This window comes from Moschus berezovskii, chromosome 23 (assembly GCF_049115385.1).
Source record: "Moschus berezovskii isolate FMDL1 chromosome 23, NW_MosBer_1.0, whole genome shotgun sequence".
Taxonomy (NCBI): Eukaryota; Metazoa; Chordata; class Mammalia; order Artiodactyla; family Moschidae; genus Moschus; species Moschus berezovskii.
Window position 1 is genome coordinate 53,284,604 of NC_142482.1, and position 72,089 is coordinate 53,356,692.

Below are 72,089 nucleotides of genomic sequence, written 5' to 3' on the forward strand. Positions count from 1 at the left end.
ACATCACAAAAGAGTGGCATTTTAGAACCTGAGAGGGGAGAGGGCATTAAGAGGGAGGGAGACCTCAAGTGGAAAGTGGGAAACTTGAATAAGAAGACAGAGAAATGTACATTGTTTTCCTCTTTAGCTTGGCTCAGCGCTCCTTCCAAGATGTCATCATATAGTTGAAGGCAGTGGAAATATACCCAATGGGGCTGGCACATTGGAAGACAGTATTCTAACACGTGTGAATTTCCCAAGATGTGTTTTATCTGGTCTTAAATAATGCAATGTGCAGGACACCCACATCCTGGTACATCCTGAACCACAAAGAACCCTCTTCACAGCTTCTTTCTTTTATCCTAAAGTTAGGATCACGCCTGAATGTCCTTCTCTCCTCAAGAGAAACAAAGATTCATTGGCACAGGGTACCACAGCTCTATATAAAGAAAAGGCATATTCCTGTCACTCAATCTCTAAAAAAAAATGAAAAGAACGACCACAAAAGAAAAAAATCAACAAAAGCTTTGGCTCAACTAGAGGTAAAAATTTACAATTAGAGAAGGCTTTTGTTCTCATTCTAAAACATGGCATTACTGTCATCTCACAGCTTTAGTGCTGAATAATGGAATGCGTGTTTGCTTTGCGTTGGGGTAATTAAAGCGTCCACCCAGGTTGTTTGTTCCAAACATGGAAACAGTTGGACTGAGAGGTGACTGAATTCGAGTCTCTACTCTTTTGTTAACTTTCAAAATGCAGTTTTAAACCAAGTTATTTCCTCAAAGGCTAAGAGAGTGCCTGGAGTCTATTATGTCAGCAGTCACCATTTGTTGCATGAACGGAGGAGGAGCCATGTGATAAAGTGGGGAGAACACTTGATTTTAAAAGATCTGGATTCGTGGGAAGGTCATTTATACTCTCCGCACCTGAACTTTCCCGTGTGTCACCTTAAACCCAAGAGTTTTAAAGTGATGTGTTGAAGCACAGTTCCATAAGCAAAAATAATTAAAACAAATTCTATTAATTTCTCACATCTCTCAGATAAAGGAGCTCCAAATACACTGTCCATAACATATATTAAAATATCCTTCCTACCTCATAGCTGCTCCAGAGTCTCTCTCCTTAACTTCCTTTCCAAGGACCTCTCCTCCATCCTCCTAACTGCAGCTGTTAAAACGTTCACTCCAGATTGCTTAACCCCAGCACTGCAACATATGTCTCTTTCTAGCAGCAGCAGCAGCAGAAAGGATGCTACATCTTTAGGAGGTGAAAGGAAAGGAGAAATTGGGCTTTGACAAAGAGGATGATATCACCAACTCAGTAGACATGAGTTTGAGCAAACTCTGGGAGAAAGTGAAGGGCAAGGAAGCCTAGCGTGCTGCAGTCCATGGGGTTGCAAAGAGTCGGACACCAGTTGGTGACTGAACACCAACATAGAAGGTTATCTTTGGTGGTCCAGAAGAGTAGGTCAGTCCTAGAAGAGCCTCACATGAATCGTTTTTGCACCATCACATATGCAAAATGAGAAAAACAGTACCTGCTCTCTGGAATTGTTGAGGAGATTAGATGAGATGAATACTGTAAACTCCCCACAGGTGTGTGGCGTTCTGATTGTCTATGATGCATACATGTTATTTATTAATAGTATGCTAAGTGCAACTTCTTCGGTCTTGATCTCACAGAAGATAAGGTTTATCTTTATAATAAACATATATCTGCTTGCTTTTACAAAATAGGTTTCTAAACAAATAAAAACCAGACCAATGCTCTTATTTTGTGATAAGTACAAGAAACAGCTAGCAGCAGCTTCAGGTGCATTGTTAGGTTTTTAGTGTCAGCTTGAACTGTGGTGTTGGAGAAGACTCTTGAGAGTCCCTTGTACTGCAAGGAGATTCAACCAGTCCATTCTAAAGGAGATCAATCCTGGGTGTTCATTGGAAGGACTGATGCTAAAGCCGAAACTGCAATACTTTGGCCACCTCATGCGACGAGTTGACTCACTGGAAAAGACTCTGATGCTAGGAAAGGTTGGGGGCGGGAGGAGAAGGGGATGACAGAGAATGAGATGGCTGGATGGCATCACCGACTCTGTGGACATGAGTTTGAGTGAGCTCTGGGAGTTGGTGATGGACAGGGAGGCCTGGCGTGCTGTGATTCATGGGGTCGCGGAGAGTCAGACACGACTGAGCGACTGAACTGACTGACTGACTGATGTACGTAGCACAGTATGCCTGTGCTATCACCACCCATTCAAAAATAATTTTAGTTACCATGTGAATTTATATATATATATATATATATATATATACACAGTACCTTCAATGAACTACTGGTTTAAAGGGACCAGATTCAAGAACTGTTTCATTAGTAGAATTTCAGTGATAAACATCTGGAAATAACCATTTTTTTCTATTCCAAGTGAGAGCTCATGTTTGTTTGTTTTAAAATCACTGATTTCATGAGTATTGTTGATTCTCAGAATAGAATAGAAAATCTGATCAATTTTTGTTTTATTTCTCTGTCTTTGCACAATCAATTCTTCTGAGTTAAATCCATAGACCTTTGTTAAATCGCAGTTTCTGCTGTTCAGGTATGAGGGAGTGGATAAGCTGGGTGGTTCTGGCTTGAAGTCTTCTATAGGGTTGAAGTTACACGATCAGCCAGGGTTTCTTTCATCTGAAGGCTTAACTGGTGCTGGAGGGCCCACTGACTCGTACGACTGTTAGTGGGAGGCCTCCGTTTGTCACCACAGTGGCCTCTCCATGGACTACTTCCACGTCCTCACGACATGGCAGCTGGTTTCTCCCAGAGAGAGTGACCAAAGAGAAAGGAAAAAGCCACACTTCCTTTTCCGTCCTAATCTTGGGGGCCATACATTGTCACTTCTTCCATGTTCTATTGATGAGAAGTCAGTTTGCTAAAGACAGCTCACTCTATAGGGAAGGAAAATTAGACTCCACTCTTTGAACAGAAGTGTATCAGAGAAACTTGTGGACATGTTTTAAAACCAACACAAATTCTTTGGCATACATTACATGTTTATTGTTTATATTCCAAGCAAAATATGGGTTTGTCACAGTAGGGGCAGCTGCTTACATTATTGGATTCTCAGAACACAGTGTATGTGTCTCTTTATTGGTTGTGGATAAATTGGGTTCAGAGGCCCAAGTAGCTTCTTCCAGGTACAGAAAAGTTCACTGTCTGAATCTAGACTTGGATCCAGATTTTCTGATATACAATTCTATGTGCGGTCAGATCACATCTAAATAATGATAGCAAAAACAGGGCTCTTTTGCTATCCTGTAATTTACTTTTCCAACTTTTGGCTACTTATATGATCTCAAACATCTGGATTTAAATTGGAAACATTTCATTAAAAATCCAAATGTTTCCAAATATAGTAAAAAAAAAAAAGAAAAAAAAAAGTTACCCAAACCCCTTGGTAAATGAGTAATTCTACATGTTGAATGGCTATCTTGTTAAAGACTTAACTCCCCTCCCCAGTGTATATTATTCTATGTGGAAAGTTTCTAATGTAATCAAATGTTAAATTGGAAGTTTGGACTGAGGCAAAAGGTATCACGGAAATCAGATGGCAAAGCAGGTGTGCAGCAGGGTACTGAGATACAAATGCAGAAAGAAAACATCTGGAAACTTTCCACACGACTTCTGGGCCCATCTTCCAGAAGCCCCTCACCCAGCTCGTGGTGAAGTACCCGCTGATCTCACGAGGAGGCTTTTAGAATAAGGCAACCAATGCCCCGTAATCAAGGAAGAGCTTCCATGGGGATCACTCAGCGTTGATAAGTGTCCTCCACAGGCAGAAGACACAAGGAACTGGAGCCTTTCTCCTTACCTAAGAAAGCCAGAAGAGTCGTGGAGATTTCCTGAGGATTCATCCAGGAACAGTGAAATCATTATCCTAAAGAACAGGTTTAAAGAAATAGTGGGAAATAAAAATAAAGCTCTTTTGTGTTTTGATTAACCGTCCCTCTCGCATCCTCTGTGTTTAACATAACGCGCCATTAAAATAGACCACAGGTGTCTCCTGTCTTTTAAAAAACAACACATGGGGAGTTATCAAGAAAGGGTTAAGTTAGTTTCAGTGTAACCTTGATTAACGCAATAATGAAAGAAACTTGGACTTGTACACTGTAATGCCTTCAAGGAAATCAGTACAATGTCGCTTCCAAGGTTTGTGGCGATTTGTGGAGGTGTTTACTTCAAATTCATCATTGGTATCCGTTTGTTTCCACATTTCCTGCCACCTCACTTGGGTTGCTGTATTGTCTGTTGTCATTTCTCAGTTTTCCATGTGTCTCTCTATTTAAGCCCTCCTCTTCTTTAAAATGGCAGTTGGCGGTGCTCACCAAAGTTCCATGCAGAGAAAGCTGATGGAGAATCGTGGGTAAAGGAGTTCTGATTCAGCTCATACATCAGCTAAACAACAAAGGCGTGTACACATCAGGTGTTCACTGATGCTGAGTATTTGTTGAATAAACTTGCCTTTATCTTTAGTAGGATTTTTCTCTACATAATTTTCATGTGAGAGTTGGACTGTGAAGAAAGCTGATCGCTGAAGAATTGATGCTTTTGAACTGTGGTGCTGGAGAAGACTCTTGAGAGTCCCTTGGACTGCAAGGAGATCCAACCAGTCCATTCTAAACGAGGTCGATCCTGGGTGTTCATTGGAAGGACTGATGCTAAAGCTGAAACTGCAATATTTTGGCCACCTCATGCGACGAGTTGACTCACTGGAAAAGACGCTGATGCTGGGAGGGATTGGGGGTGGGAGGAGACGGGGACGACAGAGAATGAGATGGCTGGATGGCATCACCGACTCGATGGACATGAGTTTGAGTGAACTCCGGGAGTTGTTGATGGACAGGGAAGCCTGGCGTGCTGTGATTCATGGGGTCGCAAGGAGTCGGACACGACTGAGCGACTGAACTGAACTGAACTGAGTAGATTCAGAAAGGGTCTGTATTGAGTCCCTACTGCATGCCAGATGCTAAGTTTGTATCACTCAGTGCTGGCACTGAGTTATTTGGTCAACTGCTTCTCTTCAGGTTCCTATATTCAGTGATGAACTTTGTGCTATGTAACTTGGACCTAGAAATGGATTTTCCATGTCTTCTGAAAGTGGCAAATCTCGTATGTCACTTAGATGGATTTAGCAGATGGGGGGTGAATTCTCATCCCACAAATAGCAGAGAATTTGTTATGTGATCTGTTAGTAATAAAACTAAACACTTTAATGTGATGTTTTAATCTTCCTGTTTGCTTTAATAACTATCTTTATATTTTACTTTCGCAACAACCTTCTAAGTTAGGACAGCTAGTCTGAACTCTGTCACATGTGAGGTCAAAAAGTCCTAATGACCAAGTCAGAGCTAGAGCCAATTTTTATTTTTTGAAATCAAGACTTTTCCTTCTTAACTCAGGGCTCTAGGGTCCATTTCTCTGTGGTTTAATTTCTCCTTATGTCGAATTGGGCTGATTTTGATGCAATGCAGATTAAGTATTTGGAGATGTGACTGGACATCCTTGTAGCAAAATGGTTTACCCTGAGCTTGAAAGGTGTCATCAGTGCTCCTGTTTTGGAGTCTATATATTTCTGATCTTTTGCTTTGTTTAATAAGTGAGTTGGGATACCAGAAATGGAATTGGAGTTCAAGAGTGGTTTTCATGCATCAAGTCCTTGGCATAGGGTCCCCAGGAGCAAACCTCTGCCCTTTAAATGCCAAGAGGCTGAAGGAAAGTCTTGCTGCCAAAGGCTAGAAGCTTTGGGAGGCATTAATCCTCCCCAGTGGGTCCCTGGAGATGCCTCTTGAGAGAACAGGGAAGGACTGAGGCTGGTGAAGGCGCAGGGTGTCCTGACGACTTCCATGGCAGAGTGAAGCCACAGGGAAAAGAGAATTTGCTAAATAAACTGTAGTCCATCCAGACAATGGGATTATCCAGTGCTAAAAGGAAGCAAGCTATCAAGTCACAAAAAGACATGAAAAACGTAAACATATATTACTAAGTGAGAGATGCCCACACAATTCCAACCATACAACATTCTAGAAAAGGCAAAACTATGGGGACAGTAAGAAAGATCAGTGGTTGCCAGAGTTAAGCAGGCTCCAGGGATGAGCTGGTGTTGCACAGAGGATTTTTCAGGCAGCCCAAGTACCCTGTATGATACTGTAGTGGGGGATACACGTCAGCATGCTTTGCTCAAACTCAGGGGCTGAACACCACCAAGCATGAACTGGCGTGTGAACGGTGGGCATGAGGACTGTGGTGATCCTGGTGTGCCAGCGCAGGGCCATCAGTCCTAGCGGATGTCCCGCCCAGTCAGGGACGTCGGTAATGGGAAGGGGACTGTGCGTGTGTGGGGGTGGGGGTCGCTGGGGAACCTCTGTACCCTCCTCTCACCTTTCCTGTGAATCTGAAGCTGTTCTAAAAACTCAAAGTCTTTTAAGGAGAGAGAGAGAGAACATTTTCCTGCCCTGACGGTGCTCCCCTCTTCCAGAAGCTTGGATTCTGGTCAGGGAACTGTTAGGCTCCCCTTTCTGGTCAGCATGGGATGAGGAAGCCGTTGAGACTGGAACACATTGAAGGTTTGCAGCCAGCTCCAGCATTTCCCTCATTGCACATATTGTGCGGGGACAATGGTCTGATCAAATGTTTCCTAATTTCATTGTGGACTTCCTCTCTAATGAGTCTCTTTCTCCCAGCTCTAAATAAAGAAGATGCTAAAAACGTGACACACACTACAGATGGGTCACCCACATCTGGGTTTTTCATTTTATAAGACAGGGGTGGGGGTGGGGGGGAAAAGTGGAGCAAGACGTGGCTGGCTTTTCTTATAAAAGGGGGGAAGGGGGAAGGGGGCCCCCGAGATGAGGGAGTGAAGCCGAATCGTCTAGCGCTGTTACTGAACGGCGGACGCATCCACTGGGACTAATTACAGTGACGATGCCAGGCCATCACGGACTCAAAGCTTGCGTGCTCCTCTCTATGCCAAGTTCTCAAATCCGGGCACCTGGATTGCACCTATGAAGTTGGCATTTACCAAAGAAACCATGTGCAGATGGCTATTTGCATGTGAAAACCCGGGCAATTGTGCGTGTGAGAGAGCAGGAGCTGCTGTGCTCAATTATCAGCCTCTCCTGAGATGTTGGGGGGCGGTTTCTGGTCCCTTGGAGAACTAGCCTGCAGTCCGCCCATGTGGGTTTGAAGTCTGTGCATGTGTGAGCCACGAGCCCAGGTTTCAGAGATGTGGCTCTGATGCGTCATTACCTACGTGTTGGCCACCCGCGACGTGCCCCGCCCTGCTGTAGCAGCTCTGAAGCTCACAGGGTGCCCTCGATGGACTTGGATCCCCAGGTCCCACTTCCACTACAGCCATCTCCCAAGGCACAGCGGCGGGAGAGGGTGGAGTTTGTTTGAGGAGATGCAAACCAATGAATTCGCTAGAGCCCTGGGTCTGCATGGTTTTGTAGTAGAATCATGCAGAATAATTTCTCCTGAGAGAAACTGAGACTCCAAGGGTGAAGTTAAATCTAGGACAGAGTAGGCTTTGAGCCAGACCGACCTCTTGAGCTGTCCTGTCCTCTGCCATCTCCCCAGGGTACTCAGTGAAAGAAGGTGGGGCCCGAGGACTAAGATGTCCATCTGTTATCATTCGTCTGTACCAGAGGGTCCCCCCTTTTTTGTGTGAGCTGCACTGGGTCCTGGGAGAAGGACTATCCCAGCTTTGGAGGCATGTGTTCGGTTTCCACAGCCCATGCTTCCTGTGGTCAGTTTGGAGGGTCAGAGAAGCAATTAGGTGCAGCGTGGGGTCTGTCCGTCTCCTGCCTCAGACTCGACTGTGCCTTTGGCCGACCCCTTTGCCTGGCATGCTCCTGTCTGTCTCCTTACTTGAGCGTGTTCTACGTTTCCTTCAGGCTCAGGTCAAGGTGCACCTCTTCCTGAGAACACTACCCCATGAAGTGGGTAGGCGCTCTGTCTCAACTATATGGATTAGGAATTGGTCACAGAGAGGTTAGATGACTAACCGAAAATCGTAGAGTCAGTAAGAGCAGAACTGTAATCTGAACTGTCTCCCAAACCAGCACGCCTAACCTTTACACATGCAATTGTTCCCATTAGAACAGTCTATCTTTTATATTAAAAAAAAAAAAAAAGCAAATCTCTAAGGCTCCCTTGTAGTCTTAGAGGCTGTTGTGGAGCTGGACACACAATGTACTCGCCAGAGTTTCCATGCAGATAAAGAGTGTGTCCTGACCCTGGATGGACCCCTCCCAGCCTGAGGTCGAAGGTGCATTTTGATGGTTTTGTAACAGGGCCAGAGGAATGCAGCTGACAGTTGGGAGGGATAGAGGACTCTGGGCCTTGTAGCATTTTTATGCCACCAACTGGCTTTGGACACTCTTCCAGCCCGAAGCAGTGCTCCTCAGAGGGGCAGCGAGACCCAAGGGGAAAGTCACATCATTCGTCCTCTGGTGCAAAGGCTGTCGCAGAACCACACGTTCTGTCGCCAGGTTTGGTGGAACTCCGAGCTGTATTATCTACTGCCGCTCCGGGTTTTCTCCTAAGATCCCACTTAGCACCTGTTGTCTCCTTTGCCCCCTCTGCCGAAGCTCCACTTCCCTCTCCTTCAGAAGCTGCCACCTTAATACCCTCCAAAGACAAACGCAAAAGAGCTTTTGTTTGTAAGACTCTTTACTACTGATCAAAAAAGGAAAGCAGTAACTGAAAAAAATTACCAAGATGGAGAAGCAGTAAGTAGCTCAACATCTTACGAAGTTCTTATTGTCTTGAGACCTTGGATATAGTTTTAAACTCCCTCTAGGTTCACGAGTGGAAACCTCAAAGGTAATTTTTGTCCTCTTCTGAAGGTGGACCTGCCGAACCTTCCCACTGTCTGCTGATTCCTCCTTTAGCCCTGTCACAGGGATCGTGTCCTCCCTGATACGTTCCCATCCCGAATCCGCAATCTGTTTCTTAGCTTCCAGTAGGTATAAGACTTTTATGAAGACCTCTCTGTTCTTCTGATGCCTGCTGTGAGTGACTGTTGCTTCTCTGGGTCTTTTCCTGAACTCACTCAAGGCCCCTCCGGGGGCAGGAACTCTCCTTCCCTCTTCTGTCTCCCTGCTTGTTGATGGGGTTTATTGCCCAGACCTTATTGTCTACAGAGCAATGGAGAAATAGCTTATGGCTTGACTTGGGGCTTTACCATTGAAAAGTACCTAATTCTCTGCTAACAAATTAACACTTTTATCCTTACCTTTAGGGAGATGTCTTTTTGTATTTAAAAACCATCTAGTAGGTATTAGCAAATGCAGAAGTAAGTGAGTTGGTTGAGCCAGCCTGGCTGGGATGAATATCTGCTTGGAAATGACATCCTAGGTTATGCTGGCTTGAGTAAGGAAGTGAGGAAATCCTGGGGTCGAAGGAGACCTGGAGATGGATGTGCAGGTGCATGAAGAGGAGATTCAAAATGGTCTTCTTGTGCTCACATCACATAGTTCAACGTACATCGGTGATTGAGTTCCAAAAGAGCAGAGAGACGTAGCTGGAAAGAGGCAAGAAAGAAGAAAGTCGGGTAAGAGGAGCTGGAGGAAGGGCAACCAGTCCTGAGAGGCAAGGCTGGAGCCCAGAGCATCGTGCATAGGTTGGGAGAGGCTGGATGCAACGAGACAAGAGAGGGGAGATGATTAAAGAGTGAGCAGAGCCTAAAAGCATGTCAAGTGAAAGCCAGGAGCCGTGTGAGGCAAATAAGGACTATCAGCCCCGAGATCCGCCCTCCCTCAGTATGGGTGGCCTTCTCCCGTTCCCCTGTCTGCACGTCCTCAGGCAGGCGTGAGTGACGAGGCCACCCAATGGAAGCAGTAAGTCTCTGAGACCTCGGTTATTGTTGCACTCTTTTCCCAGCTAAGCGATTCTTTCATGAAATGCGGCAGAGGGTTGTAGGAACCGTTCCCAGCAGACCACCATGAGCTTCTCATGGCAGGAGCTGCCCTGGAAAGGTGCAAGATTCAGAGTAGATTAAGATAACAATGCTCGTCATTTTGGCAATGGAGGATCACATATATAAGACACTAAAAACCTTATGGTGCTTGGTGATTCATTTTATGGGAATCTGGCATTGATTCAGAAGACAGTGCTTCTGGGCATGTAGCAATGAATTCCAGGACTTAGTTCAACAATTTAAAATACGCGTTCCCCTGTAAAACAATATCAAGACTATATGGAATAATAATAACGTCAACTATTGTAACTGGAAGGTGACTTGTTTAAAGTAATCCACTCAGCATGGGCTTCCCTGGTGGCCCAGTCAGTAAAGAATCTGCCTGCTATGCAGGAGACCCGGGTTCAGTCCCTGGGCCAGAAGGATCCACTCCAGTATTCTTGCCTGGAGAGTCCCGTGGACAGAGCAGCCTGGCAGGCTACAGCCCACGGGGTCACAAAGAGTCGGATACAACTGAGCAACTAACACACACATGCAGTCCACTCAGCAGAGAGTTTTTAGTGAAGGAAGTGCAGTAGCATCGTCTGTCCCACAGATGATAATGTAGTAATGCCGTACTACAAGAGCCGCTTCGTGCGTTTGTCATTTGTTACATTTAGATACCCAGTAAAGATATGTCCTATCATTTTGCCCTTTGTCACTGTTCATGGGGTTATAATGAATGAGGAATTCCCCAGGTCGGTAGGTGCCCAGTATGCTACTGGAGCTCAGTGGAGAAATAACTATAGAAGGAATAAAGGGATGGAGCAAAAGCAAAACCAATACCCAGTTGTGGATGTGACCAGTGATAGAAGCAAGGTCCGGTGCTGTAAAGAGCAATATTGCATAGGAACCTGGAATGTTAGGTCCATGAAGTGTACTCCGGGAGTTGGTGATGGACAGGGAGGCCTGGCGTGCTGTGATTCATGGGGTCGCGGAGAGTCGGACACGACTGAGCGACTGAACTGAACTGAACTGAACTGAAAGATATGTCAAACCAGTGAAGTATTTCTCCAGTGCCCATGGTTTAAATTGGTCCAGTTCTGCTTCACTAGTTTCGACATCTTCCCCAGGATCCTGGAAGGTCTGTTGCTTGGTCTGACATCTCCTGGCCATCTTTTCCACACAAGGGCCCTAGTCTTCATTTCACGCTCCAAATTAGTCTGCATGTTACTATGGATCTCCTAGACTTTACGACCTGTGTTGGATAGGTCATCCAACTCTGGTTCTCTTCTCCCAGAGTCTCTCCTCCTGGGATGCTGGGACACTCATCTCAGAATGTACTCCCTCTTAATACTGTTCTTGAATCAAAGAGCTGGAAACTTACCTCTCTCTGAGCAAGGTGACACCAGCTCCTGTGGGGGAAGCCCATGAAAGTTGCTTTAAAAATTTTTATTGTAGAAAAGAATAGGATGCATTTAGTTTGAAATTCAAATGTAGCACTTACTGCCCACAGCCCTCAGCTTGGAGCCCCTTTCCATCTTCAGATCCAGCGATGGTGGATGGGCTTTTTCTCATGCTGCCTCACTCTGACCTCTGCTTTCATCATCACATCTCCTCTGACTCTTGTCCTTCTGCCTCCCTCTCCCTCTCGGGATCACATTGGGCCCAGCCAGATCCTCCAGGAGAATCTACACGTTTCAAGATTAACTTGTTCACATCTGCAAATCTCTTTCTCCATGCTGATAGAACTCCCAGGTTCCAAGGATTAGGATGTGAACATGCTTGTTGGCCATTGTTCTACCTACCACAGCTATGTAAATACCGCTCACTACATTACACTATAATGTATGTCGTAGTGAATAATCATATTTCCTTTCTGTACAACTTTTAAATTTTCTTTGAAGCTAATAATTATCGTTTCCCCCACTTGCTTATTGTTTTTTTTAAAAAAACAACGATCTCATTAATTCATCCCTGTCTGATAAACCTGATAATCTTCTCCTAGTCCTAAACATGCCAACTTTTGTTGTTGTTTAGTCGCTCAGTCGTGTCTGACCCTTTTGCGACCCCATGCGCTGTAGCCGGCCAGGCTCCTCTGCCCATGGGATTTCCCAGGCAAGGATGCTGGAGTGGGTTGCCATTTCCTTCTCCAGGGGATCTTCCTGACCCAGAGTTTGAACCTTTATCTCCTGCAACGCAGGTGGATTCTTTACCACTAAGCCACCTGGGAAGCCCAAACATGCCAACCTGTCTTCACCTTTCTTTTCTTAGCACCACTTCTCAAGAGCATTCTGTCTTCTCCAGTTCGGAATTTTGCTCTTTGGGGATGGCACATAGATGTGAGACTTCCTTTACTATTATCCTGGGATTTCCCAATGGCTGCCCCTGATCCCATCTTTTATGGTTTTAGAGTCTCTGTTTCTAGGATCTTGTGTTTGTTTTTTTTCCCTCTGATCTACTCTCTTGTGTTACTCAATCACATCTTTCAGCTTCTTGAGCAAGAATACAGAGAGGGAAGTTCTCCGGTGGTCACCCCAGAGCCGTCTTCTCCTGCTCTGTGCCATGGGAGGCTGGCATTTATGGAGACAGCATTGGTCCAGTTGGCTTTGGTCAGTGGGAGATACGGAAGTTGAGTGGGAGGAAAAGGAAGTCGGGGCCTTTGTTCTCCGGCTCCCTTCTTTCTGAGCTGTGAGTTGGTGGTGACCATCGCCTCTGTCAGCGGCTGTCTCCTGTGGCAGCAGTGCTCTCCAGTTTGGGGAACTCAGCTTTGTGACAGCTCTCCACTCTGGGCAGTCATGGGGAATCTCACCATTTCTAGTTGGCTTCCCCGATAAATAGTGAATTCACCCCAGTCTGAGTGAGCCCGCTGTTTTCCACTCTGACTGACACAAGAAGTAAATTTTGAATTCATTTTAAGTTTGAAAGTATCTTTATTCCACCCTCACCCTTGGGTGTAGAATTCGAGGTTGAAAGTAATTTTTTCTTAGCACTTTGGAGGTACGGTTCTGCCTTACAGCTTTCACGGTCACTTTTGATGACACGAGTGTGATCTTGACGCCTGATCCTTTGTATGGGACTCATTTGCTCTCAGGAAGACGCAGCTATCTGCTCTTTATCTCCAGTTTTCAAAATGTCATGATGCTCTTTGGTACATGTTTATTTTGTCTTACTCAGAGTGCTATACAGTCAGTGGCCCCTTCCATCTGAAAAGTTCTGAGAATTTTATTTTATTGTTCTTTTGATAATTTTCTTCCTCCCCCGTATTTCCATTTCTCTTTTGCTGGAAATCCTTTTAGTTGAAAGATGAATCTCATGGACAGATATGTTAATTATCTTGAGCTTCTCCTCTTATTTTTAAACTTTTTTTTTTTGGTTTGGTACTCCAAGAGACTTTACCACCTAATCCATTTCATTTTTATTTGCCTATCATATTTTAATAACGGGCTTCCTTTGTGGCTCAGCAGTAAAGAATCTGTCTGATGATGCAGGAGATGTGGGTTCAATCCCTGGGTCGGTAAGATCCCCTGGAGGAGGAAATGGCAACCCACTCCAGTGTTCTTGCCTGGAAAACTGCATGGACAGAAGAGCCTGGCAGACTACAATCCATGGGGTTTTACAGAGTCAGAGATGACTTAGCAACTAAGCATGCATTTTTATACTTTCCTATTTTTCTTCCGTGGATGCAACATACTTTATATTATCTCCTTTTGTCTCCTGTGGTTAGGACTTACTTAAAATTTTAGGTCATTCAGATTTGCCATCTATGCTTAAGGATGAGTCACCAAATTTCTGACAGAAAGCTCTGTTTGTATGAATGGAGCTTATTAACCCTTGGGTTTCACTCTTGAGTGATCAACAATTGTCAGTCTCTGTAGGTTTTTTTCTGTCAGTCTGATCAGTTTCCCCAGAGAAATTTTCTAATCCAATGCTGTCCAACTTGTGTGGTGATGGAAATGTTCACTATCAGCCCCATCCAATATGGTTGCCTGTAGTCACATGTGGCTCTTCAGTACTAGCAAAGTGACTAGTATGGCTGGGAAAGTGGATTTTAAATTTTGTTTAATTTTACCTAATTTAAGCTTAAATAACTGCTACTTATTTTGATTAGTGGCTACATATTGGACAACTCAACTCTAATCTTCTGCATTAGCTGCTAATCATCTCCTCACGAAGATGAAGGAAAAGTTGGGGGCCTCACTGTCCAGGGTACAGACTTTCACCTAAATTGCCTTTTGCAGCAAGGCCCTCAGTCTGCCCTCAGCTGTTCTGAGTACGGTTTACTTTTTGACTTTGGAAGTCAAAATCTACTTCTCTAAACTTCTAGTCTTCAGGGAGCTTGGAGGGGAGGGGGAGAGTCACGTGACTGCACGAAATCAGGGACGGAATCTGGGGATCTCGGTGCTACTAACAGAGTCTTCCAACTAGTCCTATTTTCCTCGCCTTCTAAGAGGGCTGGAACTCAAAGAGCTGAGTTTTTCCAAGATCCTTCAGGGGAAACAGTTGTTTTTTTTTTTGGCTCTCTCTGCTGCAAGTTTATTTCAGCTCTCCCTGGGCTTCTAAATCAGCTGCAATCTACCTTTTGGCTCTCAGTGTTTATTGACATCAGTTATGTGCTGTCGACATCTCCTCTTCAGGTGTCTTTGGCCACGCGGCTTGGAGCCACTTTTTATTTCTTGCCTGCCTTTTAGTGAAGTTCCGGCAGTGAGAGAAGAATGGGTGTGTCAGTGCCTCTGAGCCGGCAGCTTGATTACTTGGTTTCCATACCCACTTGGTCTAACTCTTTCGCCAAAGGCATGGGATTGTTTATTTCCCCTACAGATGTTTTTGTGCTGCTCTAAAATGAAAGCTATTGTACTAGCTGCCATTACATTATTTATTCTATCAAGGAGCAGGATATCTGGTGGGGTGGCCAGAATCTGTTGGTCCATTTTCACGGTGCTGTCTTCAGACTTCATCTGGTGGCTCTAGAAGGACAGTCACAAGTGCTTGACAGGAACCTACCCCTCAGTTCCTACTGCATTCCTACTCGCCTGCTCAGACAAGGGAAACCAGGGTTATAAACATACCCTTCCTGGCTGTAGAAAAACGATTTGCTTCCAGGATTCTTTTCTCAGTTTTTTCTAAGAATCCCTAGGGGTATTCACATGTGTCTGGAAATCAGTTCTGGTCGTTTGTAAATCCACTGCTGGCCAAGCCAGGACCACAAAATAGTCTCGAGCTGGAAATTTCCATTAGGTGGTCACTCTCAAGCTGGACTATTTTTCCCACTGCAGTGCAGTTAGAGGTACCATTGTTGGTGAAAACAGTCCCCTTCCACTCCCAAAGGCAGAGAAAATGAGGCAGATCCCTGAGCCCCTATATCAGCCGCCCTTCGGAGGTGAGAGATAAGTTCCGGTGTTGGGGCAGGACTGGATGTCATCACTTATCTCTTAACCTGGAGAGGCTGAGCTTTGACTTTCCAGCTCAAGCCCTAACAGACCTGTTGGGATGGGGCATCCCTCAAGCAGAGACTTCCAGCCCCTCTCTGGAGACCTTGTCAGTCTCTCCAGACAAGGTCTCCAGGGTAAGAGAGAGAATGACGCCACTCCTCACATGCCCTGCCCAGCTCTGCATTGTAACAGCAAGAGATTCACAGTAAATTTGCCCAGAGCTGATGTAACCAGCTGCATCCACTCACACTTCCACCTCCACCCCAGCACCCAGCCTCCTTGCTCACATTCTAGCCCTTTTAAGTCAGTTTCCTCTCTGAGACCTACTGTTCCCTCTTTCCACTGGCCTCCACCCAGGACTACTACTCTGCACCAGGGCATGTGTGCTAAGTTGCGTCAGTCGTGTCCAACTCTGTGAGACCCCATGGACTGTAGCCTTCCAGGTTCCTCTGTCTGTGGGCTTCTCCAGGCAAGAATACTGGAGTGGGTTGCCATTCCCTTCTCCAGGGGATCTTCCCGACCCAGGGATTGAACCCGTGTATCTTCCATCTCCTGCATTGGCAGGTGGGTTCTTTACCATTAACGCCACCTGGGAAGCCCCACCAGCCATAGTCTGTATTCTAGAAACCCAAGGGATATTAGAGTTCAATCCACTTTTCCCTCCACTGAATTCCTACATAGATGTCTAAATTCAGATGAGAGCTGGGGGTCAATCACCCTTCCCCACCCCTCTGTCCCAATTTCAGGAGCCAGCCATGTCCCACAGGCAAGTCCAACTATAGACGTGTGGGACAGTTTTGTCTAAGGCCATGGTCTTCAGTGTGAGCTTCACAGGGTGGTATGGAAATTTTAAAAACTGGGATCTCTCTTTATTTTCTAATCTCACGCTTTAAATTTTTTTACATGCATGTTTTACTACATACTAGCCGTGGTCAAACATTGTTTTAAACATTTGTTTAAAATGAGGGTAGGCAAACCAGTAGTGTCCACAGTATGGACCTGGGGGACCCAGAGGCCTCAGATCCCTCATTATGTTCGTGTATTTAATAATTTACATTTGAAGGTTCACTGTGGTACACTTTCATGTGGGTATTATGCCTGTTTACTCTTTTTAAAAACTCATTTTGTTTATTTATTTAGGGCTGTGCTGGACCTTCACTGCTGTATGGGCTTTTCCCTCTCATTGCTGTGTGCAGGTTTCTCATCACAGTGGCTTCTTTTGTTCCAGAGCGCAGACTCCAGGGCACGTGGGCTTCAGTAGTTGTAACGCATGGGCTCTGGAGCACAGGCTCAATAGTTGTGGTACACAGGCATCCTCTGAGGCATGTGGGATCTTCCTGGATCAGGGATCGAACCTGTGTCTCTTGTACTGTCAGGCAGATTCTTTACCAGGGAAGACCTGTTTACTCTTTTTTATTTATCAATAGGGTGGCAAAACTGTTTTGCTTTTCAGTTTTCGGGAAATTCACACCACATTTGCCTACCAAGTCTTTAGTAGGTCCATGAAAACATTAAAATTTAAACAGATAACATTTGAACTTATTACTACTGTTATTAACTAATCTTGTTGCTTTCATTGAGACAAATTTCAGTATTTTTTTCCAACTTGTGAAACAGCTGTTTTTTGGGGTTTTTTTACATTTGTTTACAACTGCTGTGTGATTAATTGCTTTCAACGGCAGAAAGCCTTGATGTTATAGGTTCCACTTTCAAAATTTCTTCCAAATCTTCAGAAATGTGAAAAAACCCGGACAAAGGAATTCATTCGTCACAGTAAATGGAACTGTATTTATCCATAGCAAGGTCCACTTACACATCATTCGTTGTGGTTGCTGACTCACCAGACTTCAGGGCTGCCTTGCTGAGGTGGACTCATGTGAGGTCACGCTGAAGCAGGCAAGCAGTGATTGAACGGCACAGACACTGAGCTGCAGAGTCGGTGTGACAAGTGGACATGTGTGGAGAGAACAGGAAGGGCTGCGCTTTGCTAGTTGCATAGGTTCTTACAATCAGTGATTTATGTGCCATCGAGGCCTGAATTCAGGGTTTCCACTGTCCAGCAGTGGTGTAGTCCATTGCTCACCATCTTTCATTATGGCTCCCAAGGATGCCCAGCTCCAGGTACTCACAGCTGTGTAGTCTCCTCCCACACTGGGCCAGGGGTGATCTGTGTGATCCAGAGAATATGGCAGAGTGATGGTGAGTCACTTCCAAGGTCAAGTTCTGAAAGATACCTTGGCTCTTTTCTTGGATGCTTGCTCACATTTCTTTCTTTCTCAGACCATCCACTCTCTAGGGAACCAAGCTGTCATGTTAAGAGCAACCATGTGCGGGTTCCTGTGTTAAGTATGGGGAACACAAGAGAGAAGGCACAGCCCCTCTTTTTAATGTAATTGTGTCTCTTAAGAAAGACAGAATGTGCTCAAGTAAATGCTGTGCAGCGTACTGTATATGTGTGCATGCTTAGTCATTAAGTTGTGTCCGACTCTTTGTGACCCCATGAACTGTAGCCCACCAGGCTCATCTACCCATGGGATTTCCTAGACAAGAATGCTGGAATGGGTGGCCATTTCCTCCTCCATGGGATCTTCCCCACCCAGGGATCAAACCCACATCTCCTGCATTGGCAGGGGGTTTCTTTACTGCTGAGCCACCAGGGAAAGCCCATACTATGTATGATGACAGTGGAAAAAGCAGACCTTCCATGAACATTCAAGGAGGCTACATTCATTTCAGCTTTGGTTCGCTGAAGAACCTTTTGAACCAAAGAAGAAAAAAGTAGGTGCCTTTGAGGCATAGAGGGACAGGTGAAGGGAGGGGGGGTCCTTTCAGGCAGACGACTGTGTATATAAAGACAGGGAATTGGGATCAATACTTTGGCCACCTCATGCGAAGAGTTGACTCACTGGAAAAGACTCTGATGCTGGGAGGGATTGGGGGCGGGAGGAGAAGGGGACGACAGAGAATGAGATGGCTGGATGGCATCACCGACTCGATGGAGGTGAGTTTGAGTGAACTCTGGGAGTTGGTGATGGACAGGGAGGCCTGGTGTGCTGTGATTCATGGGGTCGCAGAGAGTCGGACACGACTGAGTGACTGAACTGTACTGACCTGAAGGATTTATCGGAAAAAAGAATTTATTGGCATTTTAATGGACCCCACTTAAAAAATAAAATATATATGAGAGGAAACATCTGCCCTCTAAAATCACACACTTCCTAAGACTCGAAGCTGTAACAGATCTGTTGAAACTTTTAGACCAGTGCTGTTCAATATGGTAGCCACTGGACAGAAGAGCACATTCCGTTCTTGAAATCTGTGTCGTCCAAATTAAATGTGCTGTGAATGTAAAATACACACCAAAATTCAAAGACGTAACCGAAACCAGGTAGTTATCCCATTAGTAACATTTTGTATCTACTACATGTTGAAATGATGTTTTTGATATCATGAATTAAAAAGAATACGGTATTAAATTGATTTCAGCTATTTCTTTTTTATGTTTTTAAAGGGGCTGCTGAGTTTAAAATCCTCTCAGTGGTCTGTCTTCGTGGCTTGTGCCATCTCCCTCTTGGGCAGCCCTGGTTTGGGCAGCTCTGGCATCAGCACTGTGGAAGAGGAAGAAGGAATGGGGTCAAGGGATGCTGGGAGGACCACAACCAGCATGCTTTCCTCTACCTTCACTCTGTGCTGAGAGGATCTAGATTGAGGCCAGGGGGAGCTCGGGTGGAGAAGAGGCGGTGCCAGAGCTCAGAATCCAGAGGAGGGGCGTGTTTGCCGGGCAGCCCTGTGACATGTGGTGTTGATGTGAATTCTTAGTGAATAATGTGTGATGATGATTTAGTTATACCCTCCTCCCAGCCAAAGCTTTTTGGTTCAGGATTCTCTGGAGCATTGGCATCCCTTTTGCAGCTAATATTAGAGCATGGATGGGGTGGAGTGGGAGGGAGGAAAGCTGCTAAGAGAAATGGAAGGGGCACCCATAAAGACAGCAGAGCTAAGGTCTATCTTATCTCTTCAGGAAAGTTGAGTCTGGTTCTGGACATATTCCATATACTCTGCCAGAAGTTCTGAGGTTCTAGCAAGTCTCTGTCACTCTATATGATTTAGGGTCCTTGCTAGGTGAATTTTGGGGTAACCCATTATCTTTATCTTTTTGACTTGTGAGAGACTGAACTGGGCTTTATTGGACTGGACAAGATGATAGGAGCTCCCAGGTCTAAAGATCCTAACACTGGCCAATAACCCCGGCAATGACAAAGTCAATCGTTGGAGGTCGTCCAGGCCCTTGGCCAATATGCTGCAATGGAGCATTGATTTTTTTCTAATCTCTGGCACAAATTGTTCTGCGACCTTGCCAAAGCATCTATGTGTGTCTTTATATCCTTACTGGTTAACCAGTTTCCGGATCTGAAGAGCCAGAGTGTTCTGTAGATTTACTTCAGAACGTTTTTTTAAGTGCAGTGTCAATAAGAACATCGTGCTTTTTCAGGTAGAGAGCACTCTGAAGGAGAATAATTGATGGTATTCCACGACCTCTCTGGGAAACTGAATATTAATAGAAGAGGACGCACCCAAATTCCGGGGATGCTGCAGAAGGAGGCTGTTAAACAACACGTGGTCTGAGCTAGTTCCACAGAGAAGACCCCGGTGGGCTGTCTGTCCTAGAAGATATTATGTAGAGTTTGAGTTTGTTAGGGCCGACACCACAAAGAACCACAGGTTGGGGGCTTGAACAGCAGAAATGTACGGTCTCACAGCTTTGCAAGTCTGAGGTCAAGATGTGGAAAGGGTGGTTCTCTTCTGAGGACTGTGAGGCCTTAGACTCTGCTCCAGGCCTCTGTCCTAGGGTCTGTGGGTTGGTGCGCCTCAGCTTGTAGATGCATCGCCCTGATTTCTGCCTCCATCTTTACACGATGTGCATGTGTCTGTGTCCAAGTTTTCCCTCTGTGTAAGGACAGCAGTCATATTGGATTAGGACCCACCCTAATGACCTCAACTTGAACTTGAGTACCTCTATAAAGACCTTGTATCCAAATAACATCACATTCTGAGGTACCATTTAAATTTGGGGTGGGGGACACAATTCAATCCTTAACAAACTCTATTCAAGAAAAAGATTGATATGTTTTGCCTCATGTATATGTATATATATATTCTGTTGCTGCTAAGTCGCTTTAATCGTGTCCAACTCTGTGCAACCCCATAGACAGCAGCCCATCAGGCTCCTCCGTCCATGGGATTTTCTAGGCAAGAGTACTGGAGTGGCTTGCCATTGCCTTCTCCAATATATATGTATAAAGAAGTTTAAAAAATGATGAAGCAGACTCAATAAACTGAGAAATTTTGAACCTGGAGATTAAGTGAATCATTCAGTCGATGGTCCTGTAAGACAAAGATTTGGAAAATATGAAGGGAAGTTTAAGAGAAAACAGGAATAGAATGATGATCTCTGCCAATGCTGTCCAGTAAAATCTTCTCTATTGATGGAAGTGTCCCAAATCACCACCTGTGATTAGTAACTATTATTTCGGACATGAGAGGTTTACCTCTGCCTAATCTGTGTTCCAGAAGGAGATAATTAGAATGGGGAAGAGAGGCAATATCCAAAGAGATCATGGCTGAGAATGTTCCAGAATAAAGACCCCAATATTTATTCTAGGAAGCCCTTAAATTAAATGAAAAGAAGTATATACTGTGACCTCTCCATATTCAGACTGCAGAATACCAAAGAGAAAAAAGAAGGTTTTTACAGAGCAGCCAGTGAGACAAATCAGATCATCCACAAAGGATTGACAATGAGACTGATAGCTGTTTCTCATTGGTGTTGGTGGAAGTTTCCGGACAAAGGATCCGTATCTTTAATGCACTTAGAGAAAACTCGTCAATCTACAATACTGTGCGCAAAACTACCTTTTAAGAATGAAGCCACAATAAATATGACTTCTACAGACAAACCATGTCTGGTGGAGCTTCCCAGGGAAAGACTACCACCTTAGAAAATTTCAAAAGATTATTTTAAGAAGGAAAATCATTCAAGGTGAACATTCTGAGATACAGGTAGAAATAAACAGCAAAGATGTAGGTAAACCAAAGTAATGACTGTGTAAAACTATAAAAATAATGTCTAGCTTGTGCGGAAATCTAGATCAGAAAAGCTAATGTATTACAGAATAATAACATATAAGCTGGAAAAACCTTGACCACAGTTAAAGAGATATGAGGTCCTTATCTTATTTAACCGGAAAAGTAAACTCTAAAGAATAGACCAAAGCCTTTAACTTTCATACAGCTAGAGGCTAAAAGTGGAATGGGAAAAGAAATAAATAATCACCGATCCAGAAAAAGGAATGGATGCAGATTGAATCAGCACAATTAGTGACCCTGACCAAATGGACCTGTGTAGGGCATGGCACCCAACTGTAGGAGAAAATGTCCTTCTCCCCCAAAGCATATGAAACAGTAATGCAGATTGTTTGAATGCTAGGCCATAAAACTGGATTTCAAAACATTGTACTCACCCATATTGTGGTCTCAAACCACAAATAAAGACACAAATGATATGTTAAATGAGAGCTTCCCAGATGGTGCAAGTAGTAAAGAACCTGCCTGCCAATGCAGGAGACGCAGGAGACCCTAGTTCGATCCCTGGGTTAGGAAGACCCCCTGGAGGAGGGCATGGCAACCCACTCCTGTATTCTTGCCTGGAGAATCCAATAGACAGAGGAGCCCAGGGGCCACTGTCCAAAGGGTCACAAAGAGTCAGACACAACGCAGCAACTTAGCATGATATACTATGTCCTAGGAAAAGATGAAGTCCTAACCCTCAAGCTCTTCTTCTAATGGGGGGGCAGATGGTGTGTAAGAAAATGAATGAATAACAGTTACAGGAGGCCAGCAGCACACTGAACTTGAAGCACACGCGGCAGTGTAAAGCGACAGAGACCCAGGAGAGGGGTGGGTTGCGGGTGGCTATTTTAGACTTCAGGATTCTTCCAAGGACAGGAACTCATGCAGCCATTAGGAAGTGGAAAAAGCCCACATCCTAAGTAATAGAGTAGGGATGAGCTCCCAGCCTGTTGTCTTCTGTATGCAGCCATTTGTGGCCGGGCCAAGGTTGTGGGTAAGGAGGCTGCGAAAATATGAACAGGATGAGGCAGGTTAGATAAGGACTCTCCAGGACTTCGGCTCCAGAAGCTCTTATGAGCCTGTTGTCGGAGTCTCTCCTCACCCTGAGACCCACGGCCTCATGTTGTCCCGGCTCTCCGGCCCTCCTGGCGGCCCCTTCTCTGGAAGCTCCATGTTCAGACTGTTATCCGTCAACCTGCCTCCGTCGGGCTTTGTCCTGATCATCCAGGAGCCTGGCAGGATGGCCAGAACGTCAGGTGGGGGGTGGGGAGGCATAGCATGCCAGTTCCAAGTCCAGCTGTGCGACATCGGCCAGGCAGCTCCCTAGGCCTCAGGGCCTTCATCTGTGAAATGTGGAGGCAGACCATGACCTCTGGGAGACCTTCCAGCGCTAGATCCCCTGCGGCTGGGCTGGGGGCTGGGTCGGTGCTAAGGAACTCCTGACAACACACCATTGTGGGAATGTGAGGCTCTCTCCCTGCACGTATTCACCTTTTGAGCAAAACGTTTGCTCACCTTTGCCCAAAGAAGTGGGGTTTCATCAGCCTCTCGGGCAGAGTGAAAAAGAGAGAGTTGAGGCTGCCATCTGAGTCACCCTTTGGCCTCCTGGAGAGTCAAGAATTCTGAGTTTAGTACAACTGGGAGCAGCAGCAAAGACTTCCTATAGCAGAGGCGTTGTGTAGGGTTTTGAGGGACGTGAAGGATTTCAATAGATGGGGAAAGGCCCTCCAGAATAAGGGGCAATGGGAACTCATCAAGGGGGTGGGGAAGAGGGTGGCACAGGTGTCCTGTCTATAATACCCCTGGGTGGGGCGGCAGCCCATGAGAGTCAGTGCCCAGAGGTGCCTATGAGAGAGTGTGTAACAATAGCCATCTCCACCTTCGTGCCAGAGACTCCTGTGAGCTCTGCGTATGTTTTCAAGTTTATTCTTCAAACTGAGTCTGTGAGGTCAAGCATTACCATAACCCCCATTTTACAGGTGATGAAACTGAGGCCAAAAGGGATCGACAGTGAGGAAACTGGGATTCGAATGCAGGTCTGACTCTAACTCTGACATCAGGAGTGGAGAGTTCAGGAGGGCTGAGTGGGGTGAAAGAGCCTGGGAGCTGGGGATTTGAGGAAGGAGCCGGCAGATGTGAAGAAATTCCGGGTCTGCGCACGTGGACATGACCAGAGGAAGTCGTGAGGGGCTGACTCTGGTGGTTGGTACCTCTTTGTACCAATGTTCATAATGAAAGTTTTGCTTGACAGGTGATAAAGGCTCTGGAGGGACTCACGCGGGAAGACAAGTGTGTGCTGTGTGTTATCCTGACGCAGTTACTGGGGAGAGCGGGAGGATGCGAGGCTTGTCATTCTGTCTCTCGGGGAGGCAGCCAGTGGTGTGTGGAGTGGTGGGCTGGTAAGCTGCTCTACACACACACACACACACACGCACACACACACATGCACACACACACATGCCTTAGTTTGTAGCCTCTGCTGACTTCATGGTGTCAAGACTCCCCCAGAGGCTGATTTCAAGGTATCACTGTGATGTCACTGGACACAGAGTTGGGAAGAAAGATGAGAGTCAAGTCTCAGCACAGCCCTGAGATTTGTCATCGAACTAGATTTGGGTCTGGGGGGATGGAATGGAGGCCAGAAGAGTGCGGTATCCGATGCATTGCTCTTCACTGCTGTATCTTCTTGTCTGACCAGCCTCTTTCCTCCTGTGGAAGGGTTTGCTGGGGGTATAAAAGAAGAGAAGATATAGACTGTGAGAAAGGGCAAAGGCATGCAAGATCTGCCCTCCCTGGACCACACCAAGACCCTTCCCTTGGAGACCCTGCCCCTGAGGATCAACTTCTCCATCAATACATTGTTGTTCAGTCGCTAAGTCATGTCCAACTCTTTTTGACCCCGTGGACTACAGTACTCCAGGCCTCCTGTCCTTCATCATCTCCCAGAGTTTGCTCAAATTCATGTCCATTGAGTCAGTGATGCCACCCAACCATCTCATCCTCTGTCGCTCCTTCTCCTTCTGCCCTCAATCTTTCCCAGCATCAGGGTCTTTTCCAGTGAGTCAGTTCTTTGCATCAGGTGGCCAAAGTATTGAAACTTTAGCTTCAGCATCAGTCCTTCCAGTGAATATTCAGGGTTGAGCCTAATCTGGTTTTCCCTTCCTGAGGTTGAGAATGTGCCCCCAGAAGCTTGGGAGAGGCAGTGTGCCATAGTGGTCAAGAGACTGCCTGAATCAGGGTACAGGATCTACCATTTATTAGCCATGTGACCACAGGCAAGTGGCTTAACAACTCTCTGCGTCAGTTTCCTGCTCTGTAAAATGGGGTGAAAGCTGATCGCCGAAGAATTGATGCTTTTGAACTGTGGTGTTGGAGAAGACTCTTGAGAGTCCCTTGGACTGCAAGGAGATTCAACCAGTCCATTCTAAAGGAGATCAATCCTGGGTGTTCATTGGAAGGACTGATGCTAAAGCTGAAACTGCAATACTTTGGCCACCTCATGCGACGAGTTGACTCACTGGAAAAGACTCTGATGCTGGGAAAGGTTGGGGACGGGAGGAGAAGGGGACGACCGAGAATGAGATGGCTGGATGGCATCACTGACTCTATGGACATGAGTTTGAGTGAACTCCGGGAGTTGTTGATGGACAGGGAAGCCTGGCGTGCTGTGATTCATGGGGTCGCGGAGAGTCGGACACGACTGAGCGACTGAACTGAACTGAACTGAAAATGGGGTAATGTACTTACTTCACAGGGTTGTTGTGAGGGTTAAACTGTTACAAGTAAAGCCCTTAAAACAGTGCCAGGAACATAATAAGTGCCAAATGAATGTTTGTCACCATCATCACCATCATTATCGTCTATAATCGTTACTCCCATTTGCTGGTTTTCTGCTTTCAATGTAAACGGAAGCTATAATTAGTAATATAATTATAATGCACAAGTTGCAATTTATTTTCAAGCCTGCATGCCTTAAAAATTTCTCCAGGTTTATAACAACTTCTCAGGTTGAATATTTCTTAACGATAGTTATATTTCTCCATTGGTTTTCAGTATGTATATAGTCTGGGCCATGTGGACCTGGTGGAATTGGAAAAGGGTAACTCCTATTCCAAACTCACCTGGTGGGCAAAGGACTGCTCTATTTTAGACAGTTGGGTAGAGAAGAATGCCAATCAATGGATGACCAATTTCCCATCCAAGGAAATGGTAAGACTCTGCCCCTTCTCTCATCGTAGGCAGAGACACCTCCCTTCTTCCCCAAGGGACAGAAGTGTGGGGTCCAAGTCTATTCTGTATTCTTAGTGCCATGATATATCAGGGTCTAAACATCCTCCAGAGGAATCCAGTTTCGTCTGAGACCTGATTTTCCTGTACAGCATCCTGTAAGGTCAAAACGGCCCAATGATGTTAGATAAAAGAACTCAGACGCCAAATAGGTAATTTAACAAGCTTTAATGGCAGGTGCTCCCGGGCGGGGTTCCCAGACCCAAGCAAGTGAGGTCAAGGAAGTTCGCACCTGAACAAAGGCAAGAGGCAACTTATATAGCTTTACAGTAAGAAAAAGCGAAATTTTTCCCGAATATGGTAAGTTTTGGAGTGGTGTCCCTCATAGGTCAGTTAGCCGGGGGGCAAGACTGGGTTGGTTGCCTGGTCTGCTCGAGGTTATGCTGACGCAGTGGAATCGTTCTTGCTGTTTCTGGGCAGAATGCTGTTTCTGGACAGGAGGGGGAGGTTAGGAGAGGGTTGATTTCTACCAGGAACCGCTATATCAAGGACACTCTAGCAATGGGGGAGGGAATGAGGGAACAGAGCACAACAGTGAGCCTTTTTCTGCCAGCGGGAAAAAAGGAAGGGGGGAAGGGGAAGAGGCCACAATGGCCACCGAGGTCCGACCTTCCACATCCCTTGCAGTGAGCACCCAGCTTCTGCCCTAATATAACCAGTGATGGAGAACTCAGTTTCCTTAGGATTCTGTGTCTATTTTCAGATAGCTTATTGCTGATGTTTGGCTCTACATATGGAAAGTCTTTCTGCCTTCCCAAAGCTTCCAGGTACTCTTTGGAACACATAAGGTAAGTTTAATTTCTTTTCCATAAGACAATTTTTCAATTATTTGAAGACAGGCATCTTCTCCCTCTATGTCTTCTCTGAATAAGCAAGATGATTCCTTCATTTGTTCTATGTATAGCTTGGTTTTTGTTTTCTTCACCTTGCTGGCCGTTCTCCCTGAAATGCACTTCAGGTTGTATTCCTCACTTTTAAAGTGTGGAACCCAGAAATGAAGCAGAATCCCAGGCATGTTCTGAGTAGCACATAGCACAGGATGGAAATGCTGCCCTCCATGATCAATTCTTTACTTTCATTAGAGTCAGAGTTGGTCACTTTCAGTATTTTGCAGCCACGTTGCTTTCAACTGGTATTGGATCAATTGTTGACAGACACTCTCCAGGCTCTTTAAAAGTGTCAGCTGCCTTTATATCGAATTTCTCCTCTACATGTACTGTAAGATTTTAGCGATCAGGTCCTAGACTATTAACTTTATTAAATCTAATTAGTTTTAGATTTTGCTTATCATTCCAGCCCATCAGAAGTATTCAGTTGTATACAGGGCCTGTGAACAGATACCTCTGAACAGATACAGGGCCTCTGACAGATACCAGGAGACTAGAAAGCCCTCACTGGGTGTGACATAACTCCATTAATGAGTATTCTCTGGATATGATTTCTGAACAGTTAATAACCCACTCACATGTTCTAGCACCAGACCCATTTTTTCTCTACGTTAAGCACAAGTATATCATTAGAGACATCACCAAGTGTTTTGCTGGTGTCCAAATGCCTGAATGGAAATGTGTGAACATTGTCTTTATCTGCCAACCTCCCACTGAGGGATGGAAATGGGCCGGACTAACGGGGTGTGTTCTTGTGAACCCATGCTGGGTTCTATAATCACTGCTTTGTCATTTGGGTGCCCATTATAACATCGCTTTAGTAATACATTCTGGAGTCTTGTCTGAGATCCATATCATGCTCAATCATCCGTAGTTTACAGAATCCATTTTCTGTCCATTTTAGAAAATTGGAAGGCTATTTACTCATTTCCAGCCTTCTAAGATCTCTTGACTTCTTCCCAAACAGCATGCCTATCCTATCCCCGATCTCCCAACTTGTCCCAAATAGAGCTGAGAGGCATTTTGTTTTTGCTGTTGCCTTTTTGTCAGCCTGAGGTCATTTTGCTAAAATGCCGTCTCTGTCTCTTTCTTACTTGCTTCTTAAATTTGTGTCCTTCTTCCTATCCTGTTCTTTAAAATCAGAGCTTCCAGAGCACTGTATTGCAATTGTAAGTGAATATTGGGGTTACTCAGGGAGATTAAATAGTTATGCTGATTTCTTACCCTAGACAAATTGAATCAAAACTTCAGAGAGTGATACAAGCCTTTGTATTCTTTTTGAAAGTCCCCCAACAGACAGCCAAGGCTGGGACTATAATGGAGTGATTTCAGTTTTGTTTGGTTCTGGTTTTGGGTGCAGGTTTTGGTTATTTGTTTTAGATTTGTTTTTCTCTCTCTCTTTATCATTGACCTCACCTGTATCTGCATTGTGAGATTTCACTGTTTGAGAAATTTCTGAAACATTTTGAGTGCAATGGACCTTTGTTCCTTATGCCTCGGAATTGTGCTTTTCTTTACCTATGAATCTTATCTGGGAATCACACTGTCGCCATGTCTGTTGGCTCACAGTCTGCGAACTCGGTGACCTTTGCCCTAAGACTCCTTTTTCGTCGTCTTTGATAAACATTACTTTATCCTAGTAGGTCAGAATTAAATCTAGGACAGTAGTTTTTCCATTTGTGTGCTTAATCTTTTTGGAAACTTGGGCAAGGCAAGATTTAGGCTGCTCTGCTTTGGGCCAAATGAGGCTTTTAGTAGATGTTTATAGAGTTGAAATTCTCCATCACTACCAAATCATGCTTGTAGTCAAAAATGTATTGGGAACCTATTACACTTTTTATTTATTTGACCCATTGGTCCAGTCTATATATTGGTGATGGTTTAGTGGCTAAATCATGTCCAACTCTTGTGACCCCATGGACTGTAACCCTCCGGACTCCTCCGCCCATGGAATTCTCCAGGCAAGAATACTGGAATGGGTTGCCATTTCCTTCTTCAAAAGAGCTTCCTGACCCAGGGATCAAATCAGAATCTCCTGCATTGCTGGTGGATTCTTTTCTGCTGAGCCACCAGGGAAGCCAATCTATTATATGGTGCACGTGCTGTTCTGTGCTTAGTCACTCGGTCATATCAGACTCTTTGCGACCCCACGGACTGTAGCCCCCCGGCTCCTCTCCATGGGATTCTCCAGGCAAGAACACTGGAGTGGGTTGCTGTACCCTCCTCCAGCGGATCTTCCCAACCCAGGTCTTCCACACTCCAGGTGAATTCTTTACCATCTGAGCCATTAGACAAACCTAATTGTTCCTTAGAACTGCTCAGAGAGTGGTAAAAATACAAATTCTAGGATCCAATCCCAGAATGTATGATTTAATAGAAATTGTAACAAGAAATTTCATTTTAAAAGATCCCTGAAGGAGCCTGTGAAAGGCGGCAGCGGCGACATCTGTGAGCTGAGGGCCCTGTCAGAGCCAAATTTCCACGGGGCCCGCCGTGCGCCGGTGGCTCCAAAGCTCGGGGCCTGTGGCCCTTCACCTCGGCGGCGGGGGACGGCGGCCCAGAGGCGGGGGTCGCTGAGCAAGCTTTGCGGGAGGCTAAGTTGTGCCCCACCTTCTATTCATGCCGAGGCTCCATGTTTGATGACAAGGATGGAGATCTGCCTCACGAAGTCTCTGAGGAGACAGTCGTCACCAAGAACGGGCCAAGCTGGGGCGGGTGCATCAGAAGCTGATTCCTCAGGGCACCGTGAAGCTGGATCCACCTGGATTCCCCTGTGATCCTCTATGAGGTGTGAGCCTGGGGCAGGGGTGGCAGGCATAAATACCCCCTGCTGTAGCAAATCACCCCCAGGCTCAAGGTGTGGCCTCCTGTGGGGAACCGAGGCTGGGGCCACAGCCGTGAATAAACTCCACTGGCCTGGAACCTTCAGCTGCAAGCCAGGCAGTCCTACAGAGCTGGTTGGGTGTTGGTTTGTAAGTGGACTGGAGGTGACTGGTAGCTGACAAAGGCTGATGGCAGAGTTACCAGTCCATCTTCCCTAACAAGGAGCATGGCCGGGCACCTGCTGGTCAGTCATGCCTGCTTCCTGAGCCCTTGCCTGGCCTGCATTCTTCCAAGCTTGCCTAGGGCCCAGCCCTGCTAGAGGCTATAGCACCTTACAGGCAGAGTCTGCCTTTTTCCCGCTCCAGGGCAATCGGAGCTCTAAAAAAGTGGGAATGTCCTTTATCTCCCTTCATTTACCCTCCTGGTGGAGCGTTTCAGCCGTTGGCTACCTTGAATCCTCCTGTGTTGGACAGAGGCTGGGGCAGAACAAGCCTGATTCTTCCTGCCTACCTGCCTATTTGTTCCCAGGACGGACAATTTGCTGTCTGTTATTAGGAGTAGGGACTGATGTGTGGGAGGTTTCTCCCGCTACGCAGGGCTGGTCTGATTCCCCCCACTACTGCAACTAGTTGCTGCCCCTCCACCCCAAGTTGAGAGGGCATACAATGGGGAGTGGAGAGTCGGACACGACTGAGCGACTGAACTGAACTGAACTGAACTGAACAATGGGGAGCAGGGAGGGCTCTGGATGCCTGTGCGCCATCCCACCTACTGTATCTAATCCCCCTTGCCCTGACACATCCACTACCCTGTGGTAAGGCACAGCACCCAGGGCTGGTGCCAGTAACTCTGAGGAACCCACCACCCCTTTCCCTACAGTATACCCATCCCTTCAGGATCAATCAAGAGAAAAGTACTGCAGCCCTTGGGATGGGGGCAGAAAGGAGAGAACAACCATAATGGGAATACTTAAAATGTGAAAGCTTGTAAATAGTCCAGTCCAGGATGTTGTTGGGATAGAGTCTGATTTCTACATAGAAATGATTTTTTTTTTTAAATTCCTTGCTGTGCCAACTCTGTGCTTAAAGCATCTGAGAAATGCTTTGGGGAGGATACGCCTCAATCTAGGAAGGCTGTTGTGTTATTTGTTCAATAAAATTATTTGTAGACCCTGAAAAAAAAAGTCCCCTGAACAATGTTGATAATGGGCCAGATTTAATAAGCCCTGACCTGTACCACAACATCACTTCTATTCTTGTCCCCTTATCTCTTGGCTCTTCAGCTCGTATCCATCCACAGGCCTATGAATTTCCACAAGGATGTCTGTCTTCTTGGCATAGCGTCTGGTCAGTCTCTTCCTCTAAGCAGCGTATTTGTCTTGAATAGAGCATATGCTTCCAGCAGCCTATTTCAGTTCTGTATCTCTTCTTTCCCAAGCCTGGTGAATGAAACAAGTTCATATTTATCGCCCTATCTTGTAAGAATTTCTTTCAAATTATCCCAGATTTATTTTGTTACTCATGCTCTGCTGACGGGCATAAAATAAGACTTCTCAGATAAGAACAATTTTTTTTCTGCCCCCCACTCAGTTGCTTTCTAGTTAAAACAAACATCACCAGACACTTTACTCATTCTTACACATTTGCTCTATGTGATATCTTCTGATTGGCGCAGCAATCGGTTTTATGGATTTATCTGGACATTTTATGTGTTGTCTGTACTTTATGTTTAAGGCATTCTTCCCCGCTCCCCTTTCTGTTCTCTTTCCTTTCAGAAAACATTTTATTGTGAAAGGCTAAAAAACACTTCAAAGTAGAGGGACTAATATAGTGAAGTATAAGGTACCTCTCTTGGCCTCAGCTGTATGCCAGTTGAATCCTTCAGAAGGCAGATGCTAAGATGGAGTTAGGAGAGCATATGTCTTATCGGGGGGTGACACCCACAGGAGGAAATGGGAGGAAGCAGGATGGAGCACGGGGAGGCTTCAGATGGTGATGCGAGTCGGACAAAGTTCATCACAGTTCAACAAGGAGACCCTGGACCGGTTGTCTTTAGAGGAGTCTTATATTGGCAGAAATGGCTGGGCCCTTGGATCACAGTCTTACTTGGTTACAGGCTAGAGCCATCTTGAGAAGACTGTGCTAGTACCCTTGAAGGAATTAACCACTAAAAGATGTCAGCTAATCATGCAGCTCTAAACTTGCTGCACTTTTCCATTCATAATCGCAATTGAGCAAGTTTGGCCCAAGAAGCACCCAAGTGGATCTCCTGGGTCCACCTGTGTTCCCTTCTGCCAGCCCAGTAGAGAGGTCTGGAGCAAAAATTACCCATTTAAGGAGTCCTGCGTTGGGTTTAAATGGCTAAACCCTTGGACCAACAGTTTTCCCTTAGTCACTGGCTGTGACTACCCTGAGAAGAATGTGGCCTTGACTCAAAAGCTGAGGTTGACCTGAAGGAGTTAACAAGAGAAGGCTGTCTCTAACCACTCTCTTTGCAGCTGGGCCAAGCAGCCTTTCTTAGAGGCAATCAGTATATCTCTGTGTCTACTCTAAAAAGATCATCAACATTTTCCCAGTCTTGAATTATTAAAACACTCTTGATTGGATCAGTGAGTTTCCTGGCAAATTCTTTCATTCCTGTCCTCGTGAAATGCATTCTATTCTCAGCCAGGATCCTATGATGTTGCCTTCTAAAACCATGGTCCAGCAGTCTAGATCCTGCCCATAGTACCACCTGCAGAGTCCATTGCTTATGTTCTTGACTTCTGTCTCTCTTCCTAAATCCCAGGTGTTGATCTGAAGGATCAATGAAAATATCACCTGGGCTTCCAAATCCTTCAGTTTCTTGCTTCAAATTTTATAATCCTTAAAAATATATTTCTGGTCACTTCAAATGGCATTATTTGTACTCCTAAGATGGTGATTGCAGCCATGAAATTAAAAGATGCTTGCTCCTTGGAAGGAAAGTTATGACCAACCTAGATAACATATTAAAAAGCAGAAACATTACTTTGCCAACAAAGGTCCGTCTAGTCAAGGCTGTGGTTTTTCCAGTAGTCATGTATGGATGTGAGAGTTGGACTATAAAGAAAGCTGATTGCTGAAGAATTGATGCTTTTGAACTGTGGTGTTGGAGAAGACTCTTGAGAGTCCCTTGGGCTGCTAGGAGATCCAACCAGTCCATCCTAAAGGAGATCAGTCCTGGGTGTTCATTGGAGGGACTGATGTTGAAGCTGAAACTCCAATACTTTGGTCACCTGATGCGGAGATCTGGCTCATTTGAAAAGACCCTGATGCTGGGAAAGATTGAGGGCAGGAGGAGAAGGGGACGACAGAGGATGAGATGGTTGGACGGCATCACTGACTCAATGGACATGGGTTTGGGTGGACTCTGGGAGTTGGTGATGGACAGGGAGGCCTGGCGTGCTGTGGTTCATGGGGTCACAAAGAGCTGGACACGACTGAGCGACTGAACTGAATTGTAAAGATGGATGTGGTTTATGAATTTAATTAACCTGGAGGACCTCCTGTTACATCCTAAATACTTGATCCCAGAAATTCAGTCACAGTTATTCTAGGACTTCCCTCCAGTCCTCAACCAAGAGTCCCAGTGCCACGGCATGCCCCTCTTGTCTGAAGTTCTTAGGGAGTTCCCTTACACTCACTAAGGATTGATCACACTCCTCATCATTGCACTTTTTTTTCTCCAGAAGTTTGTACTTCACCTTTCCTGGGCCATTCTCAAATCACCTGCAAAGCTCTGAGAATGAAGAATTTCTTTCCCTTGGCTTTTCCTATGTCACGTTTTCGTAATCTCTCTTGACTCCAGTTTTAACTCCCCCAACCCCCTTCCCCCCACATTTTGAAATTCCTTGTTTTCTTTTTGCATTATCCTTTGCAATTTCTTCAAGATTACCCCAAATATATAACATCCATAGAGATAGTCCTTATGCCTTTCACCTAGTTTTCAGTTCTGAACAGTGGCCTGCATTTACAGTGAATGCTTCCCGTTGCAAACTTCTCCCACCAGCGCAGTGCAGGTCACAAATCTAGTTCCTGGGGCTTCTACCCTTCCCAGTTAGGGTTGAGAGCCTAGCAGAAAGAATATCCCTCCCAGACTCTGGAACACCATGCTCTCAGGACAACCTTTTTAGTCACCCCATCATCCAACAACTCCCACAAGTCCCCTGGTCAGAAGATCACCTGGTGATTTTGCCCGGTCAGATTACCACCAGTTGCAAATGTTTGTTTAATGCTTATTGAATTGTCAATAAGCAACACTATTCCACACAGCCACCAGATTGCAAAACACTGAGGAACCAGAGAGAAAAACTCTAAGGATTTAGTGATTTATTCACCTTCTCCCACTTGCCAGCCTCTGCTGTGGTGTCAGCTTTAATTTGTCTCCCTAGGCTTAGGCCAGCAAGAACAATTCTTCTAAATTGACTATCTCCACATGCAAAACGGGATCAACATTTTTGTCCGAGTTGAACAATCAATTCTTACAAAAAGTAAAACAATCAGGTTGAGTCTTTTTCTTCCTACTTAATTGTTGAGCTGAATTGACTGATCAAATAGCTACAGCATCTAAGGTAATGAAAAATAGCTTTGGCAGCTAGGAATGCAGGAAGCGCTTCTCTTAATACAGGAATCCTGACAGATTCTTTATTATTCTCCCTAGTCTACAGGATACTTGAATACTTCCAGTGATGGGGAGAGCTCTACCTCACTGACACTCTACCGAGTCCATTTATTAGTCTTTCAGTCCTATCAAGTTACCCTGGAGTTGGTATGGAGACATTTAATGGACACACAACTTGATTTCACCTGAGAGCCCATGGAAATGAATGAGTACCTATTGCATATCAGTTATTTGCTGGGCATCATGCTAAGCATTGAATGACATTTAAGTTATAAAAAGTCTATTACAAAAACAAAGGTTTCTACTTTTCAACTATTTGACTGGCAAAGATAAAGAATGGTTAACACCTAGAATGATGCGAGGAAAATGGGCACTCTCAGGCTCAACTCCTGGGGCGGGAGGGTACTGTAGCCTTGCTGTAGGGCTGGGTACCATCTTGCATCATGGAGATGCAGACATTGATAACAGATTTGTGGATACAGTGCGGTTGGTAGGAAGGAGACAGTGAGGCTAATGAAGACTGCTGCTGCTGCTAAGTCACTTCAGTCGTGTCTGACTCTGTGTGACCCCATAGACGGAAGCCCACCAGGCTCCCCCGTCCCTGGGATTCTCCAGGCAAGAACTCTGGAGTGGGTTGCCATTTCCTTCTCCAATGTGTCAAAGTGAAAAGTGAAAGTGAAGTCGCTCAGTCGTGTCCGACTCTTCGCGACCCCACGGACTACAGCCTACCAGGCTCCTCCATCCATGGGATTTTCTAGGCAAGAGTACTGGAGTGGCTTGCCATTGCCACAGTAGCCTGGAAATATATACCCTAACATATGTAAAATGGATAGCCAATGGGAATTCTCTGTGTGTCTCAGGGAACTCAAACCGGGGCTCTGTGACAACCTGGAGGGGTGGGATGGGGTGAGAGTTGGGAGGGAGGTTCAAGAGGGAGGGGACCTATGGCTGATTCATGTTGATGTATGGAAGAAATCAACACGATATTGTAATTATCCTTCAGTTAAAAATAAATAAAGAAAAAAATGCACATAAATTTGGCCCAGGAATCCCATTTCTAAAAATAAATAGTAAAGATATAAGTGGACAAATGGACAAAGATACATGTCAAATGATTTTTTTTGCTGTCTTATTTTTAATAGTGAAAATAGAAAGCATCTAAATGGATTTGCTTGGTAGAAAGCTATGCAGTCTTTGAAAATAAAACATCGAGATAGCTACACTTGCCTGGACATATGTCCGCAATATATGTAATTTTGAAAGGTTAACAAATTATGCAGTATACAATCACATATTTATAAAAAGGAGAACAAACTATTAGCAAAAACATCTCAAAGAGTATGCATATGAGAGTAAATAGTGGTTATTTCTCGATGATGGCATCTTGGAATAATTTTGCTTTTTTCTTTATATTTTTCTTTATCACCTCAATTATTTTACAATAAGAATCCACCTTACTTTTATTGTCAGAAACTAAAGGAAAACCTTAGTCACGGCTCAGAAACATCATTGGGTTTGTGCAGTTTGTTCTCCTTATTTTATAGATGAGGAAATTGGTGGTTCAGAGAGGTGATCACAAGGTTTTTGTAAAATTTCTGTAAGACATTCTAATTACTCTTCAAATGTTTGCATAGTGTTATAAAGGGACACATTGAAAGGGGCCCTGGATTATGCTCATTAGCACTCATTCAACCACAGGCTATACTCAGCACTTGGGCTTCTGTGCTTGGTACGGGGACGCTTGGTATGGAGAAGACCTGGCGGAGTGTTGTCTTTGCATTTGGAGTTTTGCTCAGTGCAGAAACTAATAGAAGAGTGATGTCTTCCCCGACAGTGGTTGCTGCTCTTCCACCCTTTTGGAACTCAGTGCCTGCTCCTGGGTTGCTCTTCATCTCTCGGTTGATTCTGCCCGACTATAATGTGTCCTAAGAGAGGACCAGGCCTTGCTTTTCTGTTTCTGTCTTCATCAATATGTCAGTGCTCATGCAAGGCAACAGCAGTAGACAGAACACTAGCCTGTGTAATTTTTGGTGTTCAGTTGTTCGATCACTAAGTCACGTCCAACTCTTTGCGACCGCAGGGACTACAGCACCCCAGGCTTCCCTGCCCTTCAATATATCCTGGAGTTTGCTTAAGTTCACGTCCATTGAATCGGTGATGCTATCTAACCATCTCATCCTCTGCCAACCTCTTCTCCTTTTGCCTTCAATCTTTCCCAGCATCGGGGCCTGTGTAGTAGATAACCTTAAATGAAAATCCTGTCCCAAGTTGTGAATGTAAAATAGAAGTGAGCATGGTGTGCCTGTGCAGTGTGGTCCACTGGGAGGCTGGCTTCTAGGAGCTGATGTGACTATTCAGACTCTGGTAACTGTTCTGATTCTGATGCTAGAAAATCGTGCTGCATGGTGGGGAGGAGGGTGCAGTGGGGCAATTCTTAGCTTTCTGTAAACCTTGGTTTAGAGATATAAGCAATTCTTCTTCTTTTTCACTTTTATGACACCAGTGAGTTATTTATTGGGGCAATCTTTTCATTCTCCTGCCCTTTAAAAAAAAACTTATCTCCATAAAGCATTTACAACAGAATCAACTGTTCTAGAAGAGCTGGTATAGGCCCTGGGTTCCAACTGATAACATACCTTCTTCTGCCTGGACTTGGCCTTGGGAAGCTTCAGGCTAAAGAGAGTTCAGGATGGTACTTGGCAAACCTCTGTGAAGGCTAACATTGTGAGAAGCCAACTAGTTGTCGAGCTTGCAAAATGGTGCCAGGGGCATAGGCTTGACAATCTGGATTGGGTTAGAATCTGAATATCAGGTCTAGCCCCTGGAGGAGTGAGAGAAACCCAGGTGGAATGTTGCTATCTGTGTTCTGGAGGGTGCCTGTGAGGGTAACTGTTATCTGTGAATTGGGTCTATCGATGTGTAATATCCGGAGAAGGCAATGGCAAGCCACTCCAGTACTCTTGCCTAGAAAATCCCATGGATGGAGGAGCCTGGTGGGCTGCAGTCCGTGGGGTCACTAAGAGTCGGACACGACAGAGCGACTTCACTTTCACTTTTCACTTTCACACATTGGAGAAGGAAATGGCAACCCACTCCAGTGTTCTTGCCTGGAGAATCCCAGGGACGGGGGAGCCTGGTGGGCTTCCATCTATGGGGTCACACAGAGTCGGACAAAACTGAAGTGACTTAGCAGCAGCAGCAGCAGCATGTGTAATATCCAGAGTTTGAAAAAAAAAATCTGAGACGTCCTCTGAGTTTGTCTAGACCCTTAAAGACCAAAGTCCATTCCTTCTCCTGCTCTCAAGAACAGCTGAAGCACGGGTAGTGTAGGGCCTCAGCTGGTGTTGTACCTTCTTTGCCCCTACTCTTCCTATGCCTGGACTTTGGAAACGTGCACCATTGTTTTCACAAATATCTCCACAGATTATCTCTAACCAGTAGAGATGGAGGTGCAGTGAGGCTAGGAGCTGAACAGGATGGAGGAGGGAAGAGAAGGGAATTAAAATCTTGACTCCTTCTCTCTGCAAGTCCCAGCTTTACCAGAGCCCTAGGTCCTGAGAAAGACCATATCCAAAAATATTCCCTTCCCACAACTGGTTGCTAACACTTGGCATCCCCCTTCCCTTCCTTCCTTCCTGCATTACACTTCTGGGGATGTGATAGAAAGAGGCCTGATCCCAGCCCCCATGAAACGTACACAGGTTAGTGAAGAGGCAGATATTAACTGCAGGATTGTAGCAATAAACACATAATTAAAAAATTCTGTAAGTGCTCGGTGGAGAGATGCATAGCGCCTTGGGTTATAAAATAAGGGTTTTGGCCTCCCCGTGGAGATCCAGGCTGATCATTAGTGCTTGCTCCCTTTAATTCAAGGAACTGACTCCAGTTAAAATTGACAAGACCTGGCTCAGGTGACACCCAGGAGTGAGGGAGACAGGTCTGTGATTTGTTGGGTGCTGTGTTAGAAAGACCTACTTCTTTCCTCCTATGAGTCTTTCTCCTGTGTCTCCTTTACAATTCACGCAAAGCGCTCACACTTCTGATCCCCAAATACATAGAAATCTTCCCCCCATACCAAGCAGTTTTCTGCGACACCAGCTGGTGTCCTACAATTTTCTTGTCATTCAGTCGCTCAGTCGTGTCCGACTCTTTGCGACCCCGTGGACTGCAGCACGCCAGGCTTCCCTGTCCATCACCAACTCATCACCTGAGTTGCTCAAATTCATGTCCATTGAGTCAGTGATGCCATCCAACCATCTCATCCTCTGTCGTCCCCTTCTCCTCCTGCCCCCAATCTTTCCCAGCATCAGGGTCTTTTCTAATGAGTTGGCTCTTTGCATCCTGCTGTTTAACTCAGTTCTAACACTCTTTGCCTGGAAGTAGTGCCAGATCCCACAGCCTAAGGCTCAGTCCCACGGCTCTGCTCCCACCCTTCTTCAAATGGTCACGAGGCCAGTTCCCCCTGTGCTTTAGACCAACCAGCTATGAAGCTGAGGTTCTCTTTGGGTTTGGTTAATTTGCTAGAGCAGCTCATAGAACTCAGGGAATTGCCCACTTACATCTACAGTTTATCAAAGGATATGATAAAGGACACGGGTGAATATCCAGAAGAGATACTCAGGAGGAGGGTAAGACCTGGGAGGGTCCTGAGTTCAGGAGCTTCTGTCCCCATGAAGTTGGGGTGCGTCCCCCTCCCGCTGTGGGTGTGTTTGCCTACCTGGAAGCTCTCAGAACTTATACTATTGGAATTGTGTGGAGGCTTCCTCATGTAGGCTTGATCAGTTATTAACTCCATTTATAGCCCTTCTTTCCTCTCTGGACAGTGGGAGGGTAAGGGTAGAGGTGAAAATTCCGGAGCCTGGTGGGCTGCAGTCCGTGGGGTCGCTAAGGGTCAGACACGACTGAGCGACTTCACTTTCACTTTTCACTTTCACACATTGGAGAAGGAAATGGCAACCCACTCCAGTGTTCTTGCCTGGAGAACCCCAGGGATGGGGGAGCCTGGTGGGCTTCCGTCTATGGGGTCACACAGAGTCGGACATGACTGAAGTGACTTAACAGCAATCTCTAGTTTGGTGACTAACTCCATCCAGGAGCCTCCCAGTTTTGTCTCAGAACAAAAGACGCTCCCAGTGCTCTTATCACTGAGGAAATGACAAGGGTTTTAGAAGCTTTGTGCCAGGAGTTGAGAGCAGAGACCAATTTATATCTGCTATAATCCCAGAGTTAACTCATTGGAAAAGACCCTGATGCTGGGAAAGATTGAAGGCAAAAAGAGAAGGGGGTGGCAGAGGATGAGATGGTTGGATAGCATCACTGACTTGGATGGACATGAATTTGAGCAAACTCTGAGAGACAGTGGAGGACAGAGAAGCCTGGTGTGCTTCAGTCCATGGGGTCGCAAAGAGTCAGACATGACTGAGCAACTGAACAACAATAATCTCACTCTGTGCCAGGCACTTCACACACCTGGTCCCCTAGAGTCTCAGAAAGCCCCGTGAGTTTGGGCACATTACCCCTGATTGACAAATGAAGACTCAGGTTCAGAAAGGAGAAGTGACTTGCCCACGGCCAAGTGCCTTTCGGGTAAGCAGAGCTCAGGCTTGAGCCCAGCGTGTTAGAGCAGGTGGGGTTCATTCACTGTGTAGTAAATGAGAGGACTCGGGGGAGCCACTTTTCTTTCGGAGCTGCAGGGAGGAATTGGAAGCCTGAGGGTGGGAGAAGAAGACAGAGTTCCCACAAAAAGGAGGGGAAGAGGAAGGATGCAGAATCAGGACTCTGGTCCATTTAAAGTCCACTATGGTGCACCATAGGGTTTCCCAGGTGGCACTAATGGTAAAGAACCCTGCCAGTGTAGGAGACATAAGAGTCGCAGGTTTGATCCCTGAGTAGGGAAGATCCCCTGGAGGAGGGCTTGGCAACCCACTGGAGTATGCTTGCCTGGAGAATCCCATGGACAGAGGAGCCCGGTGGGCTACAGTCCATGGGGTCGCAAAAAGTTGGACATGACTGAAGCGACTGAACATGGAGCATGGCACAAAGGAGAAGATGCTGACCATTACCTGGCCCAGGGGGAGAACCATCCTCCCAGCTATTTACACAGTCTGTGCGGGGTCCTGAGAGGGACGTCACCGCTTAAAGGTGCCTGGGACGCTGAAAGGCAGGTGAGGGAGCATGTCGGTTGTAAGCGGAGCTCAGGAGTCCAGCAATCTTAGGTTGGCTGCTATCTCTCTTATGGGCAAGTGTCTCCTTTGAAAGTGATGCCTGTGGGGCTGGAGGAGCAATCGTAGACTCATGCCACCGTGCCCTCTGAGCCCCACTTAAAATCAGAGGGGGCATCAAGAGGGCAGCTGGGGGGAGCGCTACGCGGGCGTAAATGAATGCCGACCTTGTTGGGATAACCGGCGTGCTTCAGCGTCCGCAGCTGTGGGGTCCCTGGGGAGTTGTCTGGCTACATGTGATTTTACATATCTGACAGCTAAATCAGAGACCCAAATGCCAAATCCGGCACTCGGGAACATTATGTGGATTTGTGACACTCCCGAGGGGACTTCGGATCCATAAAGCAATGAATGGATTACAATGAGGCATAAACACAGCATTTTCATCTGTGACATACAATCCCGCTCTATTATTTCTCACATTGTTACCTGAAAGAAATCTAAACCCCTCTCTTTCAGGTCTGTGTCCAGAAATTAAAAGAAAAACAAAAAGAACTTTAAGATAGGGGGGGGAAAAAAACACCACCTCTTGATGCATCAGGGATAAACTAGGAACAAAGTGTGGTGAGGGTGACAATTTCAATTTGCAATGTAAGGTCAACTCCAGGATCCCGCGTGTCGTCAGCAAGCAGCTGTCTCACTCAGACCACTGTGTGACTTTGAATAAATCGTGTCACATCTCTGGGTCTCCGCCTCCTCTTCTGTCTCATGGACTTCTAAGTTACAGACATACCCTTTCATGGAGTGGGCACAATGGATCTACTTGGTGCTTCAGGAAGACCGCGTTGAACTTTCTAAATTTCTTAGTATGCATGTGTTTTTACAGTGCACCTTATATATCAGCATCGTATATGTCTGACAGGACAGGGGACAGGGAGGCCTGGCGTGCTACAGCCCGTGGGGCCACAAAGTGTCGTACAGGACTGAGCGACTGAACAGCAACACACACATGTCTCCTGTTTATAAATGAACACACGTGCATGTACTAAAAGAGCATGCTGAAAAATGCTTTAACTGAACAGAAGGTTTGGAGGCAATAGATATAACCAGACCCGGTCATTCCCCTGGTGATGGGAAGGGCTTTTTGCATCTAATAGTCCACGACTCTTATGTATTTATTTGAGGAGCCTTCTCAGTTGTCTTCCTTAAACTCCCACACTAGGATTGAGTGCATCAGCTGTCCAAGGAGAAATTTTTGTGCCCATGTGTGTCAGTCTACACGTATGTGGGCTCAGAAACCACAAGATGCAACTGCTGGACCCCTTAGAATGGTGCCTTCCACAGTCAAGTGCAGAGTTGCTCTATCTTTGCAAATAATTTTAAATCCCTCATATTTGCTTCACACTCTAAAGCATACAAAGCCATTAAAAAGTAATTTTATATGTATATACTGAGAGAGACAGAACAGGTATTATCATTCTCTTTTCCATGTGAGGAAAGAGATTCAGAAAGGCCGAATGACTTCCCCAGGGCCACCCAGCTAGTATGTGACAGGGCCACCATCAAGCCCCCGCATCCTCTCAGTAAGCACTCTGGGGCTCTTTGCACTTATAACTAAGTGCAAATGTGCTCCTTGGATCCCAGGGAGAATGAAGTGACAGTGTGTGAGCCGGCCAGTGTAAATGCAACCCCCAGCTATTTAAGGAAAAAAAAATAAAGAAAACCTGACACAGAGCTTGGGGCCCACTGTTGGCAGATCAATAGCATCATTCTTGTGTACACAAGACCTCACATTATTCAGGGAGGCCTGGCAGAGAGAGGAAAGCTGGCCCCCTCGTGCCAACAGCTGTCACGGCTTGCTCCGCTGCAGCTCCTGACAAGTGCTGTTGTGACAGTCTTTCTACAGACCCAGTCACAGGGAGCAGCTTGATCGGGACAGGAGCAAAAAGCCTTGTTTACAGAGGTGCGAGGGAACAAAGAACACGCATACACTGGAGAGAATGTAATTTTAAGAAGGCCTTCGGTCCCGCCAGCTGTGTTAGCACTAGAAGATGCCAGGTATGGCCCCCACCCCTGAACTGGCCGCCTGCCCCTACCCTGGTAGATGGGTCCTGACACCCAGGCAAGAAGCCTTCCCCTCTGAGCTCTTCTTCCTTCAGTCATGGGATAATGGCCAGCAGAAACATTTTATCCTTTTTAACCTCCAGTGACATCACTGTGGTAAGACCCACAACACTGTTTTGGTAACCAGGATGGTGCTGATGAGGTTGTAATAGAATTTAGATGGTTATTTGTCTGTGTGCTCTAAGACTGCAAATTCCTTAAAGGCAGAGATTCTGTTTTGTTTTGTTTCTTTCTTTTTTATTTTTGAAGTTTTTATTGTGGTAAAATGCACATAACATGAAAGTACCATGTTAACCATGTTTAAGTGTACAATTCAGAGGGATTAAGCCCTTCCCCAGGGTTGTGCAACCATCCGCGTCCATCTCCAGAACTCCATCCCAAACCGAATAGAGTGCTAGATTTCTAATTTATATTCATTCAAAACTTTGATATAATTCCATTTATTCTGGCATCTAGTATTACTGCTAAAAGGCTAGAAAGTTATTATCTTAGTGGTCTTTAAAAAAAATTGAATGAGGCTTGAAACTTCTAATTCAATTCTGAGAGTATGAAGAAATACTTTGTTGGTTATTTTCCTATTCCCAGACCTTTCACCACAGAGTCTCATCCATCTAAAATATGCAATATTTGAACTGAATGAGCCGTAATCCACATGTTGACCGTCCCTCTGGGAAACCTCTTTCTGCCATGTATTAGCCTTATAGCAGAACTCAGAACCTCCTAAAATTCACCATAAAGGATTACTTTAGTTAATACTTGCCATGATGTGCCAAGGATTACTATCAGAATATGTAAAGAAGGTCTACAAAATGATAGAAAGAAAGACAATTTAATTGGGAAATGGATGGATGGATCAACACTTGAACAGAAAGTTCACAAAGGAGGAAACCCAAATGGTCCATGAAAATAAAAAAGAAAGCTTTTCCTTACAAGTAATCATGAAAGTGCAAGTTCAAAACACTGAGATACTGTTTCACTCCTTTTGGAGTAACGAGCATATAAAGAATCTGACTGTACCATTGGTTGGCAATGCTATGGAGCAGTGCGTCTCTTCTGCGGTTGGTGTGAGTGTAAACTGGTAGAACCACTTCGAAGAGCAATTTGGCGCCATCAGATAAAACTGAAATTGTTCAAACTGAACAGCAGTTCCTCGCCTCAGACATCTCAACCACTTGCAGAGAATTAAACTTATGTTCTCAGGCATTGGCATATGAAAGAAACTGACTTCTCGTTTATGGATCTAGAATGGTGCTAGTTGCACTCTAGCCATGGGAACTTAAGAATTACCCTAATCACCGTCTCTATCTCGCAGTCCAGAGGAGGAACCTGATTGAGAAAGGCTGTCCACTTGGCAGGCACACAAGAAGACATGTAAACACACATTGTTTGTAAAAGAAAAAAATCTCAAACAACTTAAATATCCATCAAGAAGAGAAAAAACATGAAACCTGGTATATTCTTGCAATGGAATGTTGTAGTACAACAGTAAAAAAAAAAAAAATCTAGAGCCACATGTATTAATTAACAAAGACAAATATAAACAAATTCATTTTGAATGAAGACTCAAATTGCAGTAAAATTCACAGAGTATATTTCTATTTATATGAAGTTTTAAAATACGCAACAAACCATTATCTATTGCTCATATAGACTTACATAGTTAAAGTATAAAAAAATGCATGAGGATGATAAACTCCAGAGTCAGAAGAGTGGTTATCCTTTATTCTTTATAACATGATATATTATTACTATGCCAAAATATATAATTATATATATTACATATTATATTTTATATCATAGACTACACATAAATATATGGGCTTCCCTGGGGTTTCCCTAGTGGCTCAGACAATAAAGAATCTACCTGCATCTGGAGACCTGTGTTTGATCCCTGAGTCCAGAAGATCCCCTGGAGAAGTGAATGACTACCCACTTCAGTATTCTTGCCTGGAGAATCCCCATGGACAGAGGAGCCTGGTGGGCTACAGTCCATGGGGGTCACAAGAGTTGCACATGACTGAGCGACTAACACACAAAAGTATATGATATAGAATTACTATATATCATTAATACATCATATTATTTTTTGTATTATTCCCTATAATTTCTATATGTCAAAATAGATGATTTCAAGAATGTACTTTGTTGAAAAATAAGTAAAATATCATATTTACTATCTCCTAGTAAGCTCCTCCCCCAATCCATCTGCACTGAGTTGTGATAAATGACCCTCCTTTTGGAAGAGAGAGGAAGTTATCTTTGAAATTAGACAGAATCTGATCATTTCACCGCCCCATTCAGAAGCGGAGGCCGGTTTTGGAGTGCTGCTGGGCACAAGTCTACATTCCACGGTGTGACATTCAAACCTCTCTGCAAGCTGGCTCCAGACCACTCCAGAGGCAGCGCTTCAGCCTCTGTCTTCAGGCACTCTACATCCCATTCAGATCGGAGGCTTTGCCATTTTCCAGGCACGCGCAGTGTCTTTCCATTTCATACTTTTGCTTGCTCACATTTTCTCTTCCTGAGAACTCCTTCCCTCATTCTTGCAATTTGACATTATATACCAAAGCCTTAATAGCATGCCTACTCTCTGACACAGCCCGTCTCCTACAAGAAAAAAATAACTCAGGACGCACATAAAAATTTAGCTTGAGCTTGTTTATTGCAGTATTGTCTCTAATGTCAAAAAGTTAACAGCTAATGTCCAAAGAGGGCTTCCCAGGTAGCTCTGTGGTAAAGAACCCACGTGCCAGTGCAGGAGATGTGAGAGATGCAGGTTCAATCCCCAGGTCAGGAAGATGCCCTGGAGGAGGGCATGGCAACCCATTCCAGTATTCTTGCCTGGAGAATCCCATGGACACTGAAGCTTGGTGGGTTATAGTCTGTAGGGTCACAAAGAATCAGACACGACTGAAGCAAGTGAGCACACACAATGTCCAAAGAAGGTTTAAATATATCCATTTCACATGGGACACCACACAAAGAAGCACAGACTCTGAGCCTAAAGTCAGACGACCCAGGTCAAGTCCAAGCTCTGGACCATTGTGGCACATTTCCAGCTTTCCGATCTTAGCCTCTCTCTGCCTACATATTCTACTCTGTAAAAATGGAAATGAGCTAGTACTTCCTTCACTGAGTTACCTGGTGGTCAGGCCTAGCATGGTACTCAGATCAGTGAAGGACTAATGACCTGTGTAATGTAAGAATCAGTACTATTCTAGGTCGTTCCTTCTAAATTTTAGGTTCTAAAGTATTGAATACAATTTAGATTATTTTATTTAACGTTCATGTCCCCCAGGAAAGCAGTGAGGTCACTCAGGATCCGGCTGATTTCTTGTGGTTTAGTTGCTCAGTCATGCCCGACTTTTTGTGACCCCATGGACTGCAGCATGCCAGGCTTCCCTGTCCTTCACTATCTCCTGGAATTTTCTGAAACTCATGTCCATTGAGTCGGTGATGCCATCCAACCATCTCATCCTCTGTCGTCCCCTTCTCCTCCTGTCCTCAATCTTTCCCAGCCTCAGGGTCTTTTCCAACGAGTAGGCTCTTGGCCAAAGTATTGGAGCTTCAGCTTCAGCATCATCCCTTCCAGTGAATATTCAGTGTTGATTAGAAAGCAAGTCTTACAAGTAAAGTAAGAAGGAACTAGGTCACGATGGGAAATCAAACCATTCTAGAATGAATGTGGACTGATGGACTAAAAAAAGTTCATGGGTTCTGGCTTTTATACTCACTGACTAGGTAACCTTAGGCCATTGGCCCTAACCTCCAGCCAGGGCTTCCTCTTTTGTCAAAGGACGATAATGCTCACCCTTATAAGCCTGCTATAAATTTAGAAATAATAATAATTTATAGTTTGTATTACTCTTTGTCAGGCACTGGTGTAAACTCTTCACATTATCTCATTTAATCCTCAAAGCAACCCCATGAGGTACTATTGCAAGTTGAATTGTGTCTCCCAAACAGATATGTTGAACTTCTACCCTCAGATACCTATGAATGTGATTTGATTTGGAAATCCAGTCTGCAGAAGCAGTTGGTTAAGACGAGGTCATATGCGATTCGGGTGGGCCTTGTAAGGCTGTCCTTAGAAAAAGAGATCAGAGATGGAGACAGCTACGGCCAGGAAGCACCAAGGATGGCTGGCCAACACCAGAAGCTGGGGAAGAGACAAGGAAGAATCGTTGCTTAGAGCCTTCAGAGGGAGCACGGACTTGCTGATAGACTGACCTTGGACTTCTAGCCACCAGACCTGTGGGAGGATAAGTGTCTGTTGTTTTAAGTAAGCAAATGTGTGATCATTTGTTAAGGCGCACAAGGAAACTCACACAGGGACTATTGTGACTGATGCAGAAACTGGGACACAGGATGGGTGAGCAGCCTCGTAAGTCTTACACAGGTTGTGAGCTTGCTGACCACCCTGGAATCTGTGCTGCTGATTATTAGATGATATCCAACCCTGACTATTCACTGAAAGGACTGATGCTGAAGCTCTAATGCTTTGGCCACCTGATGCAAAGAGCCGACTCATTGGAAAAGACCCCGATGCCGGGAAAGATTGAGGGCAGGAGGAGATGGGGGCCTGGTGTGGTATGCTGCAGTCCATGGGGTCACAGAGAGTCGGACATGACTGAGCAACTGAAATACAACAACAAATCAGCTGGATCCTGAGTGACCCTACTGCTTTCTTGGGGGACACAAAAGTTATGTCCACCTTTTACATTTTGATAGATTTCACCATGCGCAAATCCCCAAAAAGGCATTGTTCTGTGGTATCGGGGTGGCTTTCTCCCATGGTTGTCAGAAGTTTTATCCTCAGTAGCCCAGCTGAATCTATGTTTCAGTCATGCAGTTCTCACCAGTGTCACATCGCAAGGTGCCCCACATGTCTGGGCTCTGCTGGGCCCTGCAGGCTGGTACTGAGGTTCTTCCTCCAAGGCGCTTGTTCAGGCAACTAACACCCCCGCCCCCCCTAGACCACAGCAGAAGCAAGCTGCTAAATGCACAGCAGCTTAGAGGGCCTTGCTGACTTCAGGAGAGAACAAGGAAGTGAATAAATGAAATCTGAATTACTCCCCAAGTTCCATCTTGCCCAAAGCTATTCCATCAAAATTATTTTTCTAATTTGCAAGTCTTAGAAAGATTTTCAGATTTGAGCACCGTCTTCATTTATCGCTTTTTCTCTATCTCTGTCGATTTTCAAAGAAATGCCTGCCTGAGAAAGCAGACGAGATGCTACCCAAGAGTAGACTCCCAGCTCTGGCATAACCTGGGCTTCGTTTAATGAGTCATACCTTCTAAGACACACTGAATCTTACCGGGCAGCTTACATCTACCTCCTTGTCTTGTTTTTCTAAATTTTTTTTACCCAGTGACCTGCAGCTTTACCAAGAACCTCGTCGACCCAATTTCCCGGAGAATGCAGCAATATGATCCACACGGGTGCTTGAGCTCTTGGTTTTCAGGTGCAGGGCGAAAGAGAAGCTTATTCATCGACCTCTGTGGGCTCCAGGCTGCAGCAGGCTATTATTCAGGTTGATAAAAGCTTCCATTCCCTGTGGGGAAATCTCCTCCGTCCTGGCAACCATGACCCTGACTCAAGAGTGTAAGCGGAGCCCAGACACACCTGTACCTCTGACAGATGAGCCAGGCACAGAAAAGCCTCTGTTGACAAGCTTATCGGACAGCGGACACCTGCAGAGGGGCCCACACCCTTTTTCGCGAGGCCTCTGACAGCAGTCCTGATCCAAAAGGCCTGGCTGGGCACACGGTCAAAGAAAGATGACTTGAAGATTCACAAAGGAGCTAGATTATGCCAAGGCCAGGCATCATGCTTGGAAGGAAACACAACCCCCCCATTCATCACACAGGCCCTGCTGGTTGGAAATTGTGGCGTACCCCCACTGGTTTGGTTCCAAATAAAATCCTAGCTCTGTCTTGGGGAAAGAAGGGTGGGAGCAAAGGCGATTTTTATTTATTAGGCCTACTAAGTGCCTGCATGGGAGTAAGAGCTTTATATTCAACATCCTGTTTGATCCTCCCAAGAACCCACGTGACAGAAGCACTGTTTCCATTTATCCTGATTTCACAGACAAAATTGCTGAGCTTGGAAAGGTTGTCACTTTGCAAGTCTGCACGTCTAATTAGCAGCCGGGCAGGATTTGAAAAGGGTTCCCCCAGGGTTTTATGACCGTTGCCAGCTGTTCCCAAGCAAATCAACTCAGGAAACCCAAAGTCCAGGGGTTTGGGGCCCATTCATTCTGTTTTGGGTCCTTCATTAGTGGGACTCACATTGTTCCACGTTGGCTCCCTGAAAGGTCAACTTGCAGGCATGACCCTGTTTCCCAGAGCTCCGGGCAGATGGGCAGAACGACCTGGGATGACCTAAGTCAAAGCTGACTTTGCCTTTAGACTCTGCCCCAGGCTGAACCAGAGTCACGTGATCCCCCCCAGATCCGTTTAGAGACACCTCAGTTTGTACTTGAACGTAGTGGTCCTCGACTGTGGGCAGGATTGTGACCTAGGATGCATTTGGGAATGGCTGGTTGTCATAACTGGGAGGGGTGTGAGATTGGCATAGAGAGGGGAGAGGCCAGGGGTGCCACTGAGTGTCTTACAACCCACCAGACTGCCCACAGGGAAGAATGTGTTAGTCGCTCAGGCATGTCAGACTCTTTGCAGCCCCATGGACTGTAGCCTGCCAGGCACCCTCGGTCCATGGGATTCCCCAGACAAGAATCCTGGAGAGGGTTGCCATTTCCTTCTCCAGGGGATCTTCTCGACCCAGGGATGGAAACCGACCCAGGGATCGAACCCCACCCAGGGATCAGGCACAAAATGTCAGTGGTGCCAAGGATGAAAAATTGCTTTGAAATTTGACCCTACCGGACATGGGAGGCTCCTAGCAAGTGACCGGCACACAGCAATCAATGGCTGATGAAGCGTTACTACATGACGGCTGAGTGGGGCCACTCCTTGGCAGATGATTCTGGGGGCAGGGAGGAGCTGGATCCCCCCTCCCCCCAGTGACCACAAGGTCACTGGAGCCAGGCCACTGCAGAAGCTGGCCATTCAGCGCTGCCGCAATACTAGCTATCTCCCCAGTGTGTGAAATGCCTTATGAACCCATACACTCACCGAAGGGTTTTCTTCTTGTTTTTGAAAGACAAGGCGAGCGAGGTGATGACAGCCCAACAGTGGCTGGCAGGAACTGGTTTATTGGGAAGATGTTTATGGAGCCCGAACTCCCAAGAGTCTGGCAGACATGGAGGCGGGGTGCAGCTCTAAGTTCAGGGCTGCCCTGGAGAAAGAGGGCACTGGGGTTAGAACTGGCTTTTGACTCACAGCTCGACCCCTTCTCAGAGCTGCCGATCTCCTAATGTGTAAAACAAGAGTCATAATTCTTACTTTCCTGGGCTGGTGTGAGAATTAATTGGAATAATGAATGCAAAGTGCCTAACACGGCAGGTGGCAGAATAGACACTTAAGCGGTCCTGTGATTAGGGAAAGATTAGGACAGGCTGGCCTTGGAGGGTTGCCCAGGGCGCGGCCTGTTTGTTACAATAGTGATCTGCGTGCTGTTCGGCGGGCGTTGTCATCACACACCAGGGCACATGGTGTGGTTGCCCTGTGTGGTTCACTTGGTACCATGGGTTGGAATGTCTTCTCCAGGGCTGCCTAGGGGTTCTCAGGAGGGCAGTCGGGCCAGCCTTGCTGAGGTTTGTTTTGAGGACTGGAAAACTCCTACATCGCTGGAGGGAGTGGTCGTAACCCTCTGCTCCTGTTACCGTCTCGGGAGGCGGCTGTAGAAGGTGGCATGTGACTCAGAGTCCTGCCCACATCTGCACCAATGCCACCTTGAGTGGGTGACTTGTACTGCTTGAACCCCAGTTTCCTTCCCTCCAAAGTGGATAATACCAGCTACTTATGGTACATGTTACATGAACATTCAGGGCGATGATGAAGGCGATAGTGACAAGAATAGATAATCAGCAGGGAAATAACTGGCCAGAGTGGGAACTTGAAAGAGTCCATTTGTTGGTTTTGATTTTATGATTTTCTTAAGGAATAGCTAAATTCATCACGCAAGCGAGGCTCTGCATCAGTGGTTCTGCTTCACCTGCCTAAACACTCCCCCGTCGCACACGACTTGGTCCCCCCGCCCGTGTGGGCTGGCCGCCTCCCTTTCTCTCCCTGCGTCCCTTCTGTGGCCACTACACCCTGGCCACCAGGGAGCTACTCAGAGCAGGCTACTTTCTTTCCCACGCAGATCCTCCTCCTCTCCTGAAGGACGGTGCTGGGCCCACCTCTCCGGGTCACCCACCTTCCCTGAGAGCTGCAGCCGCTGTCGCCCACCCCAAGCATCAGAGAATGGCCGCTGTATCAGCGGAAGCACTGCCCCTCACGAAGGGCCGAGACGAAGGGTCTGCGGGCTCGCACTTTGCTCAGAGTGTCTGCCTCTGGGGAGGCTCCTGAAAGAGGGAGTTGGCGCTCTTTCTTCACACGCCACAGCCTTTCTGTGCTATTTGCACAAATTTCAACCAGTGTGTTTTCTTAAATCAAACAGTGCTTAATAGAGCTATGTGTGCCTCCGTAGCTCTTTCTTCCTGTACGCCTCAGGGGTCATGTGATATTTGACTGTGTGTCTCCAGATTTTAACAATGAGTCAGAAATAGGGTGGACAAACTTAGTGAACCCTGATGAACAAAGGAACCAATTTTTGGGGGGTTATTTTGTTTGTTTTTCTCCTTTGGAACTAATGGTTTTTGCCTCTCCTCTCCACCACCAAATTGCTCATCTCATGAAGGTCTGAGAAGACCACTGAAGCTGTGGATGGGTGGACATCCACCAGGCTTCCTCACGGGACCCCTGGAATCACACTCAGATCTCTGGCCTCTGCGGTCCGCCCAGCAGAATCCTGATCACGGGCACATGTCACCGTGGTCACGAGGGCAGAGCACAAGGCCCTCTGTCTCTCCTCCTGCACACTCCCTGGACTGAGGGAGGCTCCGCCTTCTAGACTTGCGCTTTTTCCCACCAGCCAATCCCCAGGCCGTGTGCCGCCGGCCTCCAGGGTCTTGTTCTGGTTGCCCCACACTCCATTTAACCCCTCACCTACTCATCGGAGAATTTCATGCTGGCTTCTACGAGGCTTCAACTGGTTCTGTTTACTTGTTGTTTGTTTTGTTTTTCCTTTTGGTTTTTTTAAAAAGAGCATTCTCCCTGATGGAGGATGGACTCTCAGAGGCAGGCACTGACCTTGACACCGTCTCCTTCCCAGCAGGAGCGGCCCAGGCACACAGCAGACACCCCACCAAGGGCTGCTGGAGCCAGGCCATCAAACACATGTGCATGCAGTGTTGCTTCAGTGGTTTCGGAGTCTGTGTGACCCCGTGCACTGTAACTCTCTAGTCTCCTCTGTCCGTGGGATTCTCCAGGCAGGAATACTGGAGTAGGGTGCCATGCCCACCTCCAGGGGATCGTCTCCTGCATTGGCAGGCAGGTTCTTCACCAGTAGCACCATTCTAATTCATCTTCCTCCACGCGTACCCTGATGAAAAAGACCAGAGTGTAGCAAAATAATCCAGAGTGGGGATTTTCAAAAAAGAAAAGAAAAATCAGGTGAATTGAAAGGGAGAAGAGGATGGCAGGCCCAGGATGGAAACACCAAGACTGACAATCACCCCACCTGCCCCTCCAGCTCCCCGTGAAAGGAAACCAAAGCCATGGGATTCACTTCAATTGCTCTTCTGGCCCGAAATGGCTCCCTCCCCCAGGCCCGAAGGAAAATTCAATTAAAGGGTCCATCTGCGAGGCAGCAGCTGAAGAGGAGTGACTGGGGGGAGGCCCGCATTTTCATCAGAAAGAGCCCAGGCCTGCTCTCCGCCCCTCCCCCACGCCCCTCTCCCTCTCACTTAGGAGGCCCGCCCCTCACCCCTAAAACCGCAATTCTCTCCAATTAGGTGGCTCAGAGAAGTGGCTTTCATCTGCTCCTTTCAAATGCATACACATTAACGACTCATCCCACAGACCCGGGGCTCCCGCCACAGGGAGAGAGGGAGAAAGCCTACAAAAGGAGCCCATGGAAGTTGGGGAGCAGAAACCTCACTCCCCAGTTAATCTGTAGTGGCCGGCCGGCTGCTGCAGGTGGTTCCGCAGGCCACTCCAAGCCGAAAGGCGGGATGCAATGAGGAAAAATAAATACACAGAAATCACCACCAGGCAAGCTCTCTGGGCTTCAGTGAGAAGCCAAGGGAAAAGGCAGAAGGGAAGGGTTAAATGAAGTGACCTCCCGAATGAGTCTTGACCCTCCGGAGCCTGTGTGCACCTGGGGCCGCCTCTCTGCCTCCCTGTCTCTCTGGGCTAGCCGGGAGTGGGCCAGGCTGCCGGCTGCGGGGACCCAGAGAAGCCCACCGCCCCCTGGCTGCGTGCTGTTCTGCCTGAGATCGCTGAGGCAGTGTGAACAGAAAGGATGATCTGGGGACCGACTGCTTCTTCCATCTCCCCGCGCTCCTTGCAAGACAAGCAATGCTTGTGACAGTGTCTTGAGGCACAGACCCCCACAAAGGCCCCTCAGCCCTGCACCCAGCCTTGTGCTCTGTTCCTTCAAAGGACCCCTTCTTTACCTTGGGGTCTCCTTGGGCCTCTTTCCTGCCTCCTTCTGCTTCCTTCTGATTATTTTTGGTTAGGGACACAGGGAAGAGGGCAGCTCACTGTTTCCCTCTGTCTCCTCAAGTGACAGAAGGAGGGATGATTTTAACGTGGAAGGGAGTTGACTTATTAATGCAGGCCTGACACAAGACACGGCACATGGGGTCCTGACACGTGGCTGGGAAATGGTGTCCGTGTTTGTGTGCTGGGGCCAGGGACCGAAGACCCGGGGACTGGGGATTCAGAGCACAGAAAGGCGTGTTCTCACAGTTCTGGAAGGCTGACCTGGGGTCTTGCTGTGGGCGAGTCTGGTTTTGGTCCGAGGGCTCTGTCCTGGCTTGAAGATGCCATTTTGGTCCTTCCCGTGTGCCTTTCTGTGTCCTGACCCCTTCCTGTCTGGATGCCAGCCATGTAGCAGGAAGGCTCCCCTACTGCTTAATGACCTCTCTAAATATGGTCACATTCTGAGGTACCGGGGGTCAGGACATCAACACAAGAAGTAAGGGAACCACAGTGCAGCCCGTAACAGTACATCTTGGTGGTTCTGACGAAAAACGACCTGTTATTGCCCAATTTAGTTGTTTCACCTCAGGATTTGTAGGACTTTGAGGAGATACCAGCTTTACAAAGGACCAGACCTCCGCAGGTGGCTCAGAAGGAAAAGAATCCGCCTGCAGTGCGGGAGACCTGGGTTTGATCCCTGAGTTGGGAAGATCCCCTGGAGGAAGGCATGGCAAGCCACTCCAGTGTTCTTGCCTGGAGAATTCCCATGGGCAGAGGAGCCTAGCGGGCTATAGTCCACGGGGTAACAAAGAATTGGACAGGACTGAGCGACTAAGGACATGAGAGACCTTCTCAGAAGAGGCCTCCACGAGCTGGCATTAGCATGCTGTTTTATTTAGTGTAGCCTAGAGTGGGGACATCACGAGGACTGTTATGTAGAATTGGATCAGAGAGATTCTGTCCCACAAACACCATTCATTTGATCGGGACAGTCTGGAAAGCCTACTTCTTTCCTAAGTGGTTAATAGATACCCCCCCCCCCCCACGCACACGCAGATGGAGCATCCTTAGCGCCTGTCTTGATTTCTATCAGTCAGGCCCCACCAACCTCACCAGACCCCCATCGTTCTTCACACGTGGCCTCACGCCAGACCTGCACACGTCTGTCTCTCCCTCTTCTCGAAACGTCCGTTGCCTTCTTCATCTGCAGAGCATCATGGAAGGGGAAGAGGACAGGTAGTTTCATCAAGTCGTCTGACTTCTCTCCTGGGGGAGGCGATGCTCTCAGATACAAGCCACTGGATGCTGCTGGGCCGGGCCCTTCCCGCTCCCTCTTCTTGCCCTCTGTCATGGAGGACACGCTCAGTGCGGGGAGCACGGAAGACGCACTCCACACCAGAGACACACGTCTGTGCCCTGCAAGTTCTTAGTCCCTGTCTCCAGGCAGAGCTCTTCTCAGGCATCTCAGGAAAGCTTTTCGTGTGTGTGTTCGGCTTCTTTTAAGAGCCCAAACCGCACAAGCTTTAAATCAAATTAAGCCGCCTTGTCCAGTCATGTGCTACACTTTCAATTAGAGGCTGGCCTGGGCAGAATTAAACCCCCTTCATTCTCCCAAGAGTGTGGTTGTCACGGTGTCCCCGGGAATGCCCTGTCCATCCTTCCACATGCCATCTTCTCTCTTTTGATGGTGATGGGGAGGAGGGCATTCCAGACAGGCCTCTGATGACCTTGAACTTCAGCATCTGGCTCACTCTCCTCTTCCCACACCCTGGACCTCAGGCTCCTCCCATGAGACAGTAGCATGACTGTAAACGCAAGCTCTCTTTCAGACTGCCTGGGCTTCAACCTGATTCTGTATTTTTAATTTTTGTTTCTTTTGCACAAAAATGTTCCCTGCAACTTTATTCATAATCCCAAACTACCCTAAAGTCCATCAGCAGAAGAATGGATAAAAAAATTATGATATAGTCATACAATTGAAAATTACTAAGTGATCAAATGGAGAAGGGTATGGCAAGCCACTCCAGTGTTCTTGCCTGGGAAACCCCATGGACAGAGGAGCCTGGTGGGCTGCAGTCCGTGGGGTCATACAAGCTGGACACGACTGAGCGACTAAACAACAGCAAGCAACCTAAAGGGCTTCCCAGGTGGCGCTAGTGGTAAAGAACCTGCCTGCCAATGCAGAAGATGTAAGAGACAGGGGTTCGATCCCATCCTTGGGCCGGGAAGATCCCCTGGAGGAGGGAATGGCAAGCCACTCCAGTGTTCTTGCCTGGAGAATTCCATGGACAAAGGAAGCTGTCAGGCTGTAGTCCAAGTCCACAGGGTCACACAGAGTCGAAGAGGACTGAAGTGACTTAGTACACTCACGCAAGTGACCTAAAGAGAAAAATGAAAACATGAGTAAATCTTAAACCCATTTTGTCATGCTAAAAATGACCTTTATTCTTTCGTTTAACCTCAGGAAATGGCAACCCACTCCAATATTCTTGCCTGGAAAATCCCAAAAGGCTGGCAGCCTTCAGTCCATGGGATTACAAAGGGTTGGACATGACTGAGCATGCACACGTGGACGGCTCATCTATACAGTGGGGGTGATGAGAAACTGCGTTTAGAATAGCGATTGCAATTGAGCACGTGCTCTGGGAGTCCTGGTGAGACTCCTAGATCTCAGATGGCTTCAAGGCCTTTTGAATTTGAGCAGTGGGCAAGTCATGAGTTTGCACGAGTTGTCTGAGAGAAGGACAACTAGGAGAAATGGGGTGTCCGCCCCTCACTTGGACGTGTGGACCAGTTTGCGGACTTGCTGAGGGGAGGGCATGGAAACTGACGGAGCTGTTCTGACGCGAGACGTTATGCTCTGGGCCCGGAAACAGCTGGAGCCCGGGAAGGAAGCTCTTCAGGCCACTTTTGCGTTGTTGTCTGTATTTCGATGGCTGCTCAAAGACGACCAGCTTTGGGAGTGTGAGGAGACAGAAGGCTTGACAAGAATATCAGTCATCTGCTGTTGGCCCAGCGTGGTGAGGGTGGGGCCAATCCCTCAAGACACTTTGTGAGGCAAAGTGTCAGTGAGAATGGGAGGTGAGCCGGACAAAGAGGGACCCTGAGGCAGTGGGCGTACTGGAGAAAAGCCCTGTAGGCGCTGGCATTCCTGCTAACCCTTTCTGATTCGGGGGTTACCAAAGGCTAACGTGCTGCATTTTGAACCTAGAAACTCTGGAATGCTAGGCTACTTGAGCAACGTGTATTTCTGGTGACACAATCTTCACCCCCCCCATCCCCAACGTTCACATTGGAGACAGGACAGACTGCCTGTTGTGGCTGGGAGTTTAGACTAAGAAGAAAAGAGGAAGCACGTGCTAACTCCTTACTCCATTAACCCTGCTCTGCCTGTCATCTGGGACCCTGACCTTCAGTGTCCGCCGCTCTGTTCTTTGCTAACGTTCCTTCCTCCTCCCTCCATAATTAGAAAGGACAGATCAAGGTAAGGAGGAGGGACCCTCACTGCCACTCAGGACCCACACTTTACCTGATGGAAGATGAGACTCGAAGCTCCCATTCATTCACCTCCAGTGTTTTGAGTAATTGGCACAATGGCTTTAAAATGCAGGAGGTAATGAAAGTATACTAATAACTCCAAAACACGCTGGACCTAGGGCTTTGTCATCAACCTCCATTCACCAGTTTTACTCTTAACTTTCAAGTCTCTCATTTCAGGAAACACGCAGAGTTGCTGGATGCCATGAGCTGGGTTTTTTTAAACAAGCAGTTTCTGTAACTAAGTTGTCTTTCTCCACCGCTACCCGCCAGTGCCTTCAATCCAGCAGAGGCGCTAATACATGTGACGGGACGGAGGAGGAGATGTTCAGTTTGTAAACCAGGGAGAAAAGATAGAAGCATGTAAAACAAGAGATCTTCATATCCTATGGTGAGTTCGTAGGCCTGAGTATGTGAGAGCTGTGAGTGTGAGCACTGCCTGTGTGTGTGTTTCTGATTGACACATAAGGTGCGCCTAGTGAAAGGCACAGGGTGGAATGGCGTGAGTCTCTCCAAACGATGCAGCCAGGTAGCCCACATGCCTGTGAAGCAAGAGAACACTGTTGTCACCCCAGAGTGCTTCCCACTGCCCCTTCTCAACCAACACTCACCCATGTTTATTGTTAAGATTTCTAAAATATCCTTAGGGACTTCCCTGGGGGTCCAGCGGTTAAGACTTAACCGCCCAGTGCAGAGGGTATGGGTTAGATTCCTGGTAGAGGAAGTAAAATCCCACATACCTTGCAGTCGAAAAGATCAGAGGAAAAAAACCATAGAAAACAGAAGCAATATTGCAACAAATTCAATAAAGACTTTACAAATGGTCCACATTAAAAAAAAAAATTAAAAGGATAAAATAAAAAAATTAATAAAATATCCTTATATGTCAATCGAGAAAGTTCCTAGACACTTACAAAGCATAAGTTTAAGGCTGTAAGAACAAGCTTAAGGTTGTAAGCACAACCTTAAGGTTGTATGTTTTTGTTTGGTTGTGTTTAGGTGGCTTGTTCAGCACCTACTCTGGGTATTCTGAATGACAGTCTAAGTACTGCCATATATTTCCTCTAAAGGAGGCTGTTCATAGCATGGACCTACTGGGGACTTATGGTGGACAGCCTCAGAAGACGGGGTCATGTCTCATTCCAAAACAAAGAGCAGATGTGTCCGATACAGTAAGGACAGTGTCCCTCCAGAGCAGAGAGCGGGTGGTTCGCAGCCCATTGAAAAAGATTTGGGTTTCATGTTGGGGCTCCTCTCCTGCAGCGCAGCCCCCCACGTGTGCAGGCAGCATCACCTGGCACTCTGCAGAGCATCCTGTGGGAACCAGGCTCAGGGAACCGGCCAGGAAAACGATGACTCTCTGGATATCAGTGGTACTATGATAAGTAAACTGCTTCATCGGTCGGACTCAGGGATCTTCTGTCTTAACCAGCTTCCAGGAAACTGTTGCAAGTCAGGCTACTTGGTGAGCTTGCAGATAGAGAGACATCTCAGACTCTCTGCTGCTCTTGAAGCTATAAACCCAAACTGAGTCTTTGGCACACGCTCTCCTAGTTCAACTGTTTTAGTGGTTACCCAGACGGGACAGCTCACAGCCCAAATCACAGCACAGGTATGAGTGTCGTTCTTCCTAAGGCAGAAGGGCTCTTGACTGCAGAGATGAGGAGTAAGCAGCCTGGGTTGGTGGGTAGCTCCAGCTCCCCCGAGCTCTCACTGCCTCTGTCTGAAATACCCGCTGCCATCTTGCTTGACTTCCACAAGCCGATCACACCTGACACCACCCTGCCCGTGTTCTCTGCTCCCCCCGTCACTAGGTCTCCTGGGAAGGCAGGTCAGCAGACTGTGACCTGCCAAAGTGCTGTACCGAGACCACAAGTTGAATTTTAATTTGTACAGTTATTGTCACTTTGTGGCTTGATGTACTTATAACGCATGATTACTGTAAAAAACTGAGTTCAGAAAAGTCACAGAAAAGTAACATATAGAATGTTCACAATCGCACCCCACTGGAAGCACTGCAAGCATTTTGGTTATATCTTTCTGGACATTTTTCTGTATGTACACGTTGTATTTTTATTTCTGGTTTGTTTTCTTCACCTTTTTTTTCCTTTTCTTAAATAGAACTTTTTTTCCCTTTTAACAGTATAGTATAGATATCTTTCTATCTCAAAGGATAAAAACATATAACATCATTTTTAATGAGTTTATAATATAGATGTATCCTATCCTTACTTGTTTAATTAGTGTCTTTGGGGGCTTCCCTGGTGGCTCAGTGGTAAAGAATCTACCTACCACTGCAGGAGACTTGGGTTCAGTCCCTGGGTTGGGAAGATCTCCTGGAGAAGGAAATGGCAACCCACTCCAGTATTCTCACCTGGGAAATCCCATGGACAGAGGAGCTTGGTGGACTACAGTCTAGGGGGTCACAGTAGAGTCGGACATGACTTAGCGACTAAAATAACAACAACAAAGTGTCTTTTCAGTGGACATGTAGGCTGTTCATTAGTTTTCAGTGTCGTAAATAACGCTCTTTTGATCTTTTGTCTCTCTGCCTCTCTCTGTATCTATCTATTGCATCCAAACTTGTTTTCCTTCCACTCCAATAAGCTTTTCTTAGAATTATAAGGTTGTGATGATTTACCTGGAGAAAGCAAACAGACAGAAGTGCAGAAACCAGTTCATATTAACTCCTGAAAAGTAGAATGCATTACCACTGTCCAAATGCACTTCTCTGACCAAGGCTCATGAGTGAACATAATGCAGGGAAAAATTTGATAAGCGCTTATGCACTGGAGCATTCATTTGAGAACACTGCTACACCGTGTTAGAAACCCAGGATACCCTGCGAGAAAGACAACACGAAAGAAAACTGAGACCTCTTGGCTGACAGCCCTGGGAAACACCAGACCCGTGCGTGAGGCTGTCTTGGCCTGCCTGACCTTGGCCATGCTGCCAAAAGATTGCATTTGCATAATGAATACTAGTGAGACCAGCAGAAGAGCCGCCCTGCTAATCCCAGCTTGATCGCAGAGTCGTGACCAAACACATATTGTTGGTGTAAGCCACTGACTTTTGAAGCAGTTAGTAACAAAGCAATAGGGTAACTTCCTTTAAGATGAGGCAACTGAGAAACTCATATTCTACAAACTGGCAGAATTTCCAGGCTAGCTCCTTAAGAACCCGGAGTATTCCTGAAGGCAATACAAATCATCGTCCTTCAACTACTTCAACACCACACACATCTGAAGGATGGGTTAGTACTGCAGGACAAGTTTGGACTCTACTCCTATCACTACCACAGGTGGGAGGGAGTAGAAGGTGTGAGAGTTAATTCCAGGCACTAACAATTTACTCTTCTACCTGAATTTTTTTTTTAAAGTCTTCACAAGTCCTGCTGCTGCTGCTGCTGCTGCTAAGTCACTTCAGTCGTGTCCGACTCTGTGTGACCCCATAGACGGAAGCCCACCAGGCTCCCCTGTCCCTGGGATTCTCCAGGCAAGAACACTGGAGTGGGTTGCCATTTCCTTCTCCAATGTGTGAAAGTGAAAAGTGAAAGTGAAGTCGCTCAGTCGTGTCCGACCCTTAGCGACCCCATGGATTGCAGCCCACCAGCTTCCTAATCTGCATTAAAGAAGCATCTTTCCAGATGTTCTGAAATGAGGAGCCAGTTAGGTGGTTGGTCCCACAAGGACTCAGATCTCTATGCAGAAGGGGCCTGGTGGGGAAGAGTAATGGGGAGGGTATGTTTTTATTAGGGGCATAGGATACGTCTATAAGATTAAAAACAATTTCTACAAAAAAGGTAAACTTGGAATGTTCCCAGAGTTCATAAAGATCATAGCCACTCCCCTTATTTAAGACAAGGAAACTGATGTCCCAATCAAGACGCCAATGTTCTGATTCCTAATTGCCTACTCTTTCCATTTAACGTGTTTCTTTTAAACTACTAAGAATTTTAGTGTTTGGTTTAAGCCATTTATCATGGCTGTTACCTTAATTGTACTTTTTCTTATTTAACAACCACTGGGACTTATAATGTATTTATCCAATATATCTCATGGAATAAGCGTGCCCTTTTTACATGAGATTTCAGGTATTACGGAAAAAATCCTTACATAATTTATTTCTCTGAGCATAGAATTTTCCCATGATTTTAAATCACAGTTTCCCTGGAGCAGATCAATTTATTTTGATGATTAGTGTGAACGTTCAGAGTGAGAGAAGTGGACAACGTGAAGCGTGGAGCACCTGGAGACAGTGTCCTGTCCTAGGTGCTAGAGGAAGACCCATGCTGGTCTCAGAGACTGATTTCCTTATAAGTGAATAACCTGTACACTGGGAGAAAAATGCAAAGATTTGTAGAAACTAAAGAACAATTAAGGACAAGCAAATATAATCCTGTCTGAGAATGTAAAGAGAAAAACATTGGACGTGGTGAAGATTTCATTCTAAAGGTGTAGGATGTATATTCAGAACTGATCTCCAGGGAGGTAAAATTCAAGCCAGATTTTGAAAGAACAGAAGCAGCGTTAGGATGATAGATGCTCTTTCAGTCCTGGAAGAACATAAGCTTATTCAGATAGGATCTCAACTCCGGTTTCTCTTGCCTCATCTTCAATTACCCAGTATGTTGGATTTCCAAGAACCTTTTGAATCGGAGCAGAAACAAACAATGAAACATAAAAGCCACAGCGGACCTACTTTGGAGATGTGGTGACTCATTAAAATGATCTTTATCCTAGGACACTGACCAAAATATTTTTCAAGGCTAAAACAATTACTCAACATTTTAAAGCGGATGCAATGTCACATCATTTACTTAGAATGTGACCAAAATGTCTATTATTTACTTATTACCTTTGGTCTCTCTTTAAAATTGACATTTCTATTTTTAATACGAGTCCATTGAATGAAAAGACAGGTCAGAGCTGTGTGTATTTCAGGGACGATATGCGTTTCTCCCAGTGGTGATTTCTGTTTTCCATCCCTTCAAGGATTACAGGTTGTTTAGGTCTGAAAACTTCTGTACGAGAGGGTCAGTACAACCTGGCGTGGCAGGTGTGAGTGTTCACTCATGACTGACTCTTTTTTGTCCCCATGATCTTTAGCCCACTGGGCTCCTCTGTCCATGGGATTCTCCAAGCACGAATACTGAAACAGGTTGCCATGCTCTCCTCCAGGGAATCTGCCTGACCCAGGGATTGAACCCACATCTCTTGTGTCTCCTGCATTGGCAGTCAGATTCTTTACCACTGAGACACCAGGGAAGCCCCTCAGTACGGCCAGGGTGGTCAAAACAGCACCAAGATGCTCCGTAGCAGAAATATTATGTATGGGGGGAGGCTTTACATTTTTGCCTTTATTTTCTTGACGAGGAAAAGCTATCAAGATACTTTCTCTGAGGGAGCAGGTCCTCTGCTTCCTTGCAAGCGTGCTGTTTATCTGGAGGTACAGAGTCTTTGCTAACGGGTGCTCACTGCCCTCAGAAGCACTTTCTGAGTTCACAGAAGGAGAGGGCAGTGCTGATGTCACCAGCTGATAAGGCCAGGCAGCAGCCCAAACCTGCAGATCAATAGGGAGGCAGGCGGCTGCCGCTGCCAGGGCAGACAGCCTGGTGTCCACTCTCATTTCACTTCCTGATCGGTCCCAGCCCATCACTACGGTCATGTGGGTCAAAGGACAAAGCATGCCTTGGTTTCAGATACATACAGCTCTTGTCCCTACGAAGGTGACCACAATGAGAATGTCTGACAAACGGATGCAAAATGCTGTCCTCCACCCCAGTTCAGACAACCTTTCAATCAAAGAGAACATTCAACAGCCTTGTTGTTGCGACTTGATGCTGCCCCCCGGCCAACTCCATGGGCGTGAGACCCCATGCAGTCACACAGGGCTCTCTGCCTATGTTTCAGGCTCTGCTGTCGCCATCTTGAAATCCTTACTAATTCTTTAACTAGGGTCCTGGAAAAATTTCTTCTCCAAATTTCAGAGGCATTGATTGTTGGCCAGACTTCCAACTTCCAGCATTGCTGTTGAGAAGTCCACTAGTGGTCTCAATGCCTGATCCTTTGTAGGCGACTTGCTTCTGAAAGCGCCTGGAACTATTAGGGTTTTCTAATTTCCCCGGTTCTGTGCCTCTCCTCCTGCCTTCTTTTGTGTCTGCTGTCCCCAAGCCCAAGGCTGCTTTGCTTAAATCTCTCCATAAACGAAACCTCTTTTATCCTGCAGGAGTGGGGCAGTCTAGTCAACCTGGACTCTGGAAGACTTTCCTTCAGGCTTCCTGCTGGCACCTAGGACACAGACTTCTTGCCTCCAGAACTGTAAGACAATACATTTCTGTTGTGCAAGTCACCAAGTTTCTGGTACTTTTTTACGATAGCCCTGAGAAACTGTTGCACCACCTGAAATTCTACTTATCCAGAAGTTTGCGCCGCGCTGTGCTGTGTCAGTTGCCCCTGACTGTAGCCCGCCAGGCTGCTCTGTCCTTGGGGTTCTCCAGGCAAGAACACTGGAGTGGGTTGCAATGCCCTCCTCCAAGGGACCTTCCTGACCCAGAGATCGAACCTGTGTTTCTTAAGTCTCCTGCATTGGCAGGTGAATTTCTTACCATAAGCACCATCTGGGAAGCCATCCAGAAGTTTATTGGTAAGAATTATATCTGTGTTCATAATCAGCTTGACCAAATTCTGTTGTTAAAAAAATGTAATCCTGGACTAGGGCATACCTATAAGGGTTCCTGGGCAGGCACTTCTGCTTGTCTGTGAGCAGAGCTTTTGTCAACAGAACCCACATCATTAATCCTGCCCCACTGAAGGGAAGGACATCGTCCTTTGATACAGCTTTCATGATACAAGGACTTCTGGACAATCAAGCTGCTGGTTGGGGAGCTGACAACTGTTTTGTCTAGGGATGGTCTTTAGTGTTTTAAGATCCTGTATTATTTTTCTAGGGCTGTCATAGGGTTTCCCAGGTGGCATTAGTGATAAAGAACCCACCTGCCAACGCAGGAGACATAAGAGATGTGGGTTTGATCCCTGGGTCAGGAAGATCCCCTGGAGAAGGGCATAGCAACCCACTCCAGTATTCTTGCCTAGAGAATCCCATGGACCATGGAGCCTATCTAACTATGGTCCATAGGGTCGCAAAGAGTTGGACACGACTGAAGTGACTTAGCAAGCACACACACACTGGGCTGTCACTGACTGAGTGATTTAAACAACACATACTTATATTCTCAGGGTTTCTGGAGGCTAGACGTCCAAGATCAAGGCGTGGGCAGGCTTGGTTTCTCCTGAGGCCTCTTCTCTTGGCTTGCAGATGGCTGCCTGTCTGTGTGTCTGAGTTTCCTCTTCTCATAAGGACACCCCCTGATGGCCTCATTTTAATCTAATCATCTTTTCAGTTCAGTTCAGTCGCTCAGTCGTGTCCGACTCTCCGCGACCCCATGAATCACAGCACACCAGGCCTCCCTGTCCATCACCAACTCCCGGAGTTCACTCAAACTCATGTCCACAGAGTCGGTGATGCCATCCAGCCATCTCATTCTCAGTCATCCCCTTCTCCTCCCGCACCCAACCTTTCCCAGCATCAGAGTCTTTTCCAGCAAGCTCTTATCTGCAAAAACAGTCACATTCTAAAGTATTAGGAGTTAGGATTTTAACATACAAATTTTAGAAAGACAATATTCAACCATAGGGCTTCCCAGGTGATGCTAGTGATAAAAAAACAAAACAAAAAATCCCACCTGCCAAAGCAGGAGATGCAGGAGTTGCAGTTTCAATCCCTGGGTCGGGAAGATCCTGGAGGAGGGCTGGGCAACCCACTCCAGTATTCTTGCCTGGAGAATCCTATGAACAAGGAGCCTGGCAGGCTACAGTCTATGGGGTCGCAAAGTCAGATATGACTGAAGTAACTTAGTACACGTGCATGCATTCAACCATAACACTATTCCTTCATAACAGATCCAAAGAAGAGTCTCCTGGACCCCAAGATGAGACTGAGGGAGAAGAATTGGGGTGTTCTGAGGCTGTGAGTTTGCTGGGTAGCTCTGACCAAGTCCTCCAGGGTCAGCGAGCAATCCAACAGCTGAAGAAGAGCAAGTGAATATGTGAATGGGCGGGGCTGATGGAGGACCCGCCCACTGGACCAGGCCTCCAGGCCACTAGTCCTTTGCTAGCAACGCTCCTGTCATGGTCACAGTAGCAGAAAACAGACCCTAATTCTCCGGAGCCCACATGCCTGGGGGCTGAGGGCTCTGGCACTAGACTCGTCCGTGGACTGGGGCACGCTGCCTGCACCCAGAACCACACAGGCGACAAACACAATGAGCAGATACTTGTTGTCTCCAGTGGCCATAGTATCACTGAGTCTTAGTGAGGACATGTGACTCTCCAGGGACCCAGACCGAGTAGGCAGAGGAAGAAGGATTTAGTGCAGATATGCCTGGCTCCAAGTCCACACATGTTCCATGACATACCACGCAGACAGTGCTTCACATACCGTATACGATAACTTTAGATCCATGAAGGTGAGTTCTGTGCGTCTACTAGGCCATGGGGTGCCCAAAGATTTGGTGAAATGCTATTCTGTGTGCATCTGTGAGGGTGTTTCTGGATGAGACTATCATTCCAATCAGTACACTGAGTAAAGCAGGTTGCCCTCCCTATTGTGGATGAAAGTACTAGTTGCTCAGTCATGTCCGACTCTTTGTGACCCCATGGACTGTAGCCCGCCAGGCTCCTCTGTCCATGGGATTTTCCAGCAAGAATACTGGAGCAGGTTGCCATTCCCTTCTCCAGGGGTATCTTCCTGATCCAGGGATTGAACCCACATCTCCTGCATTGCAGGGGCTTCCCTGGGGGGTCAGACGGTAAAGCGTCTGCCTAAAATGTGGGAGACTTGGGTTCGATCCCTAGGACGGGAAGATCCCCTGGAGAAGGAAATGGCAACCCACTCCAGTACTCTTGCCTGGAAAATTCCATGGATGGAGGAACCTGGTGGGCTACAGTCCATGGGGTCGCAAAGAGTCGGACACGACTCAGCGACTTCACTTTATTTACCGTCTGAGCCACCAGGGAAGCCCTACTGTGGATGAGCCCCATCCAGTCCATTTTGTTCCATCCAGGTCTGAATGGAACAAAAAAAGTGAGGAAGGAGGAATTCTCTCTCTCTTTGAACTAGCCTACCAGTCTTCTCCTGCTTTTGGACTCAGACTGGAACTTACCCCATCAGTTTTTCTAGTTTCCAACTTAGCAACCAGCAGCCTCCATGTCACATGGGCCAATTCCTTAAAAGGAATACATATATATATATATCTCCTTTTGGTTTTGTTTCTCTGGAGAACCTGGGCAAATACAAACTCCCAAATGCTCTTCAAATGTTTTCCCACAAGGATTGATAAGCTATTAATGGATTATTCTTGTTAGCTCAATAGAAAATAAACAAAATGTTATTTAATTAGCCATTTCTAATTACTGTCTCTAATTGAACATAACAATAGTGCACTTAAAACCTATTCTCTCTACTCCAGACTTTGATGATTTAAGACTGGCTTTTCCCTAAACACAGCTGAACGAATGAGCCCTTTCCTTTTAAATTCTTTATATCAAATTTGTGCTTATCTGGTAAGAGGATGAGAATGATGTTTGCTGAGCAACTAGTGGGAATGAGACAGTTGCATGAAGTCCTTCCGTGGTATCTGCCATTCGGAATCTTCACAAGCATCATGTTATCGATTCTTTTCCTTGTGCCTGTGGTGGATGGATGGCATCCGTGGGAACAGCAGAGTTTCAGAGAGAACCAGCTCTTTTGCAAGGAGGTTTCTCCAGTTGGTCAGAATTTGATAACTTCTCTGAGAAGAATAGATGCTTTCGAACTGTGGTGCTGTAGAAGACTTGAGAGTCCCTTGGATAGCAAGGAGATCAGACCAGTCAATCCTAAAGGAAATCAGCCCTGAATGTTCACTGGATTTACTGAAGCTGAAGCTCCAATACTTTGGCCACTTGATGCAAAAAGCCAACTCATTGGATAAGACCCTGAGGCTAGGAAAGATTGAGGGCAGAAGGGGAAGGGGGCGACAAAGGATAAGATGATTGGATGGCATCATCAGCTCAGTGGATATGAATCTGAGCAAAATGCAGGAGATAGTGAAGGACAGGGCAGTCCATGGGGTCACAACTTAGCTCTGGACACAGCTTAGCCACTGAACAACAACTGAGTATCTTTAGGAGGCAAAAAGCTGGATTCCAGATAGGGCTGGATCCCAGTGAACTTCTCAGTCTTAACAGTTGGACTCGCAGGAAACAGCAGCACACGACATGCAAAAGAATCCTGGCCGAGTGATGCCTCCCAGCCGCCCCCCGCCCTCCTTTCTGCTGAGCTGTCTGGTTCAGAAAGCAAACCAATCATTGAGAGCCTCCAATTGAGATGACATCCCAATAACTACCTGAGCCCCGGGCTGGCAAAAACCCGAGGTGTGCAGTCAGCCTTAATCACAGCTCTCCTCAGTAGCACTTAAAAATGGAGTTGATGAATTTAACAAGAAACACATGTTTTCATTTAAATTACAATTAGCAATTAGAGAGTTAAGTGTGCCCTAGATAGAATAGATAATTGTTGTCGAGTTTGTGGCATAGCTACTTTACTGATGCCATCCTCCTTTTATGTTTTGCTTTATGTTTTTATAGTAAATTTATGCAGAAACTGGGAGAGAGTCTCAGGTTAAAGAAAGCTGTTGGTTTGGAGTTATTCGGCTTCTAACAAAAAGGGTCACCAGCCCAGGCCCACTGCACACCCCTTGTCTCATGTGATCCTCTTTCTTTTAGGAAATGTGAGAAGAGAATTTTTTTACCTACCCCCATATAAGTTGGATCATCTGTCAGTGAGGGTTGTAGTGTAAATTACATGTTTCTGAGTAATGAACAATTGGTGAGAACTGCTTCCTCTTTGGTATGATTTCCTGAAAATCCAGAAAAGGAAAAACAAGCTATCTTCTCCTTTACACTCTCTGGAATGTTTCCCAGAGAAATTAATGTTCACTTCTGCTTTTCAGTGGAGATTATTTTTTTAAAAAAGAGGCCAAGGAAAGGTGCCAATACATACACTTTGGGGAACAAGTCAGGTGCATTCCACATGGCAGGGAACCTGGCTAACGGACCTGCCAGGGTAAACCCATGGGGGCTGAGCAGCCGGAGCACAGCCACTCCTGATCCATGCAAGGTTGCTCTAGCAAAGCAAGCTGGTGCTTCTGACGAAGACCTCTAATGAGAAACTAATTCCTGGTGAGGAGCCCCTCCCTCTGAATAAAATCCAATAAAAGGAGAGAGACAGGGTTTATGGTGAAATTACCACCGGCCTGAGAACAGTACACATCAGAGCCAAGACAAGTAATTGTAGGTGGCTCGGAGACCTGAATATACATAATTCCTCAGCACCGTCCAAAAACCACAGCCGTTGTCTAAATTTTAACAAAACCAGACAGAGAAGTGAGGGGAGATGGCTCCTTGGGGATACCGTTAGGTATCCGAGACTTCTGGCGGTGTTTGCTGTAACTGGCAAAGGCGTTGATGGCCGCAGATAACCGGTAGACACTGTAGAGCATCTTTTCTGGATTTCTTTAAAGGGGGCGGCACGTTATACAGGCTAAAGAGAATGGACATCATCTCCAGTTTCTATAAAGCAGCCAGCCAGTGTTTTATTTTAGTTACTCTTGTAGTGGCATAGAACCTGTCACTCAAAAAAAAAAAAACAACAACCAACGACAACAACAAACAACTCAAAAATCCTGAGTGAAGAGTTTGCTTGTTTCCCAGGGTTCTGTAAATGTTTCCAGGTCAAAACACTAGGATGAGAAAGAAGTTTCCCTGTCTTTTGTTGCCGGGAAAACACACAGAGCAAACTTCCGAGAGCAGACAGAGAGCCAGGTCCGGCTTCCTCCTCCCGTGTTGTTTTCCCGCTTGTGGAATTGTTTGTCCTGAGCGTCAGAGACAGGGAGTAAATTCTCCCCGACGCGCTGACAGCCCTCGCGGAACATCTGCATAACGACGGGATTTATTCTGTTCATTATGACTGCCGCAGAGCACGGGGCCTTATTTCACTCCTACAGACGAGTCGCGCTTCCATAAATTATCCTGCCTCCCCTTCGGGTAAATGGCCGGCAGTCTTGGGAGAACCGGCGAATAATCTCCGAGTTGTCTCGGCTTCTTCATTTTGGTTATTTCTATGTCGTAAAAGTTATGGCGTATCAGACAGAAGAAGGATCAAAAAGGCCTCTAATAAATACTTTTCAACAAGCTCAAGACAAACCTAATAACCCAGCCACGGAGGCTTCAGAGAAAACTCTCCATGCCTCTTCAAGCCCGAGGGCTCCAGGGGAGATGCTTCTTTCTGTGGAAATCAGCCCCCTTTCCTGCCCCGAGCACTGGTTGAGTGTGTAGTGCTGGAAACTTCATCTTGCACACTTGATGAACTGTCCAGCTTGGAGGTGATTTTTGTGTTCCTCAGGATGGATTTCCCCTTTGATTTTTGACAATGTAACCAGTATAAATAGAAGCAATCTGTTAAGTGCAAAAACAAACAGAGACCACAAGTTTCTGGGCTAAAGATAACCCACCCAGGAGTGCTTTCAGATGTTCCACATCAATCAAGGCCTCACTTTCTATTTTCTTCCCCTCTCTTGCTCTCATTTGTCTTTTTTCTTTTTTTTAAGAATTTGGCACAAAAACCCCAGGCCTGGAGCTGGAGTTGTAATTTCAAGCAGTTGATCGAAAGTTCAGGCTACTCTCTGAAGGGCTTCGCGTGTTGCATTTACTGAAGTATGTGTAGTTGCATGAAAGGAAGGAGAATGTTTGACCAAGAGGGGCCTAGGCTTTGGGAGTAGGTGAAAGGAGAAATGTTATTCAGGATTCTCCAGAGAAACAGAGCCCGCGGGATGCATCTGCACCTAGATCGCCATCTGTCTTTATTTATTGGAAGGACTGATGCTAAAGCTGAAACTCCAATACTTTGGCCACCTCATGCGAAGAGCTGACTCACTGGAAAAGACTCTGAGGCTGGGAGGGATTGGGGGCAGGAGGAGAAGGGGACGGCAGAGGATGAGATGGCTGGATGGACATGAGTTTGAGTCAACTCCGGGAGTTGGTGATGGACAGGGTGGCCTGGCGTGCTGTGATTCATGGGGTCAAAAGAGTCAGACATGACTGAGCGACTGAACTGAACTGAACTGAACTGTAGGGACTTCCTGGGTGGCTCAGCGGTAAAGAATCCACCTGCCAAGCAGGAGACGAGGGTTTGATCCCTGGGTTGGGAAGATCCCCTGAGAAGGAAGTGGCAGCCCACTCCAGGATTCTTGCCTGGGAAGTCCCATGAACAAAGGAGCCTGGAAGGCTACAGTCCCTGGGGTCGCAAAGGGTCAGAACATAACTTAGCAACTAAACAACAACAGTAACACATGTAGATAGATATATACATCTGTGTAACAGGAGAGATTTATTGTTTAAAAAAACGACTCATGTCATTATGAAGGCAGGCAAGTCCTAAGAGAGTTGGTCAGTTGTAGATCCAAGGGAGCTGATGGTGGAGTTCCAATGTGAGTGCAAAGGTCTGCAAACGAAGAGAACCGATGGGGGCTTCCATTCTCAGGACTGGCAGACTGAAAATCCAGGAAGAGGCAGTGGTTTGGCTTGTGTCTGAAGCTGAAAAAAGCTCCTGTCCCAGCTGGAAGGTAGGCAGGCAGGCAGGAATTCTCCTCTTTTCAGGGGATGGCCCACCTTTTTGTTCTATTCAGGCCTTCAGCTGATGGCATGAGGCTCGCCCACATCAAAGAGGTAAAGACTGCTTTACCTAGTCTATCAGTTCAAAAGCTAATCTCATCCCCAAAACATTCTCATAGAAATACCCAGGAAATTGTTGGGCCATGTAGCCGAGCCCTCAGGAGCCCAGTCAAGCTGAAATTTAAAATTAACCATCACAGAGGTTATGTGAAATTAGGCCCCAGAGAAGGTGCTCTGTGTCTTGTTTACCTGAAACACCTTGGAGAACAGAACCAATGGCAGGATGAATGGGGGATACTGTTTTCTGTCTCATGAGATGTAAGTGAGCGAGCAATCATGCCATCCACCTCACACCTCTCTGCCCACCGGAAATGTCAGAGCTCTTCGATCATGAAGGATTGATTTGTTTTATGAAGGAAGTTTATAGACTATTTGTTCTTATGGTCTGAGAGTTGCAGAATGGGGTAGAAATGGGTTGAAAGGGAAGGCAGGGAACAAGGAGGGAGTCTTGTGTCTTTGTTGATGGGCATCGCTGTCTGCATCGCTGTTGGTCTACTGTGCAATGTTGCTGCTGCTTTGAATTCACTGGGCAATGCCCAGATACCACAGCGACCACCCCTGAGGCACCCCAGGCCATGTAGAAGAAGGCTGGTTCTCCTGGGGAGCCACCCAGCTGGAGCTGTGTAAAGGCTTGCCCCTGCCAGGTGTTGCCTTGGAGCGAAGCCCTAGTCTGCCACCGCTGGCGATTTTGCCTCTCCCCCTCTGCTCTCTGTCCTCTTCCCAGCCTCTTGATATTCATCTTTAGGGTCAGTCCAGCCTGCCTGTTCAACATGAAGATGAATTCCCCTGGCTGAGCCTGACTGGGCTGCCAGTTATCTTTAATGCAGCCCCTGACGCACAAGAGAGTCTATTGACTCCCCTTGGGGCAAGTAAGTCCATAACTCAAGTTCTCAAAGACTCAGAAAAATTTACCTAAAAGGCATGTCAGTGAGGGCAGGGATTGGGGAAGAGGGAGTGAAGAAATAAGAGCAAAAACTTCAAATTCCTCTCTGAAATTACAAAGGTGGAGACCCACAATAATAATTATTACTGTGCAAATATTATTTCTCAGTTTTAGCCTATTAAATCTTCCATATAGCAGACATAATACTCAGTGCTTTTATATGTTTTTTATTGAACCCCCATGATTTTGTGAGGCAAAGGTTTCCTTCATATTACAGATTAGGCCAAGGAGAGAAGGTGCGGTTTTCACTCCAGGCGCTGTGCCTGGATATCTTTTTATTAAAATCTTACAGCCCCATAACCTATGTCAGATTTTTGTATCTACTTTACAGATGAGACAACTAAGGCAGCAGTCTTGTTTAGGAATAATGCACAAAGCTTAGCACTGTCAAGTTGGTGAACACGAGGAAGGAAGGATCCTACATACTGTGTTTGAAGTCCAAGGCCAGTGCCCCAGCCTTTGGGGAAGTCAGCTCTAGGCTAAGGTACCCCAGATCATCCACTCTTCTGCCCGGTATTCTTCTGGATGTTTCTCTAAATCAATTGTTTTGATTCCTTTCAATGTGAGCTCCCAGGCCTGTGGGGGTTCTTTGGAAGGAAGGAAGAATAAGAGGGGAGGGAGGATTCACTTTACAATAACCCAAAGTGCTGTGCTTAGTCACTCAGTCATGTCTGACTCTTTTCGACCCCATGGACTGTGTAGCCTGTCAGTCTTCTCTGTC

General features: G+C 46.3%; 1 pseudogene; it reads left to right on the forward strand.

Moving 5' to 3' along the window:
• The first annotated feature begins 22,603 nt into the window (after positions 1-22,603).
• On the forward strand, positions 22,604-29,451 carry LOC148774206 (tumor suppressor candidate 2 pseudogene; annotated as a pseudogene).
• The last annotated feature ends 42,638 nt before the right edge of the window (positions 29,452-72,089 follow it).